This window comes from Centruroides vittatus, unplaced genomic scaffold (genome assembly GCF_030686945.1).
Source record: "Centruroides vittatus isolate TY-2023 unplaced genomic scaffold, ASM3068694v2 contig_728, whole genome shotgun sequence".
NCBI classification, from domain to species: Eukaryota; Metazoa; Arthropoda; class Arachnida; order Scorpiones; family Buthidae; genus Centruroides; species Centruroides vittatus.
The window spans coordinates 219,811-280,758 of record NW_027122465.1 but is presented as its reverse complement, the minus strand read 5'-3'; the positions used below and the strand labels follow the sequence as shown (position 1 = coordinate 280,758).

At 29.8% G+C, this 60,948-nt stretch overlaps 3 protein-coding genes and 1 pseudogene across 4 annotated transcripts; 1 reads left to right on the top strand and 3 right to left on the bottom strand.

Moving 5' to 3' along the window:
* Nucleotides 1-586: 586 nt before the first annotated feature.
* Nucleotides 587-9,334, bottom strand: LOC136980888 (lysosomal acid glucosylceramidase-like; annotated as a pseudogene).
* Nucleotides 9,335-11,151: 1,817 nt separating this feature from the next.
* On the bottom strand, nt 11,152-15,420 carry LOC136980882 (lysosomal acid glucosylceramidase-like). Its single transcript, XM_067277088.1, has 10 exons — nt 15,305-15,420; nt 14,527-14,715; nt 13,919-14,074; nt 13,716-13,849; nt 13,003-13,175; nt 12,674-12,917; nt 12,305-12,529; nt 11,651-11,814; nt 11,456-11,578; nt 11,152-11,384 (listed from the first exon to the last, which is right to left on the bottom strand). The coding sequence occupies exons 1-10, from the start codon at nt 15,351-15,353 to the stop codon at nt 11,282-11,284; spliced, it is 1,560 nt and encodes a 519-aa protein (XP_067133189.1). The 5' UTR covers nt 15,354-15,420; the 3' UTR covers nt 11,152-11,281.
* A 656-nt stretch (nt 15,421-16,076) lies between these two features.
* Nucleotides 16,077-19,130, top strand: LOC136980883 (lysosomal acid glucosylceramidase-like). Its single transcript, XM_067277089.1, has 11 exons — nt 16,077-16,214; nt 16,297-16,485; nt 16,633-16,788; nt 16,858-16,991; nt 17,052-17,224; nt 17,314-17,557; nt 17,654-17,878; nt 17,952-18,115; nt 18,188-18,310; nt 18,373-18,495; nt 18,887-19,130. Exons 1-10 carry the CDS (start codon nt 16,169-16,171, stop codon nt 18,476-18,478), a joined length of 1,560 nt encoding a protein of 519 aa, XP_067133190.1. The 5' UTR covers nt 16,077-16,168; the 3' UTR covers nt 18,479-18,495; nt 18,887-19,130.
* A 7,275-nt stretch (nt 19,131-26,405) lies between these two features.
* LOC136980873 (regulator of G-protein signaling 9-binding protein C-like) lies at nt 26,406-58,375 on the bottom strand. Of its 2 annotated transcripts, none has more exons than XM_067277074.1 (8): nt 57,986-58,084; nt 52,026-52,242; nt 40,954-41,120; nt 37,993-38,132; nt 30,494-30,629; nt 30,297-30,394; nt 28,760-28,818; nt 26,406-27,271 (listed from the first exon to the last, which is right to left on the bottom strand). In XM_067277074.1, exons 2-8 carry the CDS (start codon nt 52,200-52,202, stop codon nt 27,152-27,154), a joined length of 897 nt encoding a protein of 298 aa, XP_067133175.1. In that variant the 5' UTR covers nt 52,203-52,242; nt 57,986-58,084; the 3' UTR covers nt 26,406-27,151. The 2 variants fall into 2 exon arrangements, with proteins under 2 accessions (XP_067133175.1, XP_067133174.1); XM_067277073.1 differs by lacking the exon at nt 57,986-58,084 and adding an exon at nt 58,163-58,375 and having other exon boundaries at nt 26,408-27,271.
* Nucleotides 58,376-60,948: the final 2,573 nt, after the last annotated feature.

Genomic DNA, 60,948 nt, shown 5'->3' with positions numbered 1-60,948 from the left:
TTGCCAACTGCCGTAAATAGTCGGGCTAACTTTTGGATATAAAAGATTAAAGATTATAAAATAAATTTGGCACTTGAGGTAGGCGCCATCTCTTATTAAAATTAATAATTATAATAATTTAAACAATTTAGATTAAACTGGAAGAAAAGAAATCGGCCCAAAGCTGGGACTCAAACCCGCAACTTCTGCTTACCGTGCAGTCGTGTTGCCAGTTACGCTACCCGGACTCGCAAATTTCTTTTTTAATCTTTAATCGTTTATATCCAAAAGTTAGCCCGATTATTTACGGCAGTTGGCGGTGTATAGGAAAATAACAATTCATCACTACAAACAAGGAAAAGCACTACAAGAGAGAAAAGAAAGATTGTTAATTGGAGTCATCCAACAGTTCAGAGTGTCATTAATAAGTATAATTTTAACCTTGTCTTTTTTTAAGTGACAAAGCTCTTCAACCTGTTCTTCAAGAAATAAGGTCAAGTCCCAAACTTGACTATTGATAAATATTTTTCAACACTGCAAAGTTAAACACACACACGTATGTATGTTAATATGTAAAAAAATAAATATTACTGTTTAATTTTACTTTTCATTCAGATCTCCAAATATAAGTCTGGATGGCCTGAGCAGGTATACTATTTGACACGTAACCCCATTTATCGTCTTTCAACACGTAGTCAATTTGGAAGAGATTTCTGAAAAAAATCATATTGAAAATAGAAGAAATTTATATAAAGAAATGATTAAACTTCAGTAACTATTATACAATGAGATTAGTAAGATTAAATTAGAAGACAAACCTATTAACGAGAATCAATACTACGGCTTTATCCGGTCGTTCAAATGCTTCCACTTCAATAAACCTATCGAGCATCATTCCTTTCACGTTTGAATCAATACGAACAGTTTTGGGCGGAAGGAATTTACTGTTAAAATTGCTCAATAATTCGTACATTATTTTCATTTGAAAATAATTTCAATAATTCGTACCTGAAGTGAGCCAGTGCAAAATACATAGGTTGCCAGTAGAATTCTGCCGAAGTCAAATTAACAATAATAGGTGAATCTACGAAGTTTTTTGCCCAGTTGGGACTGCCGTTAGTGTTCAGAGCCAAATTCCAATCCATCCAACCGGCTGTCCAATGCAGTAGATCCTAAACAGAAACGGTATCATTAAAAAAATTAAGTTGTTCATATAAGTTACATCCTCGCTGTTATTAGCGAGGTTGAGGCCGAAGTTTTCAACGCAAAAGCGTGTATGTCTGACGTTCAGCGCTGCTTTCTTGTAAGTGTAGAAGTTTGATAATGGTGTTTGGAAAGTCAGTGGAATCACGCTCTACATTTCAAATGCCATTGTCAAACTTCTAGACTTAAAAGAAAGCGGCGCTGAACGTCCGACGTACACGTTTTCGCGTTTAAAACTTCGGCCTCAACCTCGCTATTGGTCTCAATTGCATACTTCTATGATATCGTGAGCATAATCTTCCGCTCTCTTCCAACTTCCCAATTGAGCACTGGGTTTTTCAAGTAGAGAACCCGAACAGGCTTCGGTGGCTAATAGAAATTTTTCGGGAAAAGTTTGGTGAGTTAGATCTAGAGATTCGGCAGGAGATGCGCCAATGAAGTACCAATGAAATCCAATTCCGGAAACGACGTCCCTTGCTTCTTTGTCATTCAATCCCCGAAACAAAAAGTAATTTACATATATAACTTGAGTTTTACTACAGGAATACCTAGTTATTGAATTTCCCGTGGAAGCCAAAAAGGGAGATAGTCTTTGATCATCCATGATGATGATTATTTTTTCTGGACCAAGTTGGTTGGCACGGAGTGTTGAAACTAAATAATTTTTGAGAAAATTCCTCTCGGTGACTGGAGTAAAACCCATTGATTGAATGGGTATAGAGGGGATTAAACCTAACGAGGGTTTGTTCTGCACCGTCAATCCCCATAAACTTACATTATCATTTTCATAAGATTTCAAAAGCCTGTTAATAATAATTTTGGTCTATTATTCGAAAATAAAAATGAGAACTGTGTTCATACATATTCTAATTAAGAATTAATTTTATATCATTGGCACGTGATGTCTTTAAAAAATATGTACAGAAGACTCTGGATAAATCGAACTTTCTTAAATTTTGTTTCAACTTAAATTTATGAGTTTCTTGTACAGTGGACCTTCGTTATAGCGCTGCTCGTTATAGCGCGGGCGATGTTCGCGACGCGATAAGCTCAAACGCGTTTATACAGGTCTGTGCAGCGTTAGTGAGTAGCGCATTTTGTTGTTACTACGTATCGAGTAATTGTGTATGTATTGAGTTCCTGCATGTATTTTGAATAGTGTTTAATTATTGTATACATGAAGAGTAAAAGAAAAGCTTGACATTATTGCTAAAGTAAAGAGCGGAGTTTTGAAAGCAAGCATAAGAAGAGAATACGGCATACCTGAAGGAACTGTAAGGGGTTGGATGGCAGAAGAAAGAAAACTGAAATCATTTGTTGATAAGCTTGCTGGGCTTACTCGAAAAAATCAAAATGTTGACGATTGCTTCTATGCATGGTTTGTGAAGGTATTCCCGTATCTGGAACTTCTTTAAAGTTGCAGGTTGAAAAATTCCATGTAAGCTTAAAAGCAGAAGGAGATTTTAATGCTTCTAACGGTTGGTTGTGGCGTTGGCAAAAACGACATGGCATCTTCCAAATTTCCATTTCTGGTGAAGCAAAGTCTATTGATATTGAAGGCGCTGCAGAATTTTTCAAACATTTCACAATTTCCATTAAGAAAGCAGGGTATACTGATGCACAAGTTTATAACTGTGATGAGACTGCATTATATTACAGAATGTTGCCAAGTAAAACTTTAGATTTAAAAAGTAACCCACAAAAGGCAGGATTAAAAAGCAAGGAAAGGATAACAGCTTTATTTTGTGTAAATATAGCTGGTAATCACAAGTTGACGCCACTCATTATAGGCAAAAGTCAAAACCCACGATGTTTCAAGTCAACCAATATCAGGCCGGATGGCCGAGCGGTCAAGGTGCTTTGGGGGACCCGGGTTCGAATCCGAACGGGTCGAGAAATCCCCAGGAATTTTTCGGAGGGGTGGTCCGTTCAGATATGTCGGGCCCCATCCCTCACCACCCAGTCGCCCCATTGTGGGCCTGGCCGAACCCATAATGCCTTTTAGTGCCCCCACAGGGCAGAAAGAGTTAGAAAAAAAAGTCAATCAATATAAAATCTCTGCCAGTTGTTTATAAAAACAGCATAAACGCTTGGATGACTTCTAACATATTTTGTGACTGGTTTCACAATTCCTTTGTTCCCTCTGTGCGAAAATTTCTGAGAGGATTGAATCTAGATCCAAAAGCTTTGCTTCTCTTAGATAATTGCTCAGCTCATCCACCTGCTGATGACCTTGTGTCTGACGATGATAAAATAAAAGTAGTGTATCTTCCAAAAAATACTACTACTATTATACAACCCTTAGATCAAGGCATTATTAGTGCTTTCATAACAAATTACCGAAGAGAAATGAAGTCATTATTAGCATCAGACATTGACGTCAATATATATATATTTTTTAAATGGATCTCAAAGACGTGTCCTACAGTATTGGACTTGTCTGGCAGGCAATCACATCAGAGTTAGAAACTGTTGGAAAAAATTAAATGAATCTAATAATCAAGTTGATCTCGATCAAACCACAACACATTCAGATTCAGCTTCAGATAATATCTTCACTGAAGCTGAAATTTCTCGTATCCAGAAAATATTGAATGAGCCAGAAATAATTAATTATTCTTTGACTGATTGGTTAGATGTAGTCGCTAGAGAAGATATTTGTCAGAATATGACTAATGAAGTGATTATTGAATCCATTTGCGGTGACGAAGATTGTCAAGAAAAAACTGATGATAAAGAAAGTGCCAGTGGGATAGCTGATATACTGTCAACAACCAAAGAAGCAATAACAGCCATGAAAACTGTTATAAAATGAGTTGAATCACAAGAAAATATTAACAGTGTCAGATTGTTACAATTAACATTTTTCAAAAGGGAAATGATACAGAAGTTATCAAAAGCAAACAAAGAAAAATTACTCACTTTTTTAAGTGATGTTTTGTAATTGAAATGAATACATAGATTTTAGTCAAGTTATAGTGTTTGTTTTTACATGCAGTACTGAATTTTCAAGTATACCTTACGTACAGTACGTAAATAAAATAATACATATACAGTATGTACTGTACTTATTAAGATGTATAACTCTGTTATGTCACTTTTAATAAAACACTTTATGTATTTTAATTTAAAAAAAAAACTTTATTAAGTGTATGTAGTTGATGGGATGTTTCAGTATATAGCTCAAATCGTTCCGAGTAAATTTATTGTGTCGCCACCTCGGTATAGCGCGGGTGTTGTTTCCCGCCCGACCTGTGCGTTATATCGGGGGGTCCACTGTACTTTGAATTGATGAATGGAATAAGGTTTGTGACACTTAATCGGTGTGTCTAAGAGAGGCACCTACCCCTATTTAGGTGTTAAAAGCTACAAATACTTTTTTTTATTGTCTAAATACATTTGAGAATATATTCAAAAACAATTTTCGGAAGTGTTTGAAATTTTGTGATTCTTTCAATTTTTGAATGTGAAAGGATGTTTTGTAGTTTCTCGTATAGTTTCTCGTATTTTTTGTTAGAAATATCATTAGTTTCGAAAGGTATTTCAAATATTCCCAAAGAAAAATAAATAAATTTGGTTTTTACGAAATTATCGAGGTATTAAAATTTACTTGACAAAATATTCTGCCCAAGTTTGATAATATTCTTCTTTAAGTATTCCAGGACTACCCATGTTTCCCGAATTTTTCATCCATCCGGGGGCACTCCACGGACTGGCAAACAATTTTATCGACTTAGATTGCATTGTTTTTAGCTCGGTGGATTAGTGGAATCTAAATGGAACAAAATTTTTAAGAAATTCGTTTAGATTTTCCACAAGTTTACGAAAAATTACCTTCAATTTCGAATCTTCTTCGGTTAAACTGAAACGAGTGAGATTCACATCTCCCGGCACATCGTCATAAGAATAAACGTGGGTAGAAAAGTCACAACTGGCTATGGGTACTCTTCCAAAAGTATAATCCAAACCTGTATATTTTTCTTTTCTTTAATTAAATGTTTGATTAAATTTAATTTAAAATTGTTATCTTTACTGTCGGAGTACAGTAATAACCACGCAATATCTGATCTTGTAACTGTTCCGGTAGACTGAGAATATTAATGCCAGCTGCATCCGTGAAAGCTCCACCAAATCCCAAAATCTCTTATCTCTTTGTTCTGTCGATTGAAATTTCCAGTCAAAGACCTCCGTCTGTAATTAAAATATACAGAAAATGCATTTAAATATCCAATTTATTTTCTACTGTGTTTATAATTTTGCAACCAGGATTAATTTTGATGTTACAAACCTAAACAAAGTCTCGAGTAAAATTGAAAATTCGAGGTTTTAAATCTCGATCCATTTTTACTACTTTCGTACAATTTTGCGGTTCCTACTTTTGCTATTTCAATAGGACCAAGGAGTTTACAGTTAGATAAACTGCAGACACATACAATACTTCCATATCCGTAATCTCTTGGAACACGCAACGATCCGAAATCTGTAAATAAAGTATATTTATATTATGTATATGTTACAGTAAAAACCCGTTTTTAGTGAAAACGCGTTTTAACTAGTTGAAACTAGCTTTTACTGGATTTCATTGTTATAACTAGAATTTACTGCTAGTCAAAAATGAATTTGAGTTAAAACTAGTTTTAACTACACAAAACCGGTTTTAACAAAATGGCTTAGTAAAAACTGTTTCGACCAAGGTCATTCAGCTAACACGTTCCTATAGTGCAGTGATTCTCAAAGTAGGAGTCGTGAAAAATATTTCGGGGGTCGCTGAAAAATTGATTCTAGATCAATTTTTTTCAAATATTTTATAAATTTACTATGGATTCATGTTTAGAAATAATAGAAATAAAAACTATATAAAATAATTTTTACTTAAATAAATTGCACATATTTAAATAATAAAATATTTAAATACAAGCCTAACCCCCTCCCTCCGGGATGTTTTTCGAGACATATTCATTCTTCGGGGATCCTTTGAAATTTTTAAGTACAGAAGGGGGGTCGCGGTCCAAAAAGTTTGAGAAACACTGCTATAGTGTATGATGACTTTCGTATCGCTTTAACCCTTTCCCCCGACATCTTGTTTACGTTTATTTTGCGATCCCTCCTAAGGCAATATAGGTCAGTCAGGCAATAATATTTTAAAAGTTCACCAAAATCAAATTATCATATATATGAAAAAATCACTTACATTTATTAATATCTAGTTTTAAATACTATATTTTTCAATACATTTTATTAGAAAAATTTATAAGAAAAAATAATAATATATATCAGAACTGACACACAAACTTGATAATTTGTAACATTTTGTGAAAATTAACATTGTTTAGTTACATAGTTGTTTGCCGGCACTGAGCCAGAAAGACGTAGAATATTGTTTTGTACAATTCAATATAACACTTATGCATGTATGTTTATTCGTTGTGAAATTATCGCACATTATATCAAACATTTGTTCGAAATCAAAATTTTATATTGCTATCGACTAATATAATCAATTATTATACTTTATTCACTTCATATCGAACGAGATTATATCTGTTGTTAATAAATTTTACAAAAATCGATATTTACCAAAGTAACGACGAATCGGTACCCTCGAAGTTTTGCTTAAAAAACCAGGGTACCGATCGATCGGTGCCTTCGGGGACAAAGGGTTAATTAATGTTAATAACACAGATGTGTGACCAATATTTTCAATAAATATCGTATTAAATAATACAAATGTTTTAATCCCAATCATCACTTTATTTATTTCCCCCAAACATTTATGTAGCTAAAATTAGTTTTTAACTAATGTTAAAAGTTAAAACTAGTTTTATCTAAAATCAAAACATGTACAGCAGTAAATTCGGTTTTAACTAGACAAAACGGGTTATAACAATGACATCCAGTAAAAACTAGTTTCAACTAGTTAAAACGCATTTTCACTAAAAACGGGTTTTTACTGTAACATATACACAATATATAATAGAAATGTGTAATTATATAGTATAAAATATGTAAAATAAATAAATAGAAATATGTAAATAAAAAGTTTAGTCTGTAGGCAATTGACGCTTCTCTCGGTTAACCGCATCGAACTTTCCGCCATTAAGACACCACGTGATTGTATTTTCTCACGTAACTACCAGACGAACTGTTATTGGCTGATAGAAACGCGTCTTGGCGGCGGTCGCCGCAAAAGTTGGTAGAATTCTAACTTTTGCGGCACAAAATCGACTTCTGCGGCGAGAAAAAGTGACGTCATTCTGTTGCTTTTCCTTGTCGCAGAAGTTGCTTCTCTGAATTATTTTTAACCAGTATTACTAAACATTTAGAAAGGGAAATCCCTAAAATCGGAAAAATAGACAAAATTCCTTTACAACGTAGGTTGATAAACACACAACCCAGGTGTCGCTTTTACACACACACCTCCGAAATGTGGGTGCAACCGGCGTCTTCTCTGGTAGTTAACAATTGTTCGTTGCATAACCAGACAAAACAAAAAACGGATATAAAATACATATATAGTTTAAAATTAAATAATAAGTTGGAAATTTTATTGTAAGAGAATACATTATTAGCTAAAAGAATAAAATAAATTGATTAAAATTATACATAATGTCCATAATAATTTACGAATATATATAAGTATATGATGATAGCCAAAATTTGGGGGATGGTGAGCTCCCACATAACATTATCTTTCTTAACAACCTTGAAACCGTGTCGGTAGTTTTTCCCTTGTCAAACACGATGAAGTGCAATCACTCGACCACTTGGCATTTTTCATCTTATACCTTTATTCAGTTGATACGCCTACTTGTTATTTTTACACGTTTCGGGCCTAATAATGTCCCTCTTCAGTCAACTAAAATTAATAAAATACACACAAATCATAAGATGTAATACACATATATAGGCGTTGTAAATATTAAACAACACATACCTCAAGATCACTCTTTAAATACTCTACATCCGCCTGACAGGTGTATAATTGGTAAAATTTACCTATGGTGGTAAAATGGCGACTTGTCTCGGATTCCAGCAAACAGAAGAAAGTGGGGACATTTTAACCTAACCTATTCTAATAATTTGTTTGGCAATAATTATAGTAATTTATTAGAATAGGTTTTTTTTAACTCTTTCCGCCCTGTGGGCACTAAGAGGGCCTCTTATAGCAAGCCCATTATGGGTTCGGCCAGGCCCACAATGGGACGGCCGGGTGGTGAGGGACGGGACCAACATATCCGAACGGACCACCCCGAAAAATTCCTGGGGATTTTTCGACCCGTCCGGATTCGATTCCGAGTCCCCCAGGGCGGCAGGCTGCTAACCTTGACCGCTCAACCATCCGGCCTAATATTAGAATAGGTTAGGTTAGAACGTGCGTCCCCACTTTCTTCTGTTTGCTGGAATCGGAGACGAGCCGCCATTTTGCCACCATAGGTAAATTTAACCCATTTTTCTTTTTGTTTCGCGTACGTAGTGTTTAGTATCACTACAAGTACAAGGAATTTGGTATCGTTTCGGCTGGTATTTGTTTTTCTTTCTTTGTAAGGTTTTAAGTTTTTCAATCTAGCATATATTTTTTCATATTTTGGTGCAAGCTTAACGTCTATTTTCTTTGTTTCGCTATTAATTCTTCATATAAACCTTCGATGTATGGAAAGGCAGTATATCTTACTTTAGAATGTGCTTATTTTCTGTATTAGTTTTCAAGGCGTTTATTTTTCTTGCCCAGGCTTTTAATAATCTGTGGGTATCCATCCAAAAGAAATTTCTTTTTTAGCTCAGTTATCTCGTTTTTTACAACAGCATTTTACCTTACAAATTACCTATCTCTTTATGAATTTCGAAGACGGAGTGTCTAGATTTAAGATCTACCAAAGCAGTGTCTATGTTTTCAATCCATGCCTGCATTCTATCTAAACGCTAAAAGTACTTGTAATTTATTATTTGGAGAAGCTTGTAGTTTCAACAAAAGTTTAATTCCTTCCTGAACATTAATCTCTTTTTCGGCATTTATATAAGACAGAATCAATTCCTTCGTTCACTCACCTGTAACATTTTCTTCGCTTCCAATTCGTTTCTTTACGTTTCGTGGCGATCCATCCTGGGAGAATGGCGAAAAAGTTTTCCTTTTCTCAGATGAGAATTCTGTCATTTTTCAAGAAAATAACAATAATGCGTTAAATCACTGTGAGGTTTGCCGAACGACTGCGTTAGTCAGAATGTCGCGCGGTCACGATCCACGTGTGGGAGTGAAAGAAACTCTCAAGAGACAGGTTTTCATTCGTAACCCGTTTATATAACAAAAGGTGCTTACAACTACGATACACTTTTATCAGCGGCGGCGTTCGAGTCTTCTGGGCCTTCTCTCGGAATCGAAAGTCCACAAGAAAAGTCCTCCGATGTTTCGCAGGAGTATGATGGCCCCGGGGCGCACTGTTCAGCTTCTCGAGGGAAAGTTCCGGACGTAGGGACGATTCCGATTACAGGTGACAAATCCAAGGGAGTGGGTGATCTTCCAAAAGAGATGTAATCCAACTGCCGAAGATCACGGGAAAAAAACCCCGTCGTAAAATCGCGAGACAAAGCTCTAAGAGCCAAGAACCGAGAGAACTAATGACCGAGAGAACGTCACATCCCATTTTCTCAGGGTTTTTATAACTTTCTTTTGAGTCCCAGATCGAACATTCCGATAGGTCGATGTCGATTTGCCTCCGCTTTCTAATTGGTCCCCCCCCTCGTTACGCATTGTAACGAGATCGGAACCCCGGTCGTCGGATGAGTCAACATCGACTGACAATTCGATTCCTACCGAAGATGTTCGATCTAAGTACTCAAATTCATCTATTGTTTCAACCTGAGAAGAATAACTTTCTCAGAAATTTCTACAGACGTGTCCTTTTATGGACATGTAATATTCACTTTTCGTTTAACTATTTTTTTCTTGTCTGACGGTTTCTTTTTACAACGTTAATCTATAATAACAACAATTATTATTATTTGCTTCTTTACAAAAATTAGAAAAAAAGATTTTCTTATTTGCACAAATAGTAGGCCCACTTCCGAAGCTTCACATCACAACAGTCAGCGCCTCCCTTATAAGATCAAATTAAGGCAAATCAGAAATTTGCAGACACGTTTTCAATAAATAACTTATAAACAATTTGTATATTCTCGATAAATATTTCGAAACTCGTCTTCGTTACATTACATTATCCAGTATTTTAATCAGACTTCAATAATTGAAAGATATAATTCATTAACACAACTACACTCACGACTTGCTTCATTAAAATAATTAGATAAATTATAAATTTTTGTTCACTTACCAAAGTAGATCCAAAAAATGTAAGCGAATAAAGTTATTCGGAACATCACGCTCAAGATTCAAAAACCCGAAAATGCATAATCGCTTGATAGTTTTTTATCTAAATACATAAATATAGCTATAAGTAGCGATTGTTACCACGTGAGACGATCGTTTATATCTGATTTATTTCTGTTGTTATTTCTATCTTAGATCAAAACAAAACGGTTAATGACACAGAGGGCTCGCCAGTATCGAGTGGATAAACCACTGGAGACTGACCGCGAGTTTGCGGTACTAGAGACACGGGTTCGAGTGAGGTCGATTCAATGGCGCATTATAGATTTGATTTATGGGGTACAAGCAAATTTGAATTAGGGGTCTTATGTACTGTAGTGTTGCCGTCAGGCACTTTTCTTAGGAGGAAATGTTTTCTTATAATCGATTGGTTTGAGGGTCCAGGCAAAAAGAGTAATTGACGCATCAATGGATAGATTCAAAAAAAGTTCATAAGTTTTGTATCCGCGTATCCGGCCAAATAGACAATTGAACGATCGATCAACGAGATACAAGCTGGTGGATGGTGCCAATTCATGAATATGGAAGAAAAACTTCTTTGATCCGACGAATTGGAAAAATTAAAAGTAAATAAACAAACTAATGTGTATTCAATATACAAACTTTATTTAATCTAAATTTTAATTTTAAAACAAAAAGTTCTGAACGAATTTGTAAAATGTACGGTAGTAAAATATATGTTTTGTTATCAGAACTGTACTATCTCAAAATCGGTAATCAAACCGGCTGCCAAAGAAGACTCTGAAACGAACGAGGCGATGAGACATAGTTTAAACTGCCTCCGGAATCGTGAAGAATAAAATCTACTGGAAAACCATTACTGAAAAAAACGAATACACTTTTTAAATTAATATATTTTGAATTTTTAACGATTTTTAAATTACATCTAACCTGTTAATTATTACTAAAACAGTTCCATTGTCGGGCCTTTCGAATGCAACGATATTAAATTTGTCAATATTCAAACCTTGCAGATTTGAACCAATTCTTACGGATCCCGGAGGAAGTAGTTTACTAAAATAATCACTTATTAGCACTAGTGACGTATAAATAATTAATATATTACCAAAAATATATTACGATTACCTGAAATGGGCTAATGCGTAATACGTTGGTTGTCTATAAAATTCTTTAGCCGTAACATTCACAATTATAGGAGAGTCGACAAAATTTTTAACCCAGTTAGGCCCACCTTCTGGATTAAGTGCGAGATTCCAATCAACCCATCCAGAGGTCCAATGGTTCAAATCCTGTATATGCACGTAAAAACATCTATTATTTCGATATTGCTTATCACTTAAATTTATTGTAAACTCACAAGGAAGGAATATCAAGTTAGTATTATGTTAACATTAGATAATGCGATGCTCGTGCAACAAATAACATAATAATACTATTTGTCAGATTCGTGTATTCTGTATGCAGTAGAACGGTTAAAAAGTTGACCAAGGGACCAATTTAAAAAACTTCTTAAGCAGAAATAAAAATAATATAGTGTTTCTTACATTTATTTAACACGTAAATAGGGGCATATAGAAAGTCCTCTCTGGAGGAACTTCCCTTTGGCATTATCGTATCCCGTCAAATCCGATCAAATCCACATATTGATAGCGCTTGTCAGAACACACTGCTTGTTGCTCGATAACCAAGTGTAAGAATATGGCAAAATCTGTGTTCGAGCTTAAATTTTTTCGTTATTTTTTTTCTATACAATTTATAATTGATACTATTGTTATGTACCTGTATTATATCATGGGCGTAAGATTCTCCTCTTTCCCAACTTCCCAATTTAACTTTGGGTTTATCCCAAGGAAAAGATCCAGCGCAAGCTTCCGTCGACAATATAAATTTACTAGGAAATTTCTTTCGAATAATATCTAGTATTTCGGGAGGAGAAATAGCATTGGCATACCAATGAAATGCAATTCCAGCTACATACTGAGAGATTTCAGTTTCATTTAAAACCTGAAAAACACACATATCATGTATATGTATTATGTTTTTACAAAAATTTGGGCAATACTAATGATAAATTAATATGAGTTAATTTGTAATAAATAAATAGTAACATTATATTTATATGCTATCCTATATTAAAAATGAGATTACCACTTCGGCCCACGTTGGTAAAAGATATCTTTGATCATCCAAGATCATTAATTTCAATTTATCGATTCCGTAACCGTTACGTTTTAGAGTCGGGCCCAAATTATAACGAATAAATTCTCGTTGAGTTTGTGCTGTAAATCCCATTGCTTGAAATGAATAGTTAGGTATGAACCCTTCCATTGGTTCATTTTCGGCCGTCACACCCCAAAATGTCACATTATGCTCTTCGTAAGCTTGAAGAAATCTACAAAAAGTATAAAATTACCACATAATACTTCTGGATAATTCTTATTTATTTGAAACTGGATATAATCATAAGATAGACTTGCTTTACAAAATACTCTGCCCACGTCTGATAATACTCTCCTCCAGGTTTTCCTTTAAGAACACCAGGACCGGCCATTTTCCCCGAATTTTTCATCCATCCAGGTGCACTCCAAGGACTGGCAAAGAGTTTTATTGATTTCGATTGCAGTTCTTCGGCTCGAAGAATAAAAGGAATCTAATCGAATGAGACTTTATATTCACGAGAAACTTTTATAATTAAAAATGCAAAGTATTCTCCAACTGTTCTATTTCTCAAAAATTATTTAATACCTATATCAATAGGTTAATAAAGTAAACTTTTTATTATTGATACAAAATTCCTGTTATGATTGCGTGTTTTGTTATTTAAATGCTCTACTTATCGTTAGCATTTCGGTTTATTATTGAACTGCAATTTGAAATAATTGTAGACATTCCCACTGTCGTCCGTCCGCCCGTCTTTCCCAAATCTCGAGAAAGGAGTTAGATAGACGAAAGACGAGACCAGATACGGAAACTTTAGGGACGGGAGGCCCCGATTAACTATACACGAGTTTCTGATACAAAACAAAAGTCATATTATTTTAATTCAAAAAATTTCCCCTGAAAGCAGTCATTTTTAGACAGTGTTTATCGATAATAGAGATCTATCAAAATCGGCAAATTAAAAATAATATGTAAAATGATTCTAAAAGTATTTAAAAATTATTACTTATTTAAATTACACAATATTTACCTTTAATTCTAAATCTTCTTCAGTTAAATTGAAATGTGTTAAGTTCAAATCTCCGGGAACATCGTCGTACGAATAGACACGGGTGGAAAAGTCGCAACTGGCCATAGGAACTCTTCCAATAGTGTAGTCCAAACCTGTGTTAATTAACTTTGCTTAATATTAAGCATTCGTTTAATATTAATTTCTAAAAACTCAATTCCCACCATCCGAAGAGTAGTAACCACGTAGTAATTGATCTTGTAATTTGACTGGTAAACTCAGAATATTAATGCCAGACGCATCTGTGAAAGCTCCACCAAATCCTAAAATCTCTTGATATCTTTTAGTTCTATCAATTGTAATTTCGACACTTTCATTTCCTGAAACAGTTATTATAATTTTATAGCAGCTATTCAAAGCTATTTTATTTATAAAATATTTTAGGATCATTGATAACCGAATTTTCAAATTTTAGATTATATTTCTACATGTTTATTGTCTAAGATATTATTTAAAAATTTTAAATCGTAAATTCAAAATTATATTTTAAACTTTCATATCGTCTGATCCGTGCTATAAGGTCGTCTTCTAGCTGACAAAGGGGTGAAATTACATAAACAACAAAAGTTTTCAATGAAAACCTCTAAGAAGAGAAATTGCCATTGAAAATATCAGGTCAATATAACATAAATTGAATTTTTTTACGAGGCCTCAACTTCCTTCTGGCTTTTCTGTAAAATTATTCGAAATTAGACGTACGACCTTCTTGCACGCACCCGACGATATTGCATAGAAGTTTTTCTTACGAATGACAATATTTTTTATATCGTACCGATAAAATTGGCAGAAAAGTTTACGTCTTTCCTAAAGAATCTCATCCCGTATTTGTTGCTTTCGTATATTCTAACCTCTCCCCGAGTAGGCAAGACTATTTCGCCAAGTTGATCACAAAATGTAACATTACATACGCATACGACACTTCCATATCCATAATTCTTTGATTGGCATTTTTCTCCTAAAACTGTAATAAAATGCGTATACATGTATTACAATGACGTATACAATGACAATTTTATTGCAAGTATTAACATCTACAACACTTAACGTATCATTATTATATTATATTAATTTGGAATATTTACGATTTTTTTTAAAACTCTTTCTGCCGTGTGGGCACTAAAAAGGCCTTTTCAGCAAGTCCATTATGGTTTCGACCAGGCCCACAATGAGGCAGCTGGCTGGTGTCAGAGGGAACTTAATAATACAGTAATGCCATCAGGGTCTTTCGTCGACCCGATGGCATTACTGTATTCTCTATATTAACAATTCCCAACCGCGGATACGCGGAAAAAATTAATAATGGCGGATGTACAGTATAGTACTATAACAGTATTCAGATTCCTCATTGAAGTCTTTGGCGACGTCACGACACCACTCCAGTTCCCCCTCAAACCAAGCGTCCGACCGCCCTGTTTACAATTAATTGCTTTATATAATAGTTACATATACAGATATAAAATTAAATACAGATGATGATGATAATTTTGCTGATTTCACATTTGATATAAACATCGCCTTTATCACATTAACAAAATAAAAATGCGACTTACCGAAAGGAATGGCTAATATTAAACATAAAAAGCGTGTACAAAGATCCATCTCCGAATAATTCCCTACTCGATCTCGAACGATTAAAAATAAATGAAATCTTGTTCCTCTGTCTGATATAAAACGATGTGGATTTTCGATCTGAAAGCTTTTAAGATGTTTATAAAATTAATAATTTCCATGTATTTTTTTTTAATCAGCAGATTTTAGCCTCGCTGGTTTGCAGTCGTCAATGTAATGAAAGTAAGTAGGATATGTCGTTTGATGATGCCGGAAATCGAAGTGTTTACATAAAAACGCCAATCGGAGCTTTCTAAAATGACGACACAATTCTTACACAGCTAAAAATTAGCTGTGTAATTTACATCTTCTCAGGAGGTGTTCTGTATTATAGACTAAGTAGGTTTTCTGAATGTAATGCGAGCAGCAACACGAACGTGTCGAGAATGTTAAGTGTTATCACCCTATTTAGTGAAACCATTCACTAACACATGCCATTCCACACACGTTCGTGTTGCTACTCAACTGGAGACTAGGCACTGGCCTGGATCATCTGTCAAAATCAAAATTAATACCAAGTTGACGTTATTTAGAGTTTTCATATATAATACTTTATAAATATCAAATTATATATTTAAAACAAATATACTTAATAATCTCTAATTCATATTTACACACATTTTAATTTGTTTTAATCAAAACAGGATGAAAGTCCATTTGTTAATAAATATCAGTAACTAGATTACCGTTGAAATGTAGCAAAAACTTTAGACTATAGCGTGACCGTGTTAGATCCGAAGCGTAAGATAAAGTGGATGTAAATATTATTTCTTCTTAATGCTCCATTTATTGGACACTTAGTCAAAATGGTACATTTCCAGCTTGCTTGTTTAATGTTACTGATATCCCTTGGTAAGTAAACTTAGTTTTAAACTTACAAATACTTTAGTTTATAATATCCTTTCAATTAATTACTAAATTTTACTTAACGTAGTTACCGGAGAAAACTGTAAGCCAAGAAATTATGGGTTTGGAAGTGTTGTGTGTGTATGCAATGTTACATTTTGTGACCAGCTGGGTAAAATAGTCTTGCCTACTCCTGGAATGGTCAGAGTATACGAAAGCAATAAACATGGAATGCGATTCTACGCCAAAGATTTAAATTTTTCTTCTTATTTTACTGGTAACGACTTTCTGATGAATTTTGAAATGTATGTTTTTTGCATGACATTTAATTTTGAATTTGAAAATTTCATTTCCAATCACAAAGATTAACATAAATAAAATAGTTTAATGTACAGTTTTAAAGAATTATTACTATTTATTTCAGGAAATGAAAGTGTCGAAATTACAATTGATAGAACTAAAAGATATCAAGAGATTTTAGGATTTGGTGGAGCTTTCACAGATGCGTCTGGCATTAATATTCTGAGTTTACCAGTCAAATTACAAGATCAATTACTACGTGGTTACTACTCTTCGGATGGTGGGAATTGAGTTTTTAGAAATTAATATTAAACGAATGCTTAATATTAAGCAAAGTTAATTAACACAGGTTTGGACTACACTATTGGAAGAGTTCCTATGGCCAGTTGCGACTTTTCCACCCGTGTCTATTCGTACGACGATGTACCCGGAGATTTGAACTTAACACATTTCAATTTAACTGAAGATGATTTGGAATTAAAGGTAAACTTTTAATTTCAAATTATTTGGAAAAAATCGACAGATCATTATTATTTTATTCAGATTCCACTTATTCGTCGGGCCCAAAATTTACAAATCAAAACAATCAGACTATTTGCTAGTCCCTGGAGTGCGCCCGGATGGATGAAAAATTCGGGAAGAATGGCGGGTCCTGGTGTCCTTAAAGGAAAACCGGGAGGAGAATATTACAAAGCATGGGCAGAATATTTTGTAAAGTCAGTTTGTTTTTTATTTATATTCAATTATAAAACAATGTAGTCTCTAATAAACTTGAAAAAATAATTAATTTGAATTTTTATTCTAGATTTTTGCAATCTTATGAAGTTAATAATGTAACTTTTTGGGGTGTGACAGCCGAAAATGAACCAACGGAAGGATTAAGACGTAATTATTCATTCCAAGCATTGGGTTTCACGTCAGAAACTCAGAGAGATTTTATACGATATAATTTGGGGCCAACTTTAAACAAAAATGGTTTTGGAATTGATAAATTAAAGTTAATGATAATGGATGATCAGAGAGGTCTATTACCAACATGGGCTGAAGTGGTAAGATGTTCAAAACAAAACAGATAATCATTTTAAATCTTTTAAATTTGAAAGTTTTAGAAATATTAATAAATCTAACTATTAAATTTATTTTAGGTGTTAAATGAAACTGTAACTTCTCGATATGTAGCAGGAATTGCTTTTCACTGGTACGGTAATGCTGTTGCTCCTCCAGAATTATTAGACATTACTCACAACAAATTCCCAAATAAATTTATACTGTCAACAGAAGCTTGTGTAGAGTCTCCACACTGGGATAAACAAAAAGTTAAATTAGGAAGCTGGGAAAGAGGAGAATCTTATGCTTATGACATAATCCAAGTAATAATTATTATAATCGAAGTAATTTTAAAAACATTTAACTAAAATAACTAAGTGAATAAAACAATTGTAGGATTTGAACCATTGGACCTCTGGATGGGTTGATTGGAATCTCGCACTTAATCCAGAAGGTGGGCCTAACTGGGTTAAAAATTTTGTCGACTCTCCTATAATTGTGAATGTCACAGCTAAAGAATTTTATAGACAACCAACGTATTACGCATTGGCCCATTTCAGGTAATCTTAATATATTTTTGGTAATATATTAATTATTTATACGTCACTAGTGCTAATAAGTGATTATTTTAGTAAACTACTTCCTCCGGGATCTGTAAGAATTGGTTCAAATCTGCAAGGTTTGAATATTGACAAATTTAATATAGTTGCATTCGAAAGGCCTGACAATGGAACTGTTTTAGTCATAATCAACAGGTTAGATACTTTAATATTGCTTTTATTTAATCCAAAAATTTTTTAAATATATATTTTTTTAGGAATGACTTTGCAATAGATTTTATTCTGAAAGATTTGATATTCAATTTGAAGTATACTGCTTCTCCTCATTCATTTCAAAGTTTCATATGGAAGTCAGTCTATTAAATTAATATACATTTGAGGTAATAAATATTTAAATTTTGATATTTCATTATAATAGCAAGATGTAAAAATTAAAACAAAAGGAAATTTTTAACTAATAAAACAAATTATTTACTTATCATCAATTTAATTCCATAAATTACTCCAAGATTGTTTTGTAATCTTATAAATATTGCTATTAAAAGAACTCTTAATTCAAAATACATAATTTTAGAATAAAATTGGAAAAACTGTGTTTATTGTACACCAAAGGTAATATATCTGTATTACAAAATGGTGGTAAGTTGTTAATCCTAATTACAGTGTGAATTAAAACTAAAATTTTAAACAATTTTATTGAAATAAAATTGATGATGTTTATTAACAATATGAATTATTATAATTATTTTCATTTTGTTTTACATATTACAGTGCAAAAAGTTTACAGATAATTCTACACTGACTAGAAACAATGCAGATCGAAAGACTGCTCTACATTAATTTGATGAAGATCGTTCTTACAAGGCAAGATAAATTTATTATTTGTATTCGTGGTCCCATTCTAAACAAATGTATTTACATATTGTCAAGTAAAAAACAATGCAATAATATTGTAATGCTTATAAATGAAAATTAAGTTTCTACACATAATTGTAATAATATTTAAAATACACAGGTAATGGACCAAAAGTAGAAAATTATTTTAACATTTTGGCCATATAAGCAATGCATGCAAACTGTACAAGTATGAAGGCCCAAATTTTTATTTCTATAATAATGGAATAATATAATAATATATATTCCATAATAAAGGCTCCATTATGTATACAGAGAACGAGAATCTAGAAGGAGATTAATCATATGAAACGACTTGAAAATAATTTTTAGTGATTTACTTTTATTTTCTTGAAGAAAATAATGAAATATTTCTTAAACAAAAAGTTTAAAATCTAAGCTAATCTATAATAAAATTAAATAGAAAATCATAAGTGATATGCATATAAAGGTTCCACAGGCAAGTATAAAAATTATTGTTAAAAAACTGAAACTTTGAAATACTATCTGATTGTCAAAGCTTGATTAGTTGATGTGGTTAGATTAATAATAGTTATGTATCTTACCAATTCAATTACAACTTATTGTAATATTATATCATCTTACAAATTATATTCAGTATAATTATAAGATTCTCTTCAGCTCACATTGATATAATAATGGTATAATCCATTAAAAAATTATTTCATATTCTATTGACTATCAAATTCCTGAGTTTCAATATCTTAATGAATAAAATGTATTGAATTTTTTAGTCCACTACCTGTACTAATTTTGCATCATTATAAATAATAGGCACATATAGATTTCAACAAATTATTTTTTATACTACAAAATTTACAATTATACAAAGAAATATTTATAAAATCATTTTAAAAAAAGTTACTTAAAGAAAGTAAAATTTAAATGAAGTTGATATGGATAATTAAATATCATTTTTTTTTATTTATAATAAAATAAAATAAACAATTACTGCAGTTTTTTTCTAAATTTAACATATAGGAACTTGATTCTATTATGCAAGACATTTAGGATTCATTTACTTTATTAAAGTATACAATTATCTGTTTTTACAAATGATTAAGCAGCTTATCTGTAGCACCTTTATAAATATATACAGATTGGTAACAAGTCATTTCAAATAATAATGACTAGAATGAAACTATTTAAATTTTATCTATTTCTGAACAATTATATTAAAAAAAACATTTTTATTATTCTATAGAAAATTTTACAAACTAACAACTACTTTCATTCTTTCCAATATAATAAAATATAGATTTAACATACATAAGCTATTACTAATTGTTTTTTTTTTTTTTTTATTTTAAAACAAATTTTGTAATGTGAACTTTCCAGATATGTTACATTATTCACTTCCAGTGAATATGCAAGTCTTAATTCAGTTGATTTATTGCTATGGTCCCCTGTTGAGGTAACATTTATGCATTATAGGCACTTAGATAATATAGATGCCATTCTTTATCTTTCTCCTAACATTCTTTACCTTTCTTAACAAATTTAATGTCATAGTATATCCAACTTACCCTTAGTCAATTCTTTTTATTGGGATAGTGTTATCTGACTTTGATATTTACTTAGCAAATAAAAACTTTTCGTCAATTTCTTTAAAGACTATCATTCGAGTTTTTAGTAAATACAAATTACATTATAAAACATTATAATTTACATCACCATTCCTTCATAAATATTTTAAATATTAATTGCTTTTGTAATTAACATAAAACATAAAATTAATGAATTAAGTATTTTACAATAATAAATATGTTTTTATTTATATATATTACAAACACACACACTCACACTTATATTTACACACATGTACACACACAATTTTGCATAATTATTATTGATATATATCAATTTAGAATTGAAATTATATATTTATGTGCTATAACTGTAATTATTACTGTTAGAAATTAAAAACTATTATAGTAAAATATACATAAAGATCTTTTTAAAATTCTTGTCTATTCTTTAGATGGATTTATTAATAAATGGCCATGTTACATTTCTGCATAAAATTAATGCAATCAGAGACACCATTAAATTCATTGATATTAAGATCATTTCTTAAAGCAGCTAAACAAAGTTTCTATATTTGTTTTAATGAGAGAAAAATTATATGAAAATTTCTATACAGTAAAGGTTTCTATTAATATAATTATAAAGTATTTGTAAAATAGCTTGTAAGAAACAATATAGCAAGCAACTTTTTAATAAAGTATACAAGAATAAGTATTAAATTCATCAAAGGTTCCTTTTGAATCTATGATCTAATGTACAAATGCATAATTATATGTGATTGAACATTTTAATTTATAAAATGAAAATTTTTAAAAATATTTCCTTATTATTTTTTAGACATTATTTTAATGCAATATGATTTCAAATTTAATACCTTTGGGAGCAATTTATAATATTCTATAATCAATATATATATTTTATGATTATATGTACGTACATGCATACTGTATTTTAATTGGTTTTTTAAAATTTATACAACTGATTTTATCATTATTAAACTATGAATGTAAATATAAAGAATTTAAATGAAATTGCAATTCACTAAACTTACAAATCATAAACTTATAATGTGAAGGCTACTGTTTATTATTATAATGTATGCCTTACAACACAATTATAATATCAGTCCATGAAATTCAAAATAAAGTAATAAAAACAACTAGTCCTAAATATTCTTGTTTATTTTAACTTATTTTTGGATTTTTATCAATATAAAGCAATTGAAAGCTTTTGAAATTCATATACCGCACAAAAAAAAATTGCACAAAACAAATTGTACAAATAAAAAAATCGCACAAAGAAAGACCGCACAAAAACAGGTTTGAGTGTAATTTTTAGTGCATAGTTTTCATTATATATCAGATTATCTGTAATTTGAAATTTAAGATCTGAACTCAAAATTAATCTTATGATTAAAAGAATTAATCATGATCAACAGCCCTAATTTGTTTATTTCTACAAGTTTGGATTCCTTTGTTATGCTTATTGTATTGTAATTTTCATGGCAAAAAAAAAAGTTATGTTGGCAAATAACTTTTTTTTTTGCCTTTAATACTCTGTTCTTATACTTCACACTTAATGTATCCCAATAATGAATCCTGTAGGAAAATTAATCATTTATTAATGTAAATAATTTTTTAGAACAGATTACATTTAGTCTATTCTGTTGGAACAATGTCATATAAATAAATATACATACTCTATATACTACATACAAGGACGACGCCAGCCAATGGGCTGGGGGGGGCAAGATGATGTAAATTCATAGAGGATATGAATTGTATGTAGGTAAAATAAAAACGATTCATAAAGTTTTAATCATTTACTATGTACCGGAAAGGAAATATCTTAATTAAAACATTTTTTTTTTAACTTACAAGAAGCCTAAGAAGATTATTTTAATTAAAACTTAGCATTTAAATAAATTTTTGAATTTCTAGGGGAGGGAAGCTGCCCCTCCTGCCCCCTTGGTGATGCCCTTGACTACATATACTCTACAGATATACACAAATTTTCATTCATCACATAACTGATTTTTCCTAAATTTCTTTTAAAAAAACTCTTTCCACCCTGTGGGCACTAATAGAGCCTTTCTTAGAAAGCCTGTTATGGGTTTGGCCAGGCCCACAATGGGGCAGCCAGGGGTAGGGCTCAACTTATCAGACAGATCATCCCAAAAAATTCATGGGGGTTTTTTGACCTGTCTGGAAACAGCCTACCAATCTGGGAACCCAGATTGTTAGGCTGCCATCCTAACCACTTGGCCATCCAGCCATTAAAATGTTAAATCTCATAATATATGACAAATAAAAACAGATAAGTGAATGAAACAGAGTAAAATTCTTTGCAATATTTGAGACTAAATTTAGCCTATCACAAAGTTAAAATTAAACTTCTACTGAAGACAAAAAAAATTTTTAACAATGAACCACAGTATTAACTATTTTATAAAAAAATTACAAATGGTATAACGTTATACTGTCAAATAACTGAAGTCGTGATTTTTTTTTTTACTGTATCATCATCATCACATTTTAATATTTAATATATATGAGCAACTTAAAACAAAATAAAATAAGTGTTTTTGATATTAAAAGTAAATATTACAATTGTCATTTGAATCAAAAAATACATCTCAGCAATAACTTACAGATTTTTAATCATACTTTCGAGAATTTTGATATGTAAAGTTAAAGTTATTACTAAATGCCATATATATATATATATATATATATATATATATATATAGCTTTTTTATTGATAGATGAAGATCAAATACCAACTACTTGCTTCTTAAGTTAAGTATCTGAGTAAGTTAAGTTAATCAGATACTTGTTTTTTAATTATGGTTACTTTTTAAGAAAGTAACCATAATTAAAAAGCAAGTATCTGATTTTATTTTACATAAATGTTGTTCTAAATTTATTTTTAAATGAACTTTATATAAATCTCTAAAAGCTTGAATTAATTTTCATTAATAAAAAATTTTCAACTGTAATATAGCATCATCAGAGAAATATGCATGATTAAAAATGCTTTTGGGACTATTTGATTGGGAAATAATTCCATCTAAAGATATCAAGATATTAAAAAGATATGTAATGTATATTTTATGAAAAACAGAAAAAGAGAAAATTAATAATAATAACTAGATATTTTGCATAGTGTTCAACATGAGATATAAATATCTCATGTATAATTGAAAGGCTCATGTTAAATTGCTATAATTGAGATTTCATAAAAATCCTTCTATATTTCTAATATATTCAAATTAATATTTATATCTGTGTTTTATAAATGTGATTGCACATTTCATATTATATATTATATATATTAAATAATTAATTTTTCAACAATAATAATAATACTTCTTATATATACTTAAACATAGAATGTCCCAATGTTTCAATTGATCACAATGAAAGCTGTTATTAAAATTTTTGAAAGTATTGATATAATGCTTTTTCTGTAATTTTCTTTACACAAAATAAATAACCATAAGATTAAAATTTAAGTTTTTTTGTTTTGTATATCAGTTTTAGTTTATTCTGTCATATCATATAGATTTTATCTAATATATTAATAATCTTTTAAGCATTTAAATTTAATTGATCATAATGATTGATATACATGTTCAAATTCATAAACAATTGAGAAGCTTCATGGAAAAACAGCACAGCCGACAAAACTACAATAAATGAGTTATTAAAAAATTTGGATTTGTGTATCATTGATCCATCTTCTAAGACACTTTCATGGTTCAGTTGCATGCCCAGTGAATTGTTCATCCACATTAATAAAATAATGCATATTAAAGTGCTGGAAAATTGAAACACAAATCCTCCTTTTTCTTGAAAACTTCCAAATGTGGAATTATGCCTATTTTCTACCAAGCCTCTCACAATCGTAGTAATAGATATTATTACATTGAAAAATTTCAATACCATATTATTAATCTCCTTTGGCTTGCAAACTGAAGATAGATAGATATACAGTAGGGTCATGTTTTATATAGAATTGATTTATGCAAACTTGTGCATTTGAGCTGGCAAACAATTAGGTTAACTTGCTCTTAGTGTAACCGAATCTGATTCTTAAGTCAGCAAACTGTACTTATCTGGCTTCTGACATACTAAACATAGAACTACTGAATGCTATTCATTGTGATGAATATCCTGATTTGCATGTATTTTTTTCAAATAGTGAACTAACTTTAAACAGTATAATAAAATTTTTCACTGTATATTCAGAAACACTAAACTAAAATGTTATTCATTATTGTAAAAACACAAGTAAAACATTTAAAACACATTTTAGTGTTTTTAATTGTAAATGTTTGCATAAATATCTAGGCAATCATCTATTAGAGTACTTGGGGTGAAGCTGTTTTATGTGGTATCAGCTTACATACAACATGGTTGTATGTAAGCTGATACCACATAAAACAAGACTACATACCACATACACACATACAAACAAGACTAGATTGTAAATGCTGATTTTGAATTTGAACACTGCAATCAATTGAGTCTAATGAATGGTTGTCAATTATACTATAAAATCAATAACAAAACTACTGTTAGAAGTTTTAGATACTAGTGAATTTAACTATAAATCTAAATAATACTATGATAATTTAGAATAAATACTGTCCATCTGTCAACTGTAAAAATTTTTTATTGTTTATTGATATGATTATTATTACTGCATTTGCAATTTCAAAAATATTAAAATGATTGGCTATGTTTACATTTAATTATTTTAAATACATTAATATGACACACTTTATTTTCATGATTATGAATGACCCTATGAATTATTTTTTGAAAATACTTGTTTTGTGATCCTTCATTTTTTTTCTTAAACGTCTATAGCTGTTTGATATGTACAGCTCTGAATCAATCTATATTAAACTATTAGTATAAACTTACAATTAACATTCAAATTTGTTAATTTGTTTTACAATTAAATGTTAATTGTATTAATTGAAATAATTAATTAATAATTGAATGTTTTTACTAATTGAAATAATAAACTAATTGAGTTTTGTTTATTTGCAATGGGACATTCTACATTATAACTAATATTTTTAAAAAAAAGTTTCTTACACGATATGAATCTGAGATTATAATAACATAAAATTAACTGTTTAAAAATAATTTAATAATTTTTACATTTCAATATTACTTTTCCTTTCAAATAGTTACTAATCTGTGAACATTATTATAATATGCTAAAGTTTAAATTTTAATCTATTAGGAATATTTAAGTTTTCTTACTATTTTGAAAATTTAATTAAGTTTTCTGAATAATATTAATGATTTATATTATATTATTCTAAAATAGTTTCTATATTTTATAAATAAATATGTTAATCATATAATATATGCAAAATAGTTTTAAGAATCCTAAAACTAGTTTGCAGCAGTTTTTTATTATCCAGAATTACTAGGAAACTATCATAAATGTTGTATTTAAAAAAATTTATAAGTTATATCTTATAAAAATCAATAAAAATTAATATTTATAAAATCATATTAAATTCATTTTGTATATTTTAATTATTCTGAATGATATAAGAACCACTTAGATAAATTTATTTGATATACTGGATAAATTTTGATTCATTCTTCCTGTATAAAATATTCAATAAAGATTAAATAAATAAATATAATTTAACTAAAATCTTAAGTGAAAGAAAGTTAATAATTTTTTCAACAATACAAAATTTATTGATAGCTTCTTTAATTAAAAAAAAATTTTTTTATTAATTAATACCGATATATTATTAAGAAAATTTAGAGAAATAAATTATTATAATATAAATACGATAAAGTGTAGTTAATTTATAATGGATTTTTATAATAAAATTATTTTGTAAATAATATAATTTTTGTAGATATAAATAGCTTCCATAAATATTGAATTAGTTATTTAAACTTTTTTTATTCAAAGAAAATTTATAACAAAGTTTATAAATTGTTTTCTTGATAAACTTGAAAGCTGTCAGTTAAATGTTTCATAATTTTAAATAGCTGATTTAAATTTTCTTTGCTGATATAAATAAAAGAAAATTTTCATTAATTTACGTTTTCATTTGTATATAAATTTTCTTGAGAATTTATATTAAGTAAAGTATTTTATAGTTTCATATCTAATCACTGTTATCTAAATTAAACTCAGTCATTGTTTAATTATTTGTTTCTATGTAAGACTTGAATAAATAGTAAATGATATTAAACTTAGATAATTGGTATAATTTTTTATTATTATTAAAAACAAATAATTAAAAAGTGGTAATAATATAATTTTATTCTAATAAATCAGGTAGTAAAATGATATATATTAAATTACTTTTAAAACAAATATTGTTTATAATTTTAACATACATTTTATATAAGAATATAAATTCACTATTCTTTTTTACGTTAGAACAGTGATTTAAACTTTATATGACAACATCCATGCTTATAAATAGTCACTAAATGATAATATCCAGGTTTACAGGGAATGTAATTATCACTAGAATAAAATGTGTTAATAAAGTTTAAGGCATGGACGGAGTTTCATTCAGAAATTTTTCTTTAAAATATATTATTTGACAATAACAAATATCACACCCATCAGAACACCACTCCCTATAAAAAGAATTGTAAGTATAGCTATGGTGTAGCATAAGATATTGCTCTTTGGTCTTACTTCAGCTTCTTCACCCTGTTTAGAATATATAAACATCTAAAGGTTTTTTATAACACATATATAAAGAACAATTATTAATGTCAAATAAATAATAAAATTATTTGTAATCATATCAATTATTATTAAGATTTAGATTAATCTTAATTCTATGAAAATGTTTAAAATTGCTAATTGCTTTAAAGGAAAATATGAAGTCTGTAAAAGAATTTTTAAGTTAATACAGTAGAGAGTCATTTATCAGAATTGTGAAATCGGGGGGTGCCGAAAAGGTCGAAACCCCACTCGAATGACACCAATATGTGACTTCGGAGGGGTCCGAAAGAGTCGCAACCCCTCTCGATTGTCACCAATATGTGAAACGGGGAGGTAAGAGGATGTCGTATCTCCCGTTTCCGGTTCACTTGTCAAGGATGGCTGTTCGTTTCTTAGCGTCACGCGTTACGCAAGTGGATAGGAGGGGAGACGGATGGGGTCGACGATAAGGCGAAGTGATATTCGAGACAAAGAGGAGACCATTTAACAATTATAACAAGGTTTATTAATATTTAACAAAGGACACAAAGACAAAAAGCTGACTAAAGTCCCTAAGTTGCGTAGGGTTCGAGAGAGAGCTTACAGTTTCGGTTCATACCTCATTATTAGCTCCTGATATAGTTATCACTTTGATATCCTCGAGGTGTAGATTAGTTTCCGAATAGGCACAGTTTTATAATATCGCGACTGAGCGCGGAGACGTTCAGAGAAGGTCCGAGTCGGTGACGACGAGCGACGGTGTTTGTCCGGCAGATGATATGCGACTCCCCCGAGGGGGTGGAAGGAGTGGCTTTTATAAGTTTTTGCCTGGGAAATCGGTCACGTGATCGTAAGCGGATGACGATTTGTGTCATAGGTGTTCCCGGGATTAAAAACATATGACGAGTTTGGACGCTAAGTGTAAACTATCGGGCAAGATGATCTACCTGCATCCGAGGGAATAACGGCTTGTTGACTGTTATTTGGCCGGGTACATATAGTTTCTCGTCCAGGGCCGTTTTTCGACAGGATGTTTATATTAGGGGAAAATTCCTAACACGAATTATTACAAAAAGTGGATCTGATAAAATCCAGATCTCACAGAATCAATTGGGGACTGGGGTTGTTCGGATAACTGATTTTTCGGATAACCGATTATGTACAAAAAAATATATTAACCTGTCCGATGTTCAAATTTTTCTCCATCGCATGTCGCTTCGTGTTGAATTTTCGTCGATTTTAAGCCTAACGAAAATTTTTATAATAATAATCAAGGCTATTGTATCGTTAAAAATTATTTCTTTATTTTGTACAAACAAAATAAATATATTGAAGAATATAAAAACATAAAAATTATACTTTAGAAGTAAATCTAGTATCAAAAACGTTTGATTCAGCATGACACAGTCCGACTGAAAATCATTCGGATAACCGGCAATTCGGGTTACGACTCTCTACTGTAATAATATAATTATTATAATTTACACTTACTGAATTATCAGGTGGCTGCCATGGTTCACCAATTGATATTGTGCTGATGTCTTCAATGTCTGAATAAAAAAAAAACAAACAAAAGTTTAAATTATTTAACTTATAAGTAAAATAATGAGAGATTGATGTGATCGAAAAATAATGACTTTCATACTTGAAGTTCATATTATTTTTTGTTAAAATATGGAAATCATATTAATTATTAACACTGAATTAAAAATTAAATCTGAAGATTGTAAGCTATATTCACAAACTCAATAAAACAATTAAATACTTCAAGCATGAAAATTTCAAATTTCAAAATCTAAATGAAAGGAAAGTAAAAGTCTTAATGAACAAATGCTAAAAGGGGAGTAACAGGAGAGAGACTTTTCTTAAACTAAATAATATCTGCATATGACTTTACAGTAAAGTAATGGAAGTGAAACTTGGATTTAAAAAAAGAAGAGAGCAAGAGAGAAAAATAAAACATTAAGATGAGTTATAGAATACATCAGATTCAATAAGAAAATGAATGACCAAATAAGGCAATTAGAAATATAATTGAGAATATAAACAAATAAAGTGAAATGCAAACTCCTTGCATTATAAAAGTCCTTAGAAAACTAACATTATGAAATTTAATTTCAAAATTATTTATCATCAAATCAAATTTTGATATTTAAAGAATAAATTTTAAAAAATCAAGCAAAACACATTGACAAAGCTAAAACTGAGATGAACCTACAAACCAAAACTATCCACACTTTTCCCAGCATAGAATTTATTCAGTAAACAAAACAGCTTTCAAAGATTCAGCAAACAAAAATCAAGCAAAATAGCTTTCAAAGATTTTGGAATGTTGCTGAAAAATTAAAAATTACAGTAAAATTTTGTTTTAATTTTATGCATCATGTAATTATAAACGTTTTTGAGTTTTTGAAATATAAAACAAAATGAACTCTTACTTAAAAATTTTGTTCTACATATCCACAGATCTAAAATGAATTCCTGTTCTCTTGTTCACTAACTGATCTTTAAAAGATCCTAGTTAAGGTCATAAATTGTTTGAATTTGTAACATCAGAAACCAGACTGGCTTTTCAAGAAAACATTATTGTGCCACCTAAAGGCAAAAGGCTCTATCTCCATAAAAACTGAAAATCAAGTTGCACACCTATCATTTCTAATTAGTATACTTTATCGATACCATCCAATAGCTACATGAATTTTAATGAAAATAAGCATCTTTGATATTTAAACAGTTTTCTAAACTATATATGTACTTCAAAATACAATGTATTAGAATTTAGAATTCAAATATATTCAACTTCAATTACTAATAAATTATATTATAGTCTAATCTGTGAATGAACTTAAAATTAGATTATTGAAAGTAAAAATGTTTTTAGCTATTTAAATAATTTATTGAATATAGGTTTTTGTGTTAAGTACTGAAAAATGAATATACTATTATTATTTAAAATATAAACAAGACTAATAATTATATATGAATAATGTAACAAAAATTTTATTTTTCATTTTAATGTAGAAATTACCTTTTTTATTGGGACATAAAGCAAGATAATCCATAAGTGGTCCCAAAACAGAATCACGATGAAGATTTAAATCCAAATTATGAAGCTCAAGTATTTCACTAAAAAGTAAAAATTTTAATTGAAAAACTAAAGATATACACTTCTGATTTCATTAAAGTAAATTGAACTATTGTTGAAATATAAAATAAGACACTAACTCTTCTAATTGTTGCCAACTTTCCCTTTCTTCTTCATAGCAATATTTTTCACATAAAGTCATGTCTACTGCTTTAAAAACATCATTGTTTTCTTCTGTTATACCAGTCTTGATAAACTGACTTTCACAGAGTCCATCTAATAATAATGATAATGTACATACACAAAACAAAATTAATCTCTTTCAACAATAAATTTTGTTCACACAACTTTACATTACTATTTTTTCTATTTTTTAGGTTTATTTCTCCACAGCCTATTGCCACCTTGTAATTTTTGTAACATATGTAAAAATTTCAAAATTAAGTTTACCAGTGTTGTGTGGTGTATTGATAGCTGAACAACCTAGTCTTAAATTTGATGTTTATTTACAAAATGTTCATTCAATTAATGATAAGTGTGGCTTTGTGCTCATATTACTAAATGATTTTTACAGCAGTTTTATCAAAAATGAACTTAAAATGTATCTTGCCTTTTGCTACCTAGTTTTCACCTTTCTTTGTCTAGATGATTTTTTTTTATTATAGTCTCTCTTCACTTTTAAATTTCACTTTCTTTCACTTATCCTTTTGTATTATGATTTTAAATCTTACAAATCTAAGTACAAAAAGTCATTTTACAATTGTTTTAGTTTTTTAATTACTTTATTTTTACATTACATTCTTTTTTTTATTTTTTTCATTTTGTGCTTTATTTTTTATTATTGGTTTTTTGTATTTGTTTTTATTCAGCGTTCATTTTTAATACATAGCAGTAATCTTATGTTGTACAGCACTACCAATAGAATGCTTTTTTGATAGAATTTACCAATAGAATGAAATAAATAAATAATCTCCAAAAGTATATATGTTTGACATTATCATCTTACTTATTTATGATTGACCAGAAAATTATTTAGCAAAATATGTAAATTAAATGTCAAATATCTGAATCTTAATCACCATAATTGTTAGAAGTTCATTCAGTGAACTGAGCCAAAATTAAAAATAACAATCACTAGCAGATGAGTCCAGCATTGCCAGGCAAAAAAATAACAACAAAGAAGATTAAGATTATTAGGTTATTTTGCAAGGGTTCAGAAGAACAAAGTATCATTTGTCATTCAATTTGTCATTCACCTTTGCCACTGCTGCCATTTTGGCTATAATTTGCCAATTATAGCCAAAATGGCAGCAGTGGCAAAGGCTTGTGATAATATGTTCCAGTTATTACAAGGCCATTCACCAGAAACGTCAAGTGGTCTTTTAATCTGTCTCCCTGAGAACAAGCAGCTGCTTATTGCAAAGATATAGAAAAGCAAGAAAACTATCAGCATGGATAATAGATATTGTGAAGAAGGGAAACACAACAGCTCACATTATTGACAAACCCAGAGGTATCGAAGTCCCTTCTAAAGATAAAGATGGAGAATTGTGATAGCCAATACTGAAAATGAAGATTTTGGTAATCATTTAGCATTGAATTCATTCCAGGGGGATGGGATCACATGTTACATTCTGTTACTTTTCATCACCAGTCATTTGTTCATTTGACATCATTTATGTTTTAATTTTATGCAATTTTCTTTTTTCTACACTTCTATATACAGTATATATTTGTAAACAAGCAGTGCCTGAATTCAAAACTCTAATAGTTTGTAATGCCTAAAAAGCATATATAAGAATTTACATTAATGAATCTGTTCTAAGACAACAACTTCTTGAGATCTGGTGCAGATGATGCTTGCATTTTCTATGCTTTTTAAGAATGTATAATGAAACAAAATTAAACTTAAATAAAATGTTACATGGTGTGATAAACCCTTATGTAAGATAATCTTTGTAGTTTTGTAGTGATATAAGTCAAATACTATGATAAATATTAAAATGAAAACCACATAAAGAGTTTGGTTATTTTAGCCTACTATTGTCATGTTTATCACGATACTCGGATGATATGAAATGACACAATTTCATTAGTCAATTAGATACCAATTGAAAATATCATATTTTTTCCTAATGTTCCTAAGAAAGTGTGCATTCTGAATATCAAATTGTAACCTGCCAGTGAATCAAATTTTGCAAAAAACAGACCAAATATTTAAACTCAGCACCCTTGAAAATCACTTAAAACATATTTTGTGCTTGCAGGTAACCTTGTATTATGTAATTTTCCTATTCGAATGCCACCATACTACTGGTCTGATAGAAAGAAAGGCTGTTGCAGAAGTGGGTTGAAGTAATTTGACCAAACGTAGTCATTGACCTCCTTTTGGAAGAGAGGACAGGATGGTCAATGACTACTAATTAATACTGGTCTACTATTAATATTTGAAAAGTGATATGTGTTGGATAGGTTGTGATAGCATGTGACTGAAGTTGCTAACCTCAACATCTAAAAGACTTCACATGACTTGTTTAAATTTTAAAAAATCTTGTAAAAATGCTAGAATAATTGCTTTTATGTGATGATAAAGTGTTTATATTTTTGCAATAGATTATATAAACTACATGGGAAGTATGTTCTTATAAATATTGCATTTATAGAAAAATTATTGGGCTTCTTCTATCTCCATCTTAAACATACTGAACTAGTTCTAAATGTTTTAGAAAACAAAAGCATGAAACTAAAATTATCGAGATGCAAATTTGTGAGTTAAGAAATGCAGTTTCTCAGTCATATCATCTCAAAAAATGAGTCTGCCTTGTAAGTGACAATGTTGCAGTGATTAAAGAATTTCCCAAGCCTAACAATGTAAAAACCTTACTGAGGTTTTTGGGTTAAGAAAACTATTATCATTGTTTCATACCTAGTGCTCTTGAATCCATTGCACAATTTATTACAGGAAAAATATAAAATTTATTTGGGATTCAGAATGCCAAAATGCCTTCAACAACATTAAAACATACTTAACCAGTTTTCCAGTTTTGTGCATCTTTAACCCAGACAAAAAATTGTATTTACATTCAGATGCCAGTGAACACAGAATAGGGCAGTACTAAACCAAATTCAAGACAACAGAAAACAACATCCAAATGGTTATTTTTCAAAAAACTATTAGATTAGCCAAAAAAATGATGGTGTTATGGAACTGGAATGTCTAGCTATAGTGGAAGCAATCAACTAGTGGCACCACTATCTTTATGGGAAAAAATTTACAGTAATAAGAAATAGGGTTTGTTGGTTTGAGAAACCAGTCTTTTGAAGAAATTTACATAATTTGAAAACTGGGTTTTTCCAACTAAAAAACCGGTTTTCAAGCTTAGACTTAAACATAAAATTAATTAATTATTTGATTAAAAACATCAACATTTTGATACAAAATCATCTCTGGCATGAAACAGGAATATTATTAACAAAAAAAAAGCATCCAATTCTCTTTACAATAGTGAAAAATCTTGCAACAACAGAAAAACGATAGAAAGTTTTAAAAAAAATGTGTTGTTTTAGCTTTGAATGATATCAGCGCTTCTCACACATGGAATGAAGCAGAATATTGTAAAACTGTAGAGCTTAAAGTTTTAGGATCAGTACATTTAGCAGCTGATGCCTTAGAACGACAAGATTTGCATCTTGTCATCCTACTTATTAACAAGTAAAATTAACAAGTAAACAAAGTAAAGGTTACTTATTAACAAGTAAAAGTAAATTTTTGTTATGTGAATTTGAAAAATTTCAAAAATGAAATTAATTCCAAGTTGTTACAAATTCAAGAGAGAAAACAAACAGGATTAGTAACACTTCTCCTTTATTTTTGTAAATAAAGATTTTGTAATCCACAGAATGTTTGAACAAAGTCGTCTAGCGTATTTCTTCCTCTAGCTGTAAAAATCTGCTATTATTAAGTTATCTGGACAATTATCATTGAGATTATATCCAAATGATTCTATAGAAGATGACTGTGATGTTGAAAAAGTGGCAAATAAGAAAATTAAGCCATAGTTTTAAGAAATGCTATGGAAAAATCAATACATAAATATCTTCAAGAACCTGAAGAAGTGACTTCTTCAAGCCCTAAGACACTAAAAAAAGGACTTTTTAGTATCAGAGAGTACAAACAGAAAAACGAAAAATTTAGATTTATTATTTTTTTAATACTTTAAAGACAATTAAACTCAGCTCAGTAGCAAGTGAGAGTTTTTTTCATTTCTGGCAATTGTGTGTGCAAAAATAAAAGGACATGGTTGAGCAATAGATCTATACAGCTTTGCTTTCTAAAATTATACTTTCTTAGGAAAAATAAGAAAGAAAATAATATTTTGTAGGCATGCATTGTTATTCGTTTTTCTTTATGGGGTTATATGGAGTAAATTTTATAGTTTAATGTGATAATCTAGCAATTTCTTTTTTTTGTTTTGTTTTGTGTAGATATCAGTCTATTTTATTTTATTATATTTTTGAAATTTTATAAATACAGTGGTGCCTCATATAACATACTTAATCCATTCCAGGTGCACGTCCGTTATACGAAACGCATTTTTCCATAGAAATACATGTTAAAACATCTAATTCGTTCTGCAGCATAAAATAACTGTACTGTATCATTAAAAAATGAACATGGGTGAGTTCTTTTATTCCTCCGCATAACCCTGCGCGAGCGACATCCATTTAAAAATTCCTGTGGAATGCAATCCTAAATCCCGGTGGGAGTGCATGCTGTCGAACAGTAAAAACGGCCGCTTGTAGCAGTAGTTTACAGTGGAAAGCAACATGGCATCCTCCATGACTCAGATAGTTTCGTTTCTAGGTCCATTATATAGTTTTATGAATGAGAATTTAGAAATTGTGAAAGCGTGAGTTAACACACGCGGTGATGTAAGTGTTTTTACAAATTTTTTTTTGAGGCTATTTTGAATGCTCTTTCAACAAATAATCCATTTTATGGTTAAATTTACAATTGAGACCCTTCTTTTGCCTTTTAAAGCTCATATTTTAGAATTATAGATTCCTCCATCATGATACTATTGATAGCGCGGGCGCCGCCATCTTTCTTTCTTTCACCGTCGTTCCTAAATGCCTACAAACAGCAGCGCACTCCCATAGTAGCGGAGACGCAGAGCGACCGCTATTAAAGAACGCACCCATGGAGCAGTCACCAATTATGCCAGAAAGTCCGTTGTTCGCAGCGTCCGTTATTCAAGGCGTACGTTATATGAGGCACTACTGTATTAAATAAATTAAAAAGTTTTAAAAGTTGTAAATATTCCTTATCTTCATTTTTTTGAGGGTGGGGAAAATTCAAAAACCAATTAAAACCGGTTTCATAAAGAAGTTGAGATTCAAAAACCAGTTTTTTAAAAAGTTTGTTTTTATATAAACCTTAATAAAAGATAATCAAACTTAAAATGGTTGCAGTCTTTTAAGAAACCAAATTTGAAATTATTTAATCAGTCACTACATCTTAGTCAATATAATTTTGATGTTAAATTTAGCCCTGAAACTACTAACATAGAAGCTGACCTACTATCCAGAAATCTGGTGTTAGATAGTGGCCTCATGTTGGACAATATCAAAATTGTGAATTTAATTGAAAGATAAGACATTGTTTCAGCACAAAAGGAAGAGCTGACTACTGGAAATTACCATAAATGAAATGACTTAATTGTAGAAATTAAAGGAGATCAAACAAGCATCATAATACCAAAAGTCCCTTAAATTCAGACTGTTAAAAAAGAGCCATGAAAAATTCGGACACATAGGAACAAAGACAATGTTGTGACTAATATCTAGTACAGGCATGGCCAACATATGGCCTGCTTAATGAATTTATGCGGCCCATGATTAATCTTTCAATATTAGCTACTTAACTTCAAATAATTGGTCAAATGGATTCACGATACTTTATTATTTTTTTAAATTTCATTGCAGAGATTTACAACTTTTGTACTCGTCTGTGTGATAGTGCAGAATAAAAAAAATGATAAATTTAAAATACTAATATTTATCATAAAATAATGTATGTTAGACAGTAATTCAAGATATACAGATGATAGTCAATTTAACTTAGTAATTCATGTGCTTTGCTAGAAATATAATACTAATATATATAAACGTTTATTTACTTAAATAAATCGTTTTTGTATTTAACATTTTTTAATTTTAATATTTCGTTCGGCCTGTGAAAAAAGTTTTTTCCAATTCAGCCCGGGGCAAAAACTGTTGGCCATGCATGATCTAGTATGTACACTTGGCCCAATATGTTGAAAGATATGTCCACTTTTGTAAATAGCTGTGAGGTCTGCCAGTTTAATAAAATAAACTGTTGTAGGAAATATGAGGAACTATTCCATCTCCCAGCCAGAGATCCCTTTGATACTGGCAATTGGTACAGTGGGAGGATTTAAAGGATATAATTTGAAGAAACAATATTTGCATCTGGCAGTTGACTTTGCCACACAGTATTTAGAACACTAAGCTCCAGAACTCAAACTGCCAAGGACTTTGTAAACTTAATAAATAGTATCATATAAATACAAAGAGAAAAAATGATATTGGCAAACAGGTATGCAGGAATTAACTCAAAAGAATTCATACGTTTTCTAGAAAAACAAAAAATGAAATTAACATTTATATCTTCCAATTATCTGACAAGTAATGGCTTATGTAAAAGTATTAATCAAACTATTGTGACTTGGTTGTGATGCAAGATGAACGAAAGCAGGAAAATCAGTTGGAGTAAATTATTAAAAATGGTAATGAATAAATATAGCAATTCTCCTCACTCAGTAATGGAGTTTTCACCAAAATATCTCATTTTTGGCATTACACCTTTTCCCCAAACCATACCAAACACTCTCCTGCCAGTAGAAGACGCTAGAAAATTTACTTACAAAAATACTCAAAAGAAGCATGAAACTAATAAGTTATTTTGATAACAATCACCAGAAGATAATGTTAAATATGGGAATGCAATCACACTAAAAAAAATTAGAACCCCGATGTCTTCCTGTATGAGGTAATAAGATGAGTATCAAATACAATAGAGGAAAAAAAGGAAAACTATCAGATGTTGTCCATGTCTCTAAGTTATGTTTATACAACACCCCACTTTTGGATTTAAAGTGGGGGATGTAAAGGTAAAGTGGTAAGCCACCCAAACTGGAAGAACGGCTCAATGCCCAAACCAAGAAAAACTTATATATATATATATATATATATATATCATATTATTGCACTGTACATGTACTGTACAATTATCTGAACTATTTCATTAGCAAAAATAATACCTATCAAAATTAATTTGGATAATATACATTTCACGTGATGCTTACATTTGAACATTATATGGCTATAGAAAAGTGATAAATATACAATGTCAAAGTATATACCATAATTTATGTCATTGCCTGACATTATATTCTTTATGCGTCTGAAATTATTCAGAGACTAATAACAAAGAATTTTTATTATTAAACAAACTACAGGGACTAAAAGTTGTTTTTTTTTTTAAAATGTTTAAAAATTTATACTTGTGTTTTAAAAAAATTTTAATGAAGGATTGATTGATTAAAAGAATTCTTACCAGCATCAGGAACAAGTGGGAAAAGATGAAACAAATATCTTGAACGTCTCATTTCTCTGTCTAACATATGAATACATCCCACCAATAAACGACAAGTGCGTTCTAGTTCACTCATTTCTTTTTGAGAAAGTATTTCAGAACTAAAAAATTTTATAAAAATTTTTGTTATTTCAATAATTAAATTTTATAAATTAATTAAATAATTGGTTTATATAAAATCAGAATAAAATCTAAAATTTTTCCAAATAATGAAAAGCTCATTGGGCTGCTATTTGAAAAAATTGTAGACCTAAAAATTCCCACCATCATCTGGCTGTCTTTCCATAATCCCGAGTTAGATAGATGAAATCCAAGACCAGATATGGAAACCTTAGGAACAGGAAGCCCTAATTAACTATAAATGAACTTCCGATGAAAACCAGAAATCATGTTATTTCAATTTAAAACTTTTCCCCTGAAAGCGGTTAACAGATGATCAGCACAACTCTATTATTAAATAAAGGAAAAGTATTTCCTTTATTTAAATGAAGGAAATACAGGGGCAAGTCACTACTAATTTGAGGTAAAGAGCATATACTGTTTTTAAATTAAATAAATTAAAAATATGATTAAAAATATGATCAAAATTTCAATCTGGCATTATTGTGACAATGTCATAAATTGCTCATCCTCAAATACACATGTGAATAAATGAACTTTTTTTTATTTTAATTTTTAGATAATCAATATCTTAATAACAAGTTTTGAGTCTTCAGGTTCATCTTCTGAAGATTTTTCAATATAAAAAAATTAAAAATCAATAAAATTGAAACTTACAATGTTCAATCAATACATTGATATTTTCATTTGTTACAATTGTAAACTAATATCACTGCATAGGTTATTTAAATTTAAATATGTAACAGAAAACAAAATTTTAATTTTTATAATGTAATATTAATTACATGTTAACTAGGTTAAATCAGGAAGTTGTCAACTGTTGTCATAGGTATGATAGAAATTTCATTCCTCCTATTTAGTCAGAGTTTATGAAAAGAGATTCTAAGGAATCATTGAATCTTGATTATCTAATGATTTTCCTCTGGAATATAGTTCTAATAGTTAAATGTCATCCCACTAAAGCTTCAAATTTTTTGCAAATGTGAAGATCGAATTTATTTAAAAAGTCATCACAGCATCTGTAAACTACATATCAATATTTCCAATAATCATCATCAAAAATTTCTCAATATCTAATCTTTCACAAAAATAGTATAAATTCAAATTAATCTTTTATTTTGATTTTGTTTAAACAAGTTGTTTTAATCTGTATCATTAAAGTTGTTCAAGTATGTTCAATTACCATGAAATGAGATGATTTTCAGCAGACTCTCAATAAATCAAACTTCTCTAACTCAAAATTTTTTACCTAATTTAACTTCCATAGACTCAATGCATTCTATATTTTTATACATTAAAGTAATTTTAGAATCACATTTCACCAGTGTGCTAATCATAAAATTTCTAGAGAAGGATAACTGGCTGGATGGCTGAGAAGATTAAGACATCAGCTTGTCACTCTAAGATCCAGAATCAAATCCAGACATGTCAGAAAAACCCAGGGATTTTTTGGAGGGTGATCTCTTTGGGATATGTTGGTCCTTGTCTTTCACCACAGTTAGCCCATTGAGGGCCTGATCAAATCAATGTGCTTATAAAAGACCTTTTAGTGCCCACAGGACAGAAAGAGTAGAAAAAAGGAATGATAAGTCAGTTATGTATCTCATAGCTTACTACAGTATTTCATTTTATTATCAGGGGAGAGTGACATAATGATTACAGCAGTACCAACTTACTACTGCAATGGGAAAAGTATTGAAGGTAGCCTACATGTATTGTAACAATTTTTTGAATCACTTTAAGACATGCATTAAGTACCGAAAAGATGCCACTAGGCAACTTTCTATTAGGTTTGTAATTCAGAAAGAGGCTATTACCTATGTATTTTTATCTTAAACATAGAGAGATATGTTATGTTAAGCATTCCTAAACATTGTTGTCCAGCAGTAGGAGAAACTATTGTATCTCAGAAAATTTTTGTCATTAATAATTCTTGTGGCATCTATTAGGAAACAGTCAAAATATTATATCAAGTATATTCTCATTAACAAAATGTACATCAATAAGAGAAAACCAGCAAGAAATAAAAAATGTACCAGTAATAAAATTAGTACTTGTTACAACAAATTACAAATGACCACATTAAAAATCAAGAATAATGATACTCATTTTTGAATGTAATAAGTCTCTATACATTTAATAAGAAAAATGTTTAACAATTTTGAAAATTGTTCATATATGACAGTGAAATATAGACTATCTTAAAAAAGCAACTTGAGATAAAAAATCACAAAAGAAAATAAAAATAATTTTGGTTAGAATCACAAAACTGGATAGAAAAACTAATGACTAAGAGAACAAAACAGAATTATAGATATGAAGGGGAGAAAATTATTGGATATGGGTTGATCATATACCTTGAAAGTGATAAATGGACTAACAGATTAACAACTCAATACCAATAAGAGGTCCAGGAAGAGTGAGGAAAGCATGGCTGGATAAATTGTGGAGCTTAATTTAGAAAGATGTAGCACAAAAGTAATTTCAACAAAACAAAATGGAAAATTAGAAAGTCCTTTTATTGACACAGCCTAAATGAATGAACAAATGATACATTTGTATTCATGACTGAAACAACTGTCAGTTCAATTTACTGATTGTATTATAAACTTGAATTATTTTGTATTATAAACTTGAATAAATATTAAAAATTAAATAAAATTGAAAATTATTAAATAAATATTTATTATTATTATAAATAAATTCCAATTAGAATCAAAAAATATTTTCAAGCAAGAACTATATTTGATGAATTTCATGCATTTACATTACCAGAGTTTAAAAAGAATATATATATCTTACTTTTTAAAAGAATCCACTAGATGATTTCTACTACAAATGATTAAGCCAGAAGCTTTTTTTCTTATTTTAAATAATTCTTCTCTCAAATTCTCTCCATCAGCATAACTCCCCAATGAGAGTGCAAGAAAGTGATATTTGCAAACTTGTCGACATAAATCATCTACCAGCTACAATATATTAAATAAATATTTTACTTCTATAATATGGAAATTCACTTAACTCATATTATTTTATATTTAAAATATATTTAATTAATAAATGTTTTAAATTCTTTCAAACCATCTTGGTAATAAAAACAACAGATAATATATTTTGAATAAACATATTTTTCCCAATATGCATTCAGTTATCTAGAACAACAGTTCCCAATTAGTGTGTCAAAATATGTTGTGAGATGATTAACACTAGAAAGACTAAAGAGGTCATTTTGACAGCCATGGCCATCGATGTGTGATGCTGTGAAAAGAGGAAACGGGCAAAAAAAGAAAACATTGTTACTGACACAAATGCAAAACTAAAACCAGTATGTTATGTGTTGTGTGTGGAACATAAACAGAAACCCTTTTTGATTTTTGAATATACAATATATTTATATGATAACAATGATCAGAAGGTCCTGAAGTGTTTTGACTTTTCCCAATAGCACTGTATAGTTTCATGGGGCCCAGGCAAATTTGAATTAGGGGGCTCCATATAGTGTTGACTTCAGACATTTTTCTTCAGGGAAGTAAGATTTGTCTGGGGTCCCCTGTTGGTGGGATCCAGGCAAATTCCCTTTTTTTACCCATAGGATAATGCATCACTGACTTTTCCTAGCTTTTCATGGACAACATGTACGTGAAAGGAAACTGTTTTTCGAAAATTATTTTTGTCAAAATCCCCATGGGTCATTTTGACCCATGACTTCTTCCTATGTTGACTGCCTGAAAAATGCCCAGTTAGATTCTCTACTTAAGCAAGGATGACAATAGCTTCGGGAGAGTGTAATACTTTGTTTTGTGGAATCATATTTTGCCATATATGCACTTGAACAAAAGCAAGTGTGGTTTGAAACCATCAGTAAAGGACAAGGCTAATCTGTATTCCATAAAGTTCCTAAAATTTGGCAATTGCTACTGACCATCTATCAATGCAAGCCTCAGAAGAATGTGACAGTTCTCAGTACATTACATCTGTCTGTCTACATCAATTTTTCCAAGAAGAAACCTAAGACTGTTCTTTTCTACAACTCAACAAAGTTTGGTGTTGATGTAGTGAATCAAATGGCCCGCATATATTAAGTGAAAGTTTTTCCAGAAGATGGCCTGTACATGTTTTCTACAACATGCTTGATTTTGTGGCCATGGCCATCAATGTGTGGATACTGTGAAAATAAGGAACAGGAGTAAAAAAAGAGAACATTGTTACAAAAACAAATACAAAACTAAAACCAGCAGGGTTGTTTGAACTGAGAGATAGTAATGCAGGCAAACAAATGTTACTAAGATGGATACATAAAACAGATTTACAGATAAAATACCCTTTATTTCTCTCCAAACCAGTCTTTTAGTACAGATCCCAACTTTACAGATATTTATATTACTAATTAACAACAGGGTGGTCTATTGTCCTCTCATAAGCATCTGGGTAATGCGCACGTACATATACAATATCAACCTGACTGACTTACAACTAATCTTATACCTATCACAAACCTAAGAAAAAAAGGAAGAAGCAGAGACTTAGGGAAGTATGTCAGATAGACAGAGGAAGGTAGAAAATACCTGGGTCTTCTTGAGTTGGTAGGTACCAATGTGGAAGGTGTCTCTTCAATATTATGCTTTTGGATGCCTCCCTTCTTTGCAAAATGGTGCCTCGTAGATCTCCAGTCATACTCACTGTCCTTACAACCCTTCTCTTTTGGTTCTGTTCTACCTCTACAGTTTTCCTCAGCTTCGCAGTCTCCTTGTCCTTTCTTCAAGTTTGGAGCACTGCCTTGTCCTACCGTTCACTCTGAGGTCTTGACCAAGAATGACTCTTCCATTGGCAGTTTTTGCCTCCGGTCCTTGCCTTCCTTTTGTTTCCCCCAAAAATTCGGAGAAATGATAATTCCCCTACCTTTTGTTCTACCAAGAGTTCTAAGAAGGGGTAATCCCTCCTTAAGGTAATGAGATCTAAGACAGAAGCTTCTAGAAGGAAGCTATGACAAAAGGGAAGAATCAAATATAAAGATAAATAAAAAAATATAACTAAAATACACATAACAATATGGCCGACGGCCACACCAGTATGTTATGTGTTGTGTGTGTAACATGAACAGAAAGCATCAAAAAGCAAGTTACTTGTGTAAGTTGCCACAATGAATGAAAAACAGTAAGTTTGTTGTTAAGTGTAATTTATCTAATTAATTTTGATAGGTAAATTAGCCACTTTTCCAAATATTAAACTGTTGATGGCCATGGCTTTTCTCAGATTTTTAAATGGGATAAGATAATTATTTATTTTGAATAAAATAAGCACTAACATCATGTTTTCATACATGGATCAAAATAACCCACAATGGTGCACAAAGGTATGAATAACTCCTCAACTTTGTAGTATTAAAATAGTATATTTTAAAATTTGAAAAAATTAACTAAATATAGTTTTAAACATTAACTATATTTCACATTTTGTATCAGTCAAGTATCATTAAGTAATAGTGGTGGATCTAGCTGTGCAGGCAATAGAGCACTATATTAATTGTGAGGTCTTATAAATGATTGTTGCATACAAACCTTTGACTCTCTTGATATGTTACTATGTAGTACAATCATGTTCAGATATGCAGAATAGATATTACCATTAAAAAATGACAAACATCTGCATGGCCTTTCAGAAAAAATGCAAGGTCCGGGGCCAACTAATATTTTATTGAAATATTGTAAAACACTGTTAGCACAGAACTGATTGAACAGGTCTCATTCTCTGCTTTCATGCCCTTTTTGCTGGGGGTGGGATTCAGAGATGGAGGAAGAGATAACTTTTGAGTGTGGGGTGTCTAGTGATTGGCCAGAAGAACATCCCCTCCAGCCTGGGGTTGATACTTCTAGCCAATCAGGGACTGGCTTATATCTCTCAATCCTCTCTGATTTTTCCTACAGAAATCTAGAATTTAAATTTATAAATGTTAAAATTTGGCAAATTGCTTTTCCTTCTCCTATATTTTTGTCTAACATACTGAGCTGCCAAGTTGAGTCCCTAATATTGCAAGGCCTGGGGTAGCTGCCCCTGCTGTCCCCCCTCTGATTGGCACTGAACATCTATATAATTTAAGATAATACCACAAGCCTGATAGAAAGTAATGGTAAAGGCATAATACTGTGTCTGCTTTCCATTTTTCACTCATGTTTATGAATTAATAAAAGCAAATTTTTTCACCAAAGTAGAAATGTACATAAAGAGATAACACACATCCTAACATAAACTGACAAGTGCTAACTCAAGACATCCAATGCTCAAGACTGAACCTATGATGCCAAAAATGGACATGATTAATGTCAGAGAGGTGGGGAGAGACTACTGACTAATAGTTCATGAGAAGGGGAGGATCATTACATGAAAGTATGCACATTTTGCCATATATATCAATAAAGATTAAAAGTGTATGAAACAGCAAATTGTACAAAAGTAGAATGTACAAAAGTAGAGGACCATCTGTACATATAACCTTATATCATTCACTGGCATATAAATGGTTTCAAGATATTTCATCTAATAAAATTTTGCTTTAATAAATCCATAGAGTTATCTACAGATTTCAGTTCATTATGCCTAGAAGAGCTATTACTTTTATTTTTATTTTTCTAAGTTTCGTGTCAGCAGCAACTGTATAACAACTATATTATCTAGCAAAAATTTGTAAAAAGTTTCATATTTTTACAATATTTGCAAAAGTACATTTATTCTAATTGAATGAAGAAAACAAATAAATACTAAATATGACAAATAAGATAAATATCAAAGATGTTAATCACACTGTAGTTAGCCAAAAGATTTTCTAATTACAACATATAATTTACATCTCTGATAATTATACTTATCTTGCCTGTTTTATTGTTTGTTGAATTTTCTTTATAAAGAGTAGAACTGATTCTATGAGGTGGGAAATAAAGGCTGAAGTTTGCAAATAAGATCCAATAATGATAATAACTGAATTCTTTTCTTAAAATCTCACTAATATAATTTATATTTACTAACTTTCACTTTTTTCAAATAATGTAAACATATGTTCAATTAACAACATGTAAGACATCATTTAATATCAATGTATACAAATGCAAATAAACCAAAACTGGTAACTTAATTAATGAACAAAACAACCATGAGGTTTCAGCAGATTTTAATTTACCTTTAAAATATGTCAAAAATATTTGTTATATTGAACTGAATTCTGCTGGAATCTCATGGTCATTTTGTTCATTAATATAAACAAAATTACTGTTACCCTGTTTGCAGTTGACATTTGAAATTTATACAGTACACACTATAGTTTGTTCAAATTGCCAATATCTTTATTTCTAATTTAATTTTTGAAGATTTTCCTACAAACCAAATACATAATAATTGAAAATTGACAAAATTTTTCATTGAGTCCATGATAAATTTCAAGTACAGTAAAACTTCTCTAACTCAAAGCTCCATGATGCAGGAAAGAACTTCAAGTTACAAACGATTTGAGTCAGAGAAGTTTTACTATACTTCTAAACTCATAGTTTAAATGCCATTGGCCAAAATGTTTAGCCAAAATATTTCTATTTAACAGTAATATTGTTGAATTGATGTAACTATCAGTTTTACTATGCAGTTTATTGTCTGAAATAGATAGTAATAAAGAAAAGGTAATATAGTAATAGATATATTAATAAAGAGATCAAAGAAAGAACAGTTAAGTAATAGTTGATTGGAGATGGTTATAAGAATGTCACACTTTAGTTTTTAGATTCAAAAAAATATATTAAATCTGATAAGGTATATATGTTAGAGTAAAAATGCGTTTTAACTAGTTGAAACTAGTTTTTACTGGATGGCATTGTTATAACTAGAATTTACTACTAGTCAAAAATGAATTTGAGTTAAAACTAGTTTTAACTAGACAAAACGGGTTTTAACAAAATGGCTTAGTAAAAACTGTTTCGACCAAGGTCATTCAGCTAACACGTTCCTACAGTGTATGATGAATTTCGTATCGCTTTAACCCTTTTCCCCGACATCTTACATTTATTTTGCGATCCCTCCTAAGGCAATATAGGCCAGTCAGGCAATATTATTTTAAAAGTTCACCAAAAATCAAATTATCATTATATCTATATGAAAAAAATCACTTACATTTATTAATATCTTTAGTTTTAGATACGATATTTTTCAATGCATTTTATTAGAAAAATTTATAAGAAAAAAAATATTATATATCAGAACTGACACATAAACTTGATAATTTGTAACATTTTGTGAAAATTAACATTGTCTAGTTACATAGTTGTTTGCTGACACTGAGCCAGAAAGACGTAGAATATTGTTTTGTACAATTCAATATAACACTTATGCATGTATGTTTATTTGTTGTGAAATTATCACACATTATATCAAACATTTGTTTGAAATCAAAATTTTATACTGCTATCAACTAATATAATGAATTATTATACTTTATTCACTTCATATCAAATGAGATTATATCTGTTGTTAATAAATTTTTACAAAAATCAATATTTACCAAAGTAATGATGAATCGATACCCTCGAAGTTTTGCTTAAAAAGCCAGGGTACCGATCGATCGGTGCCTTCAGGGACAAAGGGTTAATTAATGTTAATAACACAGATGTGTGACCAATATTTTCTATAAATATCATATTAAATAATACAAATGTTTTAATCCCAATCATCACTTTATTTATTTCCCCCAAACATATTTATGTAGCTAAAAGTAGTTTTAACTAATGTTAAAAGTTAAAACTAGTTTTATCTAAAATCAAAACATGTACAGCAGTAAATTCTAGTTTTAACTAGACAAAACAGGTTTTAACAATGACATAAAATTTCTTAGAAATGGCAAATGAATATTGAGAGTAGGCTAATGATATAAACTAAACCAGTTTTTGACTAAGAAATTTTTATGAAAGTATGATTATTGTAGAAAGAAGACTGCTAAGATGTAGTTATGAGAATGTAATATCTAGAAGTGTACAAAAGAAAGAAAATGTAGATAATACTGAACTAATATAATATATTAATCATAATAGAAAACTATTTTTAGATGATATAGTAATATTTAATAATATTTACTATTTCATTTAAACATTGAAATAAAAAAGTTTAGAATTTTTAACATTAATATTTCTTACATTTAAATCATTAAAACTATTTATTTTGATTTATTTTTAAATATTTAAATTTATATTAATATAACACATTACATTTGTTTACAAGTTATTAAATTTAATACTGGAGAGGATTTGTCAATGCTGAATTAAATTTTTAAATTAAGTAATAAACTGTTAGTATTAAATGCTTTTCAATCATCAGTAAACTTATTAATCTAATGATATAAAAATTTATTTTTATCTTGATTATTTTATCATGTTTAATCTATTTATAAATTAAAATCTTTACTTTCAAGCTTACACTCATAAGTCAATGAAAAATATCAATTTATCTTGACATATTTTCAGAATTTATTAACTTAAATTTCAGATACATAAATCATATATAACAATTCTGATGTTTATGATCATTATGTTATTAAATTTCAATTTATGCTTTTTTTTAAATTGATTGCATGTCAAAATCTTGATATAATGGTCATTAATATCTTTTTTAACATTAACAAATGTTATAAAAGCTGGAAATATATAATATAATACAGTGTTTCGCAACTGGTGTGCCGCAGCACACTGGTGTGCCGTCACAAGGTGAAAGGTGTGACGTGAACTTTTACATATTCTATTAATTGTCAAGTTTTATTTATATATTTTTATCACAGTTGCTGTGTTTCTTATGCTTGTATTTCATTCTCTGACGCAGCACTGATGAAATATGATGATGTTTGTTTATTCTTTATTACAAGCCACGCATTTTTATGTATTCTAAGAAATTAAATATAAAATAAATTTGCTCACAGGTGTTTTGTTACCCTTGCCAATTGTTCTGTGTACGTGCTTCTCCCAAAAGTGCTGGGATTAGCCCTGTCCTTTATTACTTTATTACTTTATTTTGGTACTTGTCCCTGTTTGTTAGTGCTTCCTCAACTTTATTACATTCCTATACCGATTCACAAACCCATCGTTAGGCTTTCCTTTGAAGAATATAGGTCCCGCGTCTTGCAAATATTTCAGTTCTATTTTAGCTGCGCTCTGTAGTAATCCAAAAATTGTGATTGCTAGTCAGTCTTATTTTTTTCTATTATTATAAGACTATTTATTTTTTCTAAGATGGACAAATTCCTTGTACGGAGTGTTCCTTCGACGAGTAGAGGTATTGATAGCATTGAGCCCGCAAAAAAGAAACAAAAATTAGTGCGCCGGCAGTATAGTGATAATTATTTATCTTGCGGTTTTTTTTGGTGTGGTGATAAAACGTGCCCAATCCCCGAGTGTATTGTTTGTGGTGAAAAACTTACTAATGCTGCTATGGTGCCCAGTAAATTGAAACGACATTTGTCAACAAAACATTCTTCTCTGTTAAACAAAGATGTCAATTATTTTCGTCAGTTGTTGGAACAAAACCGAAAACAAGCAGCATTCATGACTACAACAGTATGTGTTTCGGACAAAGTACAGGAAGCTAGCTATAAGGTAGCCGAACTTATCGTAAAGGCCAAAAAACCACATACAATAGCTGAAACGTTATTAATGCCTGCTTGTAAAGAGATGGTGAAAATAGTCCTGGGTTCAGAAGCTGCTAGTGAAATATCAAAAATTCCTCTTTCTGATGACACAATCAGTCGCCGAGTTATTGAGATGTCCAGTGACATTGAAGACATTATGAAGGAGAAAATCAACAGCAGTCGAAAGTTCTCACTTCAGATCGACGAGTCCACCGATATTAGCGGCCACGCACAACTTCTTGCTTATATTCGGTACATCGATGGTAATGTAATTGCAACTAATTTCTTTTTTTGCAAACAACTTCCCGAGCGAGCCACCGGCGAAGAAATATTTCGTGTAACTAACGAATATGTGCTCCAAAATGAATTAAAATGGAAGGACTGTGTTAGTGTTTGTACAGACGGAGCCGCAGCTATGACAGGCCGAGTGAAAGGATTTGTAGCTCAAGTACGTGAAATTAATCCTAACATACGATGCGATCATTGTCTTATTCACCGCGAAGCCATTGTTGCTAAATCTTTGCCACCTTCTCTGAAAGCTGTGCTGGACGAAGTAGTAAAAGTCGTAAACCTTGTCAAATCGCGACCCCTAAATTCGCGTCTATTTTCCGTTTTGTGTCAGGAAATGGAATCAGAACACACCACACTCCTGCTACATACAGAAGTACGGTGGTTATCAAGAGGAAAAGTGTTAACGCGAATATTGGAACTTAAAGACGAGGTACGTGTATTTTTGACTGTCGAGGGGCACGAGTACGCGAATTTATTTGCAGATGATGAATGGGTATGTAAGTTGGCCTATCTTTCTGATATTTTCGTACAATTGAATGAGCTGAACAGAAAAATGCAAGGTAGGAACGAAAATATTCTTACTAGTATGGATAAGATTCAAGGATTTGTGAATAAGCTAAATTTGTGGATACAGAGAATTGAAAATGGTTCGTTTGAAATGTTCTCGACTGTATGGTCACTTGCTTCCGGTAATAAAATGATGATGGATCTAATTAAAGAACATTTACAAATCCTGCAGCAGAGGTTCAAGAAGTATTTTGGAGACAGTGTTGAAGATATCGACTGGGTTCGTAACCCATTCGTTGCGATTTCAGAGTCTCTACCTATTCATTTACAAGAGGAACTCGCGGAATTAAAAGCAGACAGAACATTGAAATTAAAACTCTTCGAAGTGCCTTTGAATACATTTTGGTTGACAATAAAAAGTGAATACCCGGCTATATCCGAGATGGCAGTTAATATGTTATTGCCATTTTCAACTACGTATTTGTGTGAACTGGGCTTCTCGACGTTGACTGAAATTAAAACATCAAAGAGGGAGAGACTCAGATCCGTCGATGAAGAAATAAGAGTAGCATTGCCAACGATTCCGTCACGGATCAGACGTCTGTGTGCAGCTAAGCAGGCGCAAATATCACATTGAAAATGTATGAGTAGAATTATTTATTTTAATAGTAGTAGAAAAGTGTATTATACACTATACAGTATACTTTAATTCACTGTAGAGTGTATATGTACTATACACTCTACAGTGAATTAAAGTTCATAAATTTTAATAACGCACGAATTGGTTAACACAACATCTGTTTAATAATAATAATAATAATAGGTTAGTGGCATAACGTAATTCCATTAATAGTATAATATATACGTTTTTAAGGGGAATAACATTTTGGTGTGCCGTGTTGAGTCGTATCGAGTCATAGGTGTGCCGCGAGTAGAAAAAGGTTGCGAAACACTGATATAATAACTCACAGACACCTGTAGTTATTCCAGCAGTTACATTTATTGAAAAAAATTGAATGTTTTTGATCACTTTCAGAGATCTTCATTAATTTACTGTGTTTCATAAATTGACTAAATTTTTACTTTCCTGTCTTTTATATATAACAGAAAAAAAGTATGGCAATCCTGCAAAAAATGACCCCCCCCCAGATTTTTAATTTTTGGACTTTGAAATGTTGAGAAATGCAAAAACATTTGGGGATAATTTCTGTGGGTGTGGATGTTAGTGTGTGGGGGGCACAAGTTTGTTCACGCCGTTTGAAGCTTAATAACTCCTGTGCTTTTTGTCAAAAATTTCTGAAATTTTTCAGAGAGGTTTTGTTTATTAGGGGATTGATGCTATTAAATTTTGGTGATTAAAGGTCGAGGGGATGGGGAGATAATGGGAGTAGTGTGTATCTCCAGTAGGATCCTACTTAATAATGATTTTACTCATTATTAGCATTTATAATTTTTTATAAAACCCATCCCTACCCTCAAAATTAAGCTTTTTGCCATTTTGTGATAGTTAAAAATATAAAAAGTTTTTTAATAAAACATGATAACAGATGGTGCCACCATAATTTTAAAAGTTGTCAGGAAAGTTCAGCAACTCATTGCTGGCTATTTAATGTTTGTAACCTGGTTATATTTATAACATTGTAGTCCAAGTAATATGTTCTTCATCATTTTTGCATTTTTTAATTATGTTTGTAATTATAACCTTTCCATTAATTTTGTCCTAGATTAATTTTAACTACTTATATTTTAATTATAAGATGTTAAAATGATACCTAGGACAAATGTAAAGGATGTACAGACTATAAAAGAATTAGTAATTACATTACAGTATTATAAATAAATCCAGATTACTAACATTAAATATGAATTACAATGACCACAATTTCTGAATTCTGATCAATTACAGTGGATACGAAAATTAATTTAAAGTAAATGACTGAAATTAATTTTATTTTTTAATTTCAATTATAATACATTAAAATTTACTTTATTGATGTTAGCTTTGAATTATTTCTTTGTTAAATAAACAAAAAATTTATTTTAATAACTCAAATATAACTGTTTTAAACATATTAAACATTAATTTAATACAAAAATTTTTATTTTGTTTAATTGTTTGTTATATTATGCATTTTCCCTTCTAAAGTTCAAATTATTGAATCTGGGAAATTATTTTTGACTGATATATATTACCATAAGGTTGACAAAAAATAAGGAGTTTAATTGTTTATGGATTTAAGTTTAAGAATTTGAGAATATAAAACTTTATTTTAAAATATTTGATTTGTAATTATTTGTAAAATGAGAATAAAATGTATTGAGTTAGAATAATAAATATAAAGATGATTTTTATACAATGACTTAACAGTTTGTTACTCATGCAATAAATAAATCTAAAATTACAATTGAAATAATTCAATATAACTATTACTTTTGATACAGCAACTGGTGAAGCACTATAGGTAAGATCCCAACAACTTTGTGGTATAACTTCATGTTGAACAGTTGATCTTGTGCATAGTGGAAACATGTATTCATTAGTTTTATTTTCTAAGTAGCATCTTCTACTGTCAACATCAATCAATGTTGGAGTTTCTCCTCGTGCCATTTACAAAAGTAATGGTATTGTTACTGGAACTGCATAGAAACTATTAAAAAAAAACAGAAACATTTTATAATTCTAGCACATTGATGAAGTTTTATATATAGATAATATCTGGTAATGATAAAAATCATGAAATTAATAAATAATAATAATAATAAATAAATATTTAAGTAAATATAAAATATAACACATGGCCGACGGTAATACATTGTATAAGTATATAAAAAAACAACGTTTAACAAATTACTTTGCTTTTCGTTTATTCTTCCGTCGTTCGCTACCAGTTGACAAGTCCACATTTCCACAAATACGAAGGCGACCTTTCTTTATAGGCTACTGCCGACGTAACAAAATGTAAAATAGGTAAAATGTCCTCTGGAGCTATCGCCACTTTCCGTAAAAATTGCTGTGAAAGTGGCGATAGCTCCAGAGGACGTTTTACCTATTTTACATTTTGTTACATCGGCAGTAGCCTATAAAGAAAGGTCGCCTTCGTATTTGTGGAAATGTGGACTTGTCAACTGGTAGCGAACGACGGAAGAATAAACGAAAAGCAAAGTAATTTGTTAAACGTTGTTTTTTTATATACTTATACAATGTATTACCGTCGGCCATGTGTATATTTATATTTACTTAAATTGTAATTTTTACGGAAAGTGGCGATAGCTCCAGAGGACGTTTTACCTATTTTACATTTTGTTACGTCGGCAGTAGCCTATAAAGAAAGGTCGCCTTCGTATTTGTGGAAATGTGGACTTGTCAACTGGTAGCGAACGACGGAAGAATAAACGAAAAGCAAAGTAATTTGTTAAACGTTGTTTTTTTATATACTTAAATAAATATTCCTGATAATATGCATAAAAAAGTTCTAATAAGTAGCAATATTCTCAAATTTAAAACTATTTTAAAAAGTAAAAAAGATGAAGAAAACAAGTTAATACTGATACAAGTCAACTTCAAATATCACTGTACTTATTCTTTACATGCATATGTACTCGTATATATAATGTAACAAATTTACAAAAAATTAAATGGTTTTTATATTACAAATTTGTTTTTATATACTAAAATTTACTTATTATTAATACATACAGAGCTTTTAAAATCTTCATTTTCTAAATATTCATATAGGGTGCATTAATTTATTAAAAGGTTAATTCAGAATTTTGTAAATTCATATATTTAATACAAATTTACAAAAGTCTGAATCAAAGTAAAATTATGTATTAAGAATAAATAACCATCAACACATTCCATCACATTGAAATTTATACTTTACAATTCTGCTTCCATTGAAGTCACACATCAAAATTCCAACCAAGTACTGTACTTTTAGATGTTTCTCATCCATCATCATTCATCAGAATCTGCTTTCAGAAACAAATGTACCAAGTTCCTTAGCAAATGCTACTTTGTATTGGAACATCTTTCTTAAATTTAAATTCAAATGCTTGCATTCCTGTTCTGAAATTACTTTCTTTCCACATTCTAAATTCATTTAAATTGCATTTTCCTTGTAGTCAATCAAATATTTCTATATTCCTTTTGCTAGTCTTTCTTACTAGCCACTTCCACCTTGATGACAGGCTATCAATGTCCTTAACATTAAAGATCTCTTTTCTCATGCCTTTCTCATAAATTTTTAACAAATTGTACGCAAACGTTTTTAAGCTATTAAAGACTTCCTACTGGATATATTAAAGGTGTAGTATGTTTGATTGTACTCATCACCTGTAATATTTAATATTACACCTTTGCCTTATCAAATCCCTCTTGGACATCTCTATGATATGCCACAATGCTGAGCATTGTGTTTTTGATCCCCTTATGTAACTTTTCCTGGTTTTCACTTAATCTCTACACCAAACTCCTCTTCATGGCACCAATATAAAGCATCTGCTGTCCTCTCTCTACTAATGATACCTTGTATACACTCTTCTGCTTTTAAATTATGTCTTTCTCATTCCTTAGGACACTAAACACCATCTTATTCCACTTAAAGACATTCTTTTCCATCTGCCTCACAATCTTTCTCCAAAAACTCCTATTCTTCCATCTAACAAAGCAGCCCGGAACTTTGTGAACTTTTCTTGCTTCCCCTCCTAAAGTGTTTTTGTTCCATTGCACATCCCTCATAATCTGTTCCATTTCATCCTTTCCTAATTCATATGAAACAACTAAACTAGTACAACATATCCAATTCTTTTCTTAGATCCTCTATCCTAGATAATCTTCAATGACTGAAACAGTATATCCTAGACAATATATTGTTTTAGATTGTTTGAATTACTATAAATGTAAACAAACTTGAATATGCTTTTATAATAATATATTCCTACCTTCTTTCCTAAACATAACAACCAAGAAATGACCAAAATCTCTGACTGCTGTTCCTCACATAGTATAAGCTCTAAGCTAGCAATTGAAAGGCTGCCACAAAAATGACCCATCTTACCAGTTTCCCCAAATAATCAAATCATATCCACACCCTCCATGAGCTCAATATGCACCCCTTGTTCATCCATTACTTTCTTTTCCATCTTTCTTATCATTAATTCTGTTACAAATCCAACAATTGGATAGCCATAGAAGATCATATGTTTCTGCTTATAGCATGCACCATTAAAGACAAAGTATCTTTCATGTATTATCAAATAGATTATGCCCAACAAAACTTTAAAATCTTTATTTTGTGCCAATTGAATTGTCTTAAGTCTATTGTATTCTGTTACTTTATATACCTATATTGTAAAAATGAATAAACATTAACAGAAAAATAAATTTTTTTCAAAAAATCCACCTTTTAAAAATCCTATACATTGGTCCTTTGTAAATATGATTTATGAAAGCAGAATATATCTCTTTTATTTATAAAAATTATTAAATTTATAAATAGATATTTATTTCTTATTTTATTAATAAAATTTATAAAATAAATTAAAGAAGTAATACATTTCATTATAATTGACAACTAATTATACTAATTCCATACAAAAACTTGACTACAATTTTAAAAAAAGCATTACATAAATCTAGATATCATTATAGCCTAAAATCAAAATGTGTTTAAGCAGTTTAATTTCCAATAAAACTAATACTAGAGTTATAGTATTCACACTGAAATTTAGGACAGTTATGAATCAGGAATTATCAATCTTAATATAGCTTAGTACAATTTTAAAATTTATATTTATATTTTAAAGTAAGTAAAAAAAAGAAAAATTAAGCAAACACAAAGGAGTTGAAAATTTAAGAGTAACAGAATTAAAAAAAAACTGGAAATACCAGAGAATAGAAACACTGTGATGAATCAACAAATTTTTAATTATTGAACCAGTCATTAGATCTACTTCTGCACTAGTAACTTATTTATAATGTTTTACATATAAAAATATGGAATAGTTAGGATTGCTTTAATTTATTTAGAAATTTATAAAATAATGTAATATAATTTTATAATAATGTTCATAGATTACTTTTTTTAAATATGATATTATTTTATTCTATCATAATTATTTAAATTTGATTTATAATCTTATTTTTTCCCCTGCATAAAATAATCAATTGTAGCCTTGAGTTTTTAAAAAGTATTTGAATTTTGCAAATCTATTTTGTATTCTGATAAAACAAATATGTTGAAAATGGTTCAGTATTTAAATTATTTTGAGTTTGTTTTTATTTGTGTATTAATTTTATAATTTTATTTTGACACTTTTATGGATATTAAATTCTTCTGGAATCTAAAAAAATAGCTCTCTCTAATAATTGATGGCTTTTATTTAAAAAATAATTTTTTTTAATGTATTTGTACCAACCTTACCAAATATTTCTGAGGAATCCTGGATTCAATATTGAGAATGGTTTATCAAGAAAATGCTAGGAAAGTTAATGGTCAAATATCACTATCATGCTAGATAATAAATCAAAAGTTAAACTCATTACTCATATGGCAGAATTTTATGGGCAATAAATATGACATTGCATTGAGTCAATATGAATATGTATGAGTTTGCAATTTGAATAATCTTAGATTATAATAAAATCAATAATGTATTTGAAGTCAATAATTTAAGTTAATGAAAGCTTTTAACTCAAATTATTAACTTCAAATATAGACCTAATTTGATAAAAATTTGCCTAATTTGGAAAATTTTTATCAAATATATTTATTTTTAATATCCATCACCAGAGGGATTTTGTAACATTTACAGATTGAGGTGAACCACTAGCCTCAAATAAAAGGCCTACTCCACATGGAACTGTTATTTTTCTCATACGCATGTGAAAGGGCAAGTGAGAAGACACTTTTTTGTATTGTCTATTTAAAAAATTTTTCTTAAATTTTGTAAATTTTTTAATAAACCTAATATAAAGCTTTTATATTTTTATATAAACTACAATATCTACATAATGTTATAAGTGAGAATTATTATATTTTAAATTTAAAATTCTTACAACAGTTGATGTAGAAATCTAATTGGAAGAAATGGAAAAGAAAGCAATATGTGACTAATTGATAACAACATAAAATGTATACCGAAAAACAGCAATAATTAGGTCAGCATATAAAAATTTGTAACATATATTTTAAAATGAAAAAAAAAAAGACAAAATTATTATATAGCAGATGTTCCAAGTAAAATGCCTTAATTAAATTAATAATAATAAAAACTATACATACAAAATATAATCTTAAATGTTTTAAATATTTTAATCAATTTTCAGTATTTGCTCCTTTTTTCTACGTCTTTTATCCAAAATTGTTTATGGTAAACTTATTTTTCAATATGTGTAAAGGTATTTATGGTTCTAAAACAAACTATTACTATATTTAAAATTTTTTCAAATTGTAAATATAGTAACAACAATTTAAATATAAATATCTTCATTTAGTAAAATTATATGTAAGGAAAAATATATAAAATTACAATTAGAGCTATATTTAAAAAATAAATTATTTCATTTAAAAACAAAATTATATTAGATATATTTTATTATATATTTTTCTTATTTTATTAAATGCGTTCATAAAATTCTAAAATTTCTAGAGAATTTCTGACGTAAAAGTAACTTTTTAATTACGGAACAGAATATAAATACATCTCATTCTGCATTTGTACATAAAAAAAAAATATATTGCAAACAGTTCTAACATATATGTTGTATTACATTTTAAATAATTATAATTTTATACATTAAATAATAAAAGAATTAAGATAATAATTATATAATTTTCTAGTTTTTCTCTCTAGTAGTTTAATCATTAAAAACTAATGAGGAAAAAAAAGTAAGAGAAAAGAAATTAAAAGTTATTCTTAAACAGGAGCAATTAAATAGATTGATTGACAACGTTTTCTTTTATACCATTGTAATCGGTTTGGCAAACTTTCCTTATCAGAAGCCAGCAAACTAACAATGCCAAAACTTCCTTCAAAACAACTTTTGATTTCATTTCAAAAATCTTCATAGTAATTAACTTTATGTCATGCATCAACGTTATAAAATTAAACTCACATTAAAAAGTATGGAGATAAAAAGATACTTCGCGCGCATAACACCTAAATAAACGGCAAAATTGAGGATGTGTTAAAGAAAATCGTGCCGAAATCGACAAAAACCCTTAATACTTTCCTAATCATACGATTAATTCAGTTATAAGAATCATCCAATAAACTATATTTAGTAGTAGAATCATATTTAATCCACATATCTATAAATCAACATCCAAGGCTTCTTTAACACTTAAAGGAAATGTTTACAATGCAAAAAATAAGAAAAGTACACACCTATACATTTTCCCAAGCACCAGTTCTACTCATTATCGATCAAAATATTACACAATCCATTTAAAAAACAAATATTTACCACAGGAAGTCATGCCCATTATATATACACACACATAATATGACGTCATTACGTATATAAATTTAAATTAAAGGGGAAAAAACATAAACAATACCTACCAATACAAACTGAATTAAGGTAATACTTACATTAAATGGGATGTTTTGAATTTACTCGTGTAATACTGATAAAAGCAAATATCCTTATCTTCTCTGCAACTGAATTCATTCCTCGGTAATTGTAGGCAAGAATTAATTCTTGCTTGTTTTCGTTTATTTATATTCAGAAAACCAGCACCACAGCAGAAGAAAACGATTTCTGCCGAGATTCACTGTTGCCAGCTCCTACAAAATTTTAGGTGGAAGCTTCTTCGTTCGTCCGAAATAACAATCGATAAAATCTTACCTTTACGAAAATAGACCTACTTGAGATATTATTCAGCTTTCTTTTAATGGTAAAGTTATTAATAAAACTTAATAATTAAATAATCGATTAAAAAATATCTATATTATTATTTTTATTATTTCATCTTATGGTTTTATAGCTATTAATATGTCGAAATTAATTTTTAATTTTATTTCGACTGCTTTATTAAATATTTAATAAAATGTATCTGTCTCGATAGATTTTAAATTTAATCTGAGGTTTTTTTGTTTTTTAATAGATTTTTTTATATACATTTATCGTTTTATTAATTATAAGTTTATTTACATTGACGGAAAAAATTTGATGTAAAACTTTTATCATCGCGAGCGTTGTAGTTTATTTGTTTTATTTTTCTTTTTTTATTTTTAAATATGATATACGTTACTTTAAATATTTTTATTTTTATATAATTTAAGAAAATAATTGGGTTATTATGATATAAAACACAGCCGTAATAATTTAGATTATTTTCTTTATAAATAGAGATTATACCGCTACTACGTGTAGAAATAAGAAAAACGAGAGATAGAGAGATGGAATATTGGAAGAAAAATAAAATAAAAGTCGAAATATACTGTAAATATATTTAGATTTTTAACTCTTTCCGTCCTGTGGGTATTAAGAGGACCTCTTTTTAATAAACCTATTATTGGTTTAGTAGGCCTACAACGGGGCGGCCGGGTGGTGAGAGACGGGTCCTGATATAACCGGACGGACCACCGTTGAAAAATGTTCATGGTTTTTCGATCCGTCCGGATTAGATGTTGGTCTGCCAGAGCGGTGGGCTGTCATCTTGGCTGCTAGGATATCAGGCCGTCTGCCGTCTGTCAAATCTTATATGTATGTTTCTCTGCAAAACTTTAAAAAATTCTTACTTAAATAAATATAACTTTTCTTAGTTTAAATTCGTCTTGGGTTATCTCGTCACACCTATTTGAAATAATTGTCGTGTATGGCATTAGATTCATTTAGCATATTAATATCATTATCGATGTTTCTACAAATATCTGGTTCAATATTCATTAACATGTAAGAAGATGAAAGATTGAATCAAAATCGAATTTTTATTATTATTTTTTTTTAAACCATTTTTTCGAACTATTTGAGTCACCGATATATACCGCTAAAATTTATAATTTGAAACAAACTATTCCATGATAAGTTATTAAAATTATTATTTACTATAATGATCATTTTTATTGACGAATTTATATATATATATATATATATATATATATATATATATATATATATATATCATTCTCATGATAATGTTTTATTACTTTTTAATATTTTCTTTACTATTGGTTTAAACCTAATATAATCGTAGTTAAGAAAGAAGAAAAAATATTTTTATTGAATTTTTGCTAAAAGATTCTGTTGTAAGACGATCTTAGTTTGATAAATAATTATAATAAAACTGCTTTTTTGTTTTATTTAGTATTTATCAAATACAATAAAACCCAACAATAAGTTTCGTGAAAAGCGGATTTTAATTCTTTATATATATTTTCATCTTTAGTTTAAAAATCATTTGAATTGAAATGTGCTTTCACTTGAAACAACAAATTCTAATTAAAAGGTAAGAATATCGATTGATTACCTCCATATGATCACAATGCCTCCTTTGTGGCAGTGGCATAGTGAGGGGGATGCAAGGGGGCGTATCATGCACCGGGCGCCACTCGCAGAGGGGCGCCCAAATGGTCTCCAAGACAAACTATGTGTTTCTGGAGGGGGAAGGGGCGCCAATAAAGTGTCGTGCCCCGGGCGCCAGTTATGTTCGCTACTCCATTGCTTTGTGGACCTGGCCAGATTTATGACGGGCATAGGAAAAGATCTCTTAAAAAAAAGTTCTCACAGAACGGAAAGAATTCAGAGTTAAAATAAAAAATATTGACATTAAAATACAAGAATTTTTATTTTTTTATTCTTCTTCTGTAGCTATATATTTTTAATTTTTAAGTTTTTTTTCCTTTATTTTTTAAATAATCACTGAAAAAATCTTTAATTTATCATTATGATCGAGATGGTAAAGATGTTAACCTACTGTTATGTAACTTGACACCTTTACCAAACCTCAAAAAGTTTAATGGGTGATTTAACTTAGATATGTTGGATGCTATCTTCTGCAGCCCTACTTTTCTATTAGAGACTTGGCTAGTAATGAATACGAAAAAGTTCCCACACTGCAGAAAATATTTAAAAATTAATAATGACCCCCTTAGCGATTTAAAGCAATTTCAAGCAAGATCAGTTGATTGACAAAGAATGATCTTCGCGACTGCCAACTATACTATTCACGAAGAACTGAAACTTTGCATGAATAAGACCACTTTTCTCCGAGTCTTGAGTATTCGAACCAGCGGCTTTTAGAAGCAGACAATTTTGTCGTCTCAGCATCCAGTCAGCTTAATCATGTTTTATTATTAATTAATTGAAAGAAAACTTGTTAAATTTATCACTGTTGCAAGTTATG

Coding starts and splice junctions, on each gene's coding strand:
- LOC136980882 (XM_067277088.1), bottom strand. CDS start 15,353: ATGGATCTTTGTACACGCTTTTTATGTTTAATATTAGCCATTCCTTTC. Junction 13,176..13,715: donor AAGAAGATTTAGAATTAAAG/GTAAATATTGTG, acceptor TCATTCGATTAG/ATTCCTTTTATTCTTCGAGC. Junction 12,918..13,002: donor TGGGCAGAGTATTTTGTAAA/GCAAGTCTATCT, acceptor TACTTTTTGTAG/ATTTCTTCAAGCTTACGAAG.
- LOC136980883 (XM_067277089.1), top strand. CDS start 16,169: ATGGTACATTTCCAGCTTGCTTGTTTAATGTTACTGATATCCCTTG. Junction 16,486..16,632: donor TTTTTCTTCTTATTTTACTG/GTAACGACTTTC, acceptor TATTTATTTCAG/GAAATGAAAGTGTCGAAATT. Junction 17,879..17,951: donor ATGCTTATGACATAATCCAA/GTAATAATTATT, acceptor AAACAATTGTAG/GATTTGAACCATTGGACCTC.
- LOC136980873 (XM_067277073.1), bottom strand. CDS start 52,202: ATGGCACGAGGAGAAACTCCAACATTGATTGATGTTGACAGTAGAAGA. Junction 38,133..40,953: donor CTAGTGGATTCTTTTAAAAA/GTAAGATATATA, acceptor AAAATTTTTTAG/TTCTGAAATACTTTCTCAAA. Junction 30,630..37,992: donor CCCACTTGTTCCTGATGCTG/GTAAGAATTCTT, acceptor CATTATTATTAG/ATGGACTCTGTGAAAGTCAG.